The sequence below is a fragment of the Hyperolius riggenbachi genome, chromosome 10 (genome assembly GCF_040937935.1).
Source record: "Hyperolius riggenbachi isolate aHypRig1 chromosome 10, aHypRig1.pri, whole genome shotgun sequence".
Classification (NCBI taxonomy): domain Eukaryota; kingdom Metazoa; phylum Chordata; class Amphibia; order Anura; family Hyperoliidae; genus Hyperolius; species Hyperolius riggenbachi.
The window spans coordinates 221,787,721-221,839,092 of NC_090655.1; the positions used below are offsets into that span (position 1 = coordinate 221,787,721).

The 51,372-nt window shown below is 47.1% G+C and overlaps 1 protein-coding gene across 4 annotated transcripts; it reads left to right on the forward strand.

Moving 5' to 3' along the window:
• Window positions 1-3,245: 3,245 nt before the first annotated feature.
• On the forward strand, window positions 3,246-33,237 carry LOC137534569 (uncharacterized). 4 transcript variants are annotated; one of them, XM_068256127.1, is made up of 7 exons: window positions 3,246-3,318; window positions 12,235-12,334; window positions 26,569-26,656; window positions 28,797-28,892; window positions 29,715-29,915; window positions 31,056-31,212; window positions 31,715-33,237. In XM_068256127.1, exons 2-7 carry the CDS (start codon window positions 12,278-12,280, stop codon window positions 32,514-32,516), a joined length of 1,401 nt encoding a protein of 466 aa, XP_068112228.1. In that variant the 5' UTR covers window positions 3,246-3,318; window positions 12,235-12,277; the 3' UTR covers window positions 32,517-33,237. The 4 variants fall into 4 exon arrangements, with proteins under 4 accessions (XP_068112228.1, XP_068112231.1, XP_068112230.1 ...); XM_068256130.1 differs by having other exon boundaries at window positions 31,739-33,237; XM_068256129.1 differs by lacking the exon at window positions 3,246-3,318 and adding an exon at window positions 3,474-3,496.
• The last annotated feature ends 18,135 nt before the right edge of the window (window positions 33,238-51,372 follow it).

Here is a 51,372-nt window from a genome sequence, read left to right on the forward strand (position 1 = left end):
TATTCATAAGGGAAACATTCTCTCAATACATACACGTGCACTGAATACATACACACACATGCTCTGTATACATACATAGGCAGATCACATCATGCACTATATACATACACACATCATATATATATATATTATATTATACATACATACATACATACACAGATCACATCACATCACACACACAGTCTGTGTATACATACATATTCTCTATATACATACATTCGTACATACATACACACGCAGATCACATCACACACTATATACATACACACATTCTCTACATATACACACATGCGCAGATCACATCTCTCACACTATATATATATATATATATATATATATATATATATATATATATATATATATATATATATATATATATATGCATATATACACACACATGCTTTGTATACACACAGATCCCAGAGACACACACTCCATACATACACATCACGTCACACACATGCCATACATACATGCCATACATACACGCTGTCTGCATCCATACAAACATAACAGTGACAGCACCTCTCACAGTTACAGCATCTCTCCTGTCCTAGCTGCACGTGTCTGTCTCTCCCTCTCTCTGGCCCTCTGAAGTCTGTGGGAGGAGGAGGGGGGAGGAGACATTCCTCTCCTCTACACTGAAGTCTAAAGCTGGCCACTAATGGTCCAATTTCTAGCGAAAAATCTTTCGGACGATCAGAAATTCTGATCGGATTGGTTGTAAATAATCTCCATTGGTGGACACAATCGATTATGAATGAGTGAAAAAAATGTCGCCCGAATGAATTTTCGCCGAACGAAAATTTGGATTTTCTTGGTGGTCATGATAGATAGGAAGCAAAGATTGGTTAGTTGATGGTGTAGTGAACGATTTTTCGGCCAATCAGAATTTCTGATCGCTCAAACGATTTTTCGCTAGACATTGGACAGTTAATGGCCACCTTAAGCGGCTCAGAGTCCCGTAGTCTGCTGACAGGGAGCTGCTCATTAAACAGGAGGGAGGGGGAGAACAGCCTGTAGCCTCATCCCAGCTGTTAGAAGTATTGTAACAGACCAGGCGTCTCCCCCTCTGCTCTTGTGGGACAGTCTGTCCAAATTACCGGGCAGATACATTGCCGGTAAAAACATATTTCCGGCAGCGGCTTTTTAATTAATTTTCCAGCTGGGCCAGGGGAATACCTGCAGGTGGCAACCCTAGCACCCGCTACCTGCACCCGACCCGCTTTCTGGTGAATTTGATACCCGCAACCCGACCCGCAGAACCGCTACCTGCACCCGACCCGTGACCCGCAGGCCCGCTACCCCGCTTTTTTACATTTTCTTTCAAAGTGCACATTGGAAGTAATATTGAGCTGTAAAGTTAATAAAACCTATTGTTATACACAAACCGAAGCAAAAGAAGTTTTACATGCTTGCTTTCACTACCCGCGACCCAGACCCGCAGACCGCTACCCGCAACCCTACCCACACCTGCAACTCGCTACCCGCACCCGACCCGCACCCGCAGCTTAAATCAATTCGGGTACCCGAACCCGACCCGCATTTCGGGTTACCAGCGGGTACCCGACCTGCTGCAGGCCTCTACCCAGGGCCGGGCCAAGGCAGAGGCTGAAGAGGCTCCAGCCTCAGGGCGCAGTGTAGGAGGGGGCGCACAATTCATTCCGCTGTCATTCCCAATTTTGTTTGAAGCACAAAGAAATAAGAAAAGGGCATACATAGCAGTGACTGCAAGCCAGATAACTAGAGATTAAGGTGTTGGGGATGTTGGGGGCCCTGTGGCGCCTCTTAGCAGTGTTGCCAACTCATCCCTTTAAAGAGATACTGAAGCGAAAAAAAAATGATGATATTATGATTTGTATGTGTAGTACAGTTAAGAAATAAAACATTAAGATCAGATACATCAGTCTAATTGTTTCCTGTACAGGAAGAGTTAAGAAACTCCAGTTGTTATCTCTATGCAAACAAGCCATTAACTCTCCGACCAAGTTTAGTCGTGGAGAGGGCTGTTATCTGACTTTTATTATCTCAACTGTTTTCTTTTTCTCTGCTAGAGGAGAGGTCATTAGTGCACAGACTGCTCTGAAAGACTCATTTTGAATGCTGAATGTTGTGTAATCTGCACATATTATAGAATGATGCAATGTTAGAAAAAACACTATATACCTGAAAATAAAAATATGAGAATATTTTCTTTGCTGCTAATCTTCTAGTAATTATTCATAGTACACAACCAATTCACTATATCATATTTTCTTTTTTCGCTTCAGTGTCTCTTTAAATACGGACGCTTATGAATTATACATGTCTTGTGGCTAGTTAGATGCAGTTTAGGCACTGATTATCTGTGAGAAGCACCAGAACCTGTATAACTTATATGTGTCAGTATTTAAAGGGATGAGTTGGCAACCCTGCCTCTTAGTCTAATAGCAATTAGTGTGTGACGGCTGGGGTGGGAGGGATGGAGGGGCGCACTTTGCTGTCTCAGCCTTGGGTGCTGAAGGACCTTGTCCCGGCTCTGCCTCTACCTCAGAGGGTCTCGAGCAGTGGTGGTGGTCTCGAGCAGTGGCGATGGTCCGGAGGACGTGGGATATCTCTAGAAGATTCTGGGGTTTCCCTCTTCTCAGATATGTATCCAACTTTTTATTTTAAAATTGTTTTGGCTTTGTTTTAAATCATAATCACTGTACACAGATTCTAACCAGTGGTGTAGCTAAGGAGCTGTGGGCCCCGGTGCAAGTTTTACATGGGGCCCCCCAAGCACTCTATACATAACAATTGATACGGCGCACCAAAACCTGCCAAGGACAACTCCAGTGTCAGAGTTGCAAGAAGGGTATGGGGAACTATTTGTTAGTGATCACTACTATTCAAAGCATCTATAGAAGTGATTATTACCAGCACAGGACCAATAGAGAGCTAATACTGTGATAGAGGGTGGACCCTTCGGGGCCCCTTTGGTCCAAGGACCCCGATGCGGTAGCTACCTCTGCACCCCCTATTGCTACGCCCCTGATTCTAACATTGTCTGTCTCCTCTATCCCACTTCTAATGCGATCCATAAATTCTAGAACTCCTACTGCATACAACATTTTATGTGGCCGCCATTTTGCCAGAGTCCATGCTTGAGACAGTGCTGGAAGCAGTTCGCTCTCTAGTGGATGATGGAATGAATGGGACGCCCAGTGTACAGAGAACGAAGCAATATTCCAGCAGGGTGATTCTCCAGCCAATCAGGTAGCAGGAGGCGGGGCTGGCAGTGTTTCCGCTTCTGCTGTAGAGATCGGGATTCGCTTCATTGACTTGAGCAGTGATCAGGTAAATAGGCAACATTCCTGCGCTGCTGTCCCCATTGCCCAGCACAGGGGAGCCTCCAGGCATCCAAAGACATTAAACACGAGGCAGAGGGACTTGTGCATGTGACTTACTATATCATATGCGTATCACCCAGGATGCCTGGAGACAATTCTTGCGTTATATTCATTTTACATTACATGTAATGCAGAATAATGTTAACATTTTATTGAAAGGGGAGAAGCCTGTAGAGGCTGGTCACTGTATATACACCACCTATAGGCAAGAGAGCATACAAAGTTTTGTCTCTCTGTGTTCATTCTATAATATGCAGAAGAGGCTACAAGTCCCACAATGCATTGCAGGAGTCTTACAGCCACAGTCATGACTCATAAAGGCAAATGCATTGTGGGACTTGTAGTTCCTTAACAGCTGGAGGGCCAAGTTTGCCCATGCCTGCTATAGACACTGATCATACTGTATGTAGAAGATATCTGAACATGTTGCATATAACATAGATGTCTATGGTCCGGTATTAGCCATGGAGAGCATCAAAAGGCATAACAACGAAAGTTGTTACATGATACCTTTAATTCTCTGCAATCTTTTAAAACTTTAAGTTTCTTCTTCATGCATGTGTCAGAACTGGTCCCTTCTTGTCCAGTTTACAGTCTCTCACCCTGATCCCTGATGGTCCAGTCTGCAGTCTGTCATCCTGGTCCCTGCCTATCTAGTCTGCAGTCTGTGATCCTGGTCCCTGCCTAGCTAGTCTGCAGTCTGTGATCCTGGTCCCTGCCTAGCTAGTCTGCAGTCTGTGATCCTGGTCCCTGCCTATCTAGTCTGCAGTCTGTGATCCTGGTCCCTGCCTAGCTAGTCTGCAGTCTGTGATCCTGGTCCCTGCCTAGCTAGTCGGCAGTCTGTGATCCTGGTCACTGCCTAGCTAGTTGGCAGTCTGTCATCCTGGTCCCTGCCTATCTAGTCTGTGATCCTGGTCCCTGCCTAGCTAGTCTGCAGTCTGTGATCCTGGTGCTGCCTATCTAGTCGGCAGTCTGTCATCCTGGTCCCTGCTTATCTAGTCGGCAGTCTGTCATCCTGGTCCCTGCCTATCTAGTCTGCAGTCTGTGATCCTGGTCCCTGCCTAGCTAGTCTGCAGTCTGTCATCCTGGTCCCTGCCTAGCTAGTCGGCAGTCTGTCATCCTGGTCCCTGCCTATCTAGTCGGCAGTCTGTCATCCTGGTCCCTGCCTATCTAGTCGGCAGTCTGTCATCCTGGTCCCTGCCTATCTAGTCGGCAGTTTGTCATCCTGGTCCCTGCCTATCTAGTCGGCAGTCTGTCATCCTGGTCCCTGCCTATCTAGTCGGCAGTCTGTCATCCTGGTCCCTGCCTATCTAGTCGGCAGTCTGTCATCCTGGTCCCTGCCTATCTAGTCGGCAGTTTGTCATCCTGACTCTGAACCAGTTCTGAAACATGCCAGAATAAGAAACTAAAGGGGCCCATAGACTAGTCAATTTCAGCCATTGATCGATCAATTGATTTTATAGAATCGATCAATCGATTTGAAAAATTGGATCTATCTGACGGGATGGAAAATGTAGGTTTATCTGCTGCTGGTAGCAGATCGATTGCCCATAGAGTTGCATTGGATCTAATAGTGCAATAATGCATTTAGATCGATTCTCAATAAATTTCCAATAGATTTCATTCTTTTTTCACATTAGAAATTTTTATTGATTTTTGAGATAAAGGTGGTACACTTATATCAAAACATTTGAAATATAAACCAACATTCTGTACATATATAAAAGATACGTGGATAGTGACAGTCATATGAGCCAAATTTGGTTATCCTCATTGCACAAAAAACCTAAATGTACTTTTCAGAGGACAGGTAGATCCATAAAAAAGGTTCGAGCTGACTGCTCGCATATCCATCGTTTTCAGAAAGAGAATAGGAGAGAAATTGAGAAAGGAGAGGAGTGAAGCAAGTCATCAACATAGAGATAAAAGAACAGTAAGTGCAGTATTAAAGTCACTAATCTTATGGTCTAAGCTTGCCAATCACCTGTTTGTAATCATCCGAATCTTTAAATAGGAACCAGCAAGCCCAGGTATGAACAAATTGGTCAGCTTTGTCTTGTGAAGATAGAATAATTTCTTCCATCTGGGCAATGCCATCCACCCTCGCCCACCACTGGGCCACAGAGGGGGCTGCAGGGTCTTTCCAAAGTAAGGGAATTAATGCTCTGGCAGCATTGAGAAGATGGGGTACAATCGTTTTTTTGTACGACCTATGTGGAGTTGGGCAGCAGTGGAGCAATAAAGCTTCAGGAGAGAAGGGCAGTTCTATTGAAGAGATTGCCACTGTCCATTTGTGGACCTTTTTCCAGTAGGAGGAAAGGTGAGGACAAGACCAAAAAATGTGCAGTAAGTTTGCTTTGGGGGCATTACACCTCCAGCATGTGTCTGGAATCTCTGGGGCAAATTTACTGAGAAGAGCAGGCGTTCTATACCAAAAAGTAAGGATTTTAAACCCTTGTTCTTGGGTTGATACATTGAGAGTGGACTTGTGGGTCAGTAAGGTGATGGAATTCCATTGCTCCTCTGACAGGGGTTTCCCCAAAGCCTCCTCCCATTTTGCCTGGTAGGGGAGGGTGGACGGCATGCCCATAGTGACCAACAAATCATATAGTAGTGAAATGGTGTGTCTGTGGGGTCCAGGTTGCATCAAAGATTGCTCAAGGGGAGTTAACGGTCTGCTTGCCCCACATTTGTGTTTTGGATCTCTCAAAAAGCTACTAATTTGAAGGTAAGCCCAAAAGGGGAATTTGCCTGAGGTCATTGCTTGACTGACAGTGGATATGTCCTTGATTTCCTTGTTATGTACAAAATCTCTAAGTCTGGGGATGTTAGATGAAGCCCAGTTGTGGGCAAAAGACGAGAACTGCCCTGGTGGGAATGCTGGGTTGTCTCTGACTGGTGTTAAAGGGCCAATGAGGGAAGATCCCTCCTTTTTAGAAAACAGGTTTCTAAAGACCCTAGTGGAGGCTAGGATAAAGGGGTGGGATTGTTCACATATTTTAACCCTTGGGCCATTGATCCATGGCAGGGCCTGCAAAGAGACTGGGGAGAATGTTCTTTCAATGGCGACCCATTGTTTAGTCGAGTTGGGGTTGCACCATTCGAAAAGTCTGCTGAGGACAGCCGCCTGGTGGTACGTCATCAAATCTGGGAGCCCCGCTCCCCCCTGAATTTTAGGGAGCTTAAGGATGCTATGGCGTAGTCGTGGGGTTTTATTGCCCCAGATAAATGCCGAAATCTTAGCTTGAAGAGATTTCAAAAATGGTTTGGTAAGAGCAATAGGAAGAACTTGGCAGACATATAAAAATTTTGGGAGTAGAGTCATCTTTACTGATGCTATCCGTCCAAACCATGACAGGTATGGTTTGTTCCCCCACGCAGCGATCTCAGCAGACAGTTTGGAGTGCAGGGGTTCAAAGTTTAATTTGAAAATAAGGTTAAGATCTCTAGGGATGTAAACCCCAAGGTATTTAATGGCCTGGCTGGCCCAGCGAAAAGGGAAGGCATTTTTACATTGGCCAAAAGAGTTTGGGGGCAGAGAGATATTCATTGCTTCTGATTTTTGAAAATTTATTTTGAAGTTGGATAGGATTTGGAATTCTTTAAAACGGTTCATAAGGGTGGGCAGAGAGATTGCTGGATTGGTTATGAAAAATAAAAGGTCGTCCGCAAAGGCTGCAACCTTGAACTCCCCCTGAGCAACCCTAACACCACCAATATCCGGGTCTTGCCTAATCATGTTCAGGAAGGGTTCCAGGGTGATTATGAAGAGGAGGGGGGATAGGGGGCACCCCTGCCTTGTGCCATTGGCAATCTCAAATGGGTCTGAGAGGAAGCCGTTAACCTTTACCCTTGCAGAGGGTTTGAAATAGAGAGAATGAAGCCAGTGTAGGAATTGAGGGCGAATCCCCAGGCCCCTAAGTACCGAAAACATGTAATCCCAGGCAATCCGATCAAAAGCTTTTTCCGCGTCTGTTGAAAGCAACATGCCTGGGATTCCATGTCTTCTGAGGTAGGCTATGAGCCCCACCGCTTTCATAGTGTTGTCTTTTCCTTCTCTGTCTGGAACAAAACCTGACTGATCTAGGTGTATTAGACTTGGAATGAATTCAATGAGACGGTTGGCTAAAATTTTTGCAAAAAGCTTTGCGTCCACATTGAGCAGTGATATGGGGCGGTAACTTGAACATTGCCCAGGATCCTTCCCCTCTTTAGGAATGACGGCTATGTGGGCACTCAGAAAGTGAATAGAAGGGTTAGTGTCTTGGTCTATGTCATTGAATGCATCAACAAAGCGTCTAGCTAGTATTCGTTTAAAGAGTTTGTAGTAGGCGACCGTGAAGCCGTCAGGGCCTGGGGATTTGCCTGGTTGCATAGTTTTTAGAGCACCCCAGAATTCCTCTTTAGTGATAGGGGCTTCCAGGCTGACTGCGTCTTCCTCAGAGAGCTTCTTTAAGCCAAACTTAGTAACAAAATCAGATAATATGGATTCCCTGTGAGGTGTGGTAAGAGAAGGGTTATAGGCAGGAGGGAGATTGTAAAGATCTTTGTAGTATTTACGAAATTCCTCTGCAATCTTGTCAGTTGAGTGAAGCTTACTTTGAGGCGTTGGGCAAATAACTTTAACTCGTGTCTGGGCTGACTGCTTACGAAGGGCCCTTGCAAGCAATCTCCCACATTTGTTGCCTGCTTCATAAAACACCTTTCTCGTCATCAAGAACTTACGTTTAGCAATAATATTAAGCTCGGAAAGTAATGAAGATCTGACTTGGGTAAGCTCTTGAAGGGTTTGGGCCGCTAACGTCTGCTTGTGGGCTACCTCCAACTTCTTGATTTGAGACATAAATCCCTCTATTCTGGCATTTCGCTCCTTTTTAAGTCTGGAGCCCAGACTGATAAGGTGACCCCTCAGCACTGGTTTGTGGGCTTCCCATAAGACCATTTTGCTGGGTGCAGTGGCAGCGTTTAGATTAAAGTATGATTTGATTTCTTGCGCTATACCTGGCTGGTGTTCCAGATTAGTAAGGAGGTATGGGTTTAGACGCCAGTTCCACGAATTGTGAATTGTGTCTGGTAGTTGCAGAGTTAGGAAAATCGGATTGTGGTCAGTGAAAGTTTTGACTCCTATCTCAGCAGATTTCAAGAGAGGAAGATCCCTTTGTTGCAAAAAGAAGTAGTCAATACGGGTGTGTTTATTATGTAAACCCGAGAAAAACGTGTAGTCTTTGACTGTGGGATGGGATAGCCTCCAGACATCTAACAGTGTCAGGTCATCCAACTTGTTTCTAATAAAACGCAAGTGTTTGTAAGGGATGGATGATGAGCCATTAGAAGTGTCAAGTAATGGCTCCAAAGAAATATTGAGGTCACCACCAACAATTAGAATGCCTTCCTGAAATTGTTGTAGATCGTTGAGTACTTTAGCAAGGAAGGAAGGTTGTTTCTGGTTGGGCGCATACAAGTTGGCTAAGGTGACACTTCTATTCCCAGCCTTCCCTTTAAGAAAAAGGAATCTTCCCTCTGAGTCTACCTTGGTTTCACTGACCTCCAATTCCAGAGACTTGTGGACTATAATAGCCACTCCTTTCTTTTTGCCCTCAGGGGCTGTAGCATGGAAGATTTGTGTGTATCTATGATTCTTAATTGCGGGTATATAGTTTTGCTTAAGGTGGGTTTCCTGAAGGAAACCTATCTGCACCTTTTCTTTTTGGAGGAAGCCCAACAAGTGTGACCTCTTCTCAGGGGTATTCAGCCCATTTACATTGATAGACACAAATCTCCATTCCAGGGGGATTGGACGTGTAGCATCTATGTGGATTGGCATATGCTCAGACATATTCAATATCTCTTTTAAGGACCTAGGGCCTCTACAGAGAAAAGTAAGAGGGAGGGGAGAGAGAAACAAAGAAGGAAAAATAAAAGAGTGAGAGGAGAGAGTAGCTAAGCTAGAGAGCTCAAGAAACGAGAAAAAGCCACCACACAGGGAAGTCCTAGAAGAAGATCCCTGTGGAGAATCTATGGAGGTGTTTAGTGGTGTTGATCAATGTCAACTTGGGGGGAATTGAGGTCAGCAGAGGAGATTAAATGGGTCACAACAGGTTTGTACTCACTCCCCCCCGGCCACCTATATCACGAACTATAACAAAAGATTAATCAGACCAGGTTCCTTGTCCCAAGCCACCCCCAAGGACGGCAGGAACCCCTAAACAGGATCAACTTTTTAAACATATTAAACACATTATTTAGTAACCAACTTCGCTTTCGACAAAGTACACTCAGGGGAAATTAAGGCACTTGCATGAAGAGCATGAAGAACATATCAGCCTTTAACAGAATCCGCCCCAGGAGAACGACCAGGGGGGGAGACGTCCCGCCATGTCCGACCCATAAAACTGGGCCAAGGACAATTGGCGCGACATCCCCCCAGCCGTCGATCCCCTAACTTCCAACCCTCCTCCCCCACAACTCCAGGTGCTTTTTTTTGTGATCCCAAGGGACGTAGAGTAAATGTTAAACTAAAACTTAAATATAACATTTGTGTGCTGATATATAATGATAATAACAAGCAAGGCCTGGCGTTTCTGCATACTACAGGCTGTCTTTTAGCCACATTACACTTAGAGAGGGTGAGGCTAGGGGGTCACATCAGAATCCCGTTCTGTGGCACTGACTTTCAACGGGGGGTCAATATGTGGGCGAGTGAGGGAGAGGGGGGCCCCCAAGGGGAGTCTTCTGCAAGAAAAAGAGGGGTAATTCAGGTATCTTAAGCAAGTCTAAGTTCACTTATCCATCTTGTGTCTTCTGCGTGTAGAACGGCATCGGGAGTCTTCAGAGGAGGAAGAGGAATTAGATTTAGATCTCTTGGGTGCCTGTGGGCTCACATTAGTACTTGCGAAGAAAGAGTCTCTTTCCTTGTAAATCTCTTCTGGCAGAAGGAAGTCTGCGTACCATTCTGGCACCTCCGGGCACTGGATTCCAAGAACCTGGCAGAAAGCATAGAGTTCATCCGGGAATCTAAGAGTTGCCGCTTTGTTGCCCACCGATGCCACAAGCGCAAAGGGGAACTTCCAGCGATATTGAATTTTCTTGTCCTGAAGGATCTTCAGCAGTGGTTTTAGTGCCCGTCTATTAGTTAAGGTAATCGGGGATAGGTCTTGGTAAATCCCAACAGATGTTTCATTGAAGATTATGTCCTCTTGGTTTCTCGCAGCTCGCATTATGGATTCTTTGAGGGGGAAAGATTGCAGACAACAAATAACATCTCTGGGTGCGTCATTATCACTTCCCCTCGGTTTCAGGGCTCTGTGCGCTCTCACAAAATCTATGTGTTCCTCTTTAGGTTTCTCCAAGACCCCATTAAAGATGGCCGTCAGGGCTGGGACGATGTCGTTAGGTGAAACCGTCTCAGGCAGGCCTTTCACCCTAATGTTGCATCTCCTCCCCCTGTTGTCCAAGTCCTCAATCTGCCGGTTAGCTTCTATGAGTTTGGCGTTGTGCATGCAAATAGCTCTGGCTGCTGCGTTTGAGGTTCGGGCCTGGTATCTGCTCTCTCTTTCCAGCCCGTCCACACGTCCTGCAATGGCCGCCATCTCCTCCCTGATTTCTAGAGTGGCTGCAGCTAGCGCGGACTTAATCTCCGTTGCTAAGTCTCTCATGTCCCTTACCGTGAGGGAGCGGTTGAGAAGATCCTCTGTGGGGGGGTCCTCTGCTCGGGAGCTGGACTCGGAGCCTGGTCCCGGAGCGGGCGCCATCTTGGGTGTAGGCCGCGGTGCGCAGTGGACAGTCGGATCAGTTCCAGGTCAGCGTTCGGGTGGTCCGATGTGGGTAGAGCCAGCTCCAGGGGCTGTCCGGGGTGGCTAGAATTGCAAGTGTCTAGTCCGGTTGGTCTGTAGAGGCAGCGAAGGTGACCGTTGGGGGAGAGTCAGAGCGGAGCTCTAGCAATGTGCGTCCATTCTTCTCCGGCGCTAAGCCACGCCCCAGATTTCATTCTTAAATCTATTGGAAATCTGTTCCTAGTGTGTGGCTCACATCAGATAGATTCCTGTCAGATTCGACTTGACAGGCATCTGACAGAAATCTATCTGATGGCTCTCATCCTGGCCCCTGATGGTCCAGTCGGTAGTCACTCCAGCAGATCCTGTGCCACACTGCGAGGTTCCCCTTCTGTTCTTTCCATCACTGGTGGGGGCCATTCCGGAGCTCACAGCCTGGTGGCCACTAGTGGCAAAGTCCATCAACAGTGCCAGGATCAGCAGAACCCTGACACATATAATCTTACCTAGGTCACATTAATCTGCTACTGGCTGCCACAACATCACCTTATGATATTTCCATTTGCCTATTGTTACTATCCCTTTACCTGTTAGATTGTAAGTTGGAATGAGCAGGTCTCTCTCTCCTACTGTGCTCCAGTATTGCTGTGTTACTTGTTTACTTATCTTTCGCCAAACCTCCATCTGACCTGTTCTGTTATGTATTTTCTGTATCCCATCATTATTTACACACCTATATGTTCTATGTATCGTCTACTGTACAGTGCCACACTCACCATATACTGTATACAGTAAATCGCTAATAATGTAAAGAATGCACAGGAGCCTTTGGATGCTTGTAACATTGTATAGATTGTGGAGTATCCTATAGTCTGGTTCCATGGTGTACACTACATAGAATGCAGAGAAGCATATACTGCACAGTAGACACTTGTCCTGTTATATGGAAAGTGGAGTCACATTGAGATTTAATTGTGTTTTCTGTTTCCTGTTTGGACATTAATAATGGTCAGCCAATACTTTTTTACATTCTTTATAATTTCTTACATTTTTATTTTGCATTTTAAAATTAACGGGTTCCTTAATTTCAGGCCGCAGTCCGCAGGACTGTCTGGTCGTCATTGATCCTGCAAAATGGAGGATGATCAGAGCCAGCAGGAGGAGCACAGCATGTCCTCTCTGGACCTGCAGGTCAGTGGCATTCCAAATTTCCATTATAGATTCAAAGATAATGTTACACTTAGGCTACTTGCACACCAAGACGTTGCGTTAGGTGCTACGTTAAGGTCGCATAACGTGCACCTAATGCAACGCATGGTGGTGCGGGAGAGGACGGTAGAGTGAGCCGCGTTAGGCGGCTCTATCCGCTTAAGGTCTCCCAGAGTGGCGCTGATTGGCCGGCGGGACCACGTGATGCGGAGCTAGACACTCCACATCACGTGGTCCCGCCGGCCAATCAGCGGCCGCCAGTGCAGTGAATATTAAGTAGCCATGTGCGCGGCTACTGTAGCAGCATCTCCCTGCCTCCTCTCACCCCCCACTGCGCATGTGCAAACAGTCTAACGCGGATATAGCCGCTCTAACGCCGTAGCATGCTGCACTTTCCGAACAACGTGCAGCGTTACATGTAACGCAACGTGGGCTGTGTGAACAGCCCACTTGTGTTACATTGCTGTGCCTTGGGGGAGCGTTACAGTGTCTTAGTGTGTAAGCAGCCTTAAGGTGGCCACACACGATACAATAAAATGATCCGATTTTACGGTAATTCGATAAAAACGATCGGATCTCCCGGAAAAAATCGAAATCTTTTTTTCCATTTGACTGAAAAATCCGATCGGATTTCCTGTTTTCTTCGATTTTTATCGATCCGGAATGCCAGATATTTTTCTTCAATCTTTCTAAAGATTGTATGGTGTGTGTTAAATTGCCAATTTATTGATATGCACACCCTAGCAATTTTGTCAGAGTATCCAATCATTTTTATCATAATTGGGGAAAAATTTAACATAAGTGTGTGGTACATTGGTCATATTTTTGAAATGTTACAATCAGTCAGAAAAATTGATTGCAATTCTTAAATTGAACAGATATTTAAAAAATTGTATGGTGTGTGGCTACCTTAAAGAGAATCTGTATTGTTAAAATCGCACAAAAGTAAACATACCAGTGCGTTAGGGGACATCTCCTATTACCCTCTGTCACAATTTCGCCGCTCCTCGCCGCATTAAAAGTGTTTAAAAACAGTTTTAAAAAGTTTGTTTATAAACAAACAAAATGGCCACCAAAACAGGAAGTAGATTGATGTACAGTATGTCCACACATAGAAAATACATCCATACACAAGCAGGCTGTATACAGCCATCCTTTTGAATCTCAAGAGATCATTTGTGTGTTTCTTTCCCCCTGCAGCTATCTTCCACTGAAGTGTCAGGCTATTTCTTCCTGCAGAGTGCAGACAGCTCTGCCTGTATGTAATTCCTCAGTATGTGAAAGCCCAGCCAGCTCAGAGGAGGATTTATCCAGCTTGTAAAAGATAATAGAACAGAGAGAAGCTGCACTAATCTAAATAATACACAGGCAGGGTGCAGAGAGGGGCATGGATGGGGGAGTTCATAGCAGAACCACAACACTGAAGAACTTGGCAGCCTTCCAGACACAGGCCGACAAGTCTGACAAGAGAGAGATAAGTTGATTTATTACAGAGATGGTGATAGTAGAACGTGCTGCAGTAAGCCAGAACACATTAGAATAGCTTTTGGAACATGTAGGATGATAAAAAACAGGATGCAATTTTTGTTACGGAGTCTCTTTAAGGCTGCTTTCACAGTAATGAATCAAAAGACCGCACTCACGTCAGTGGGTATGCTGGTGCCGGGCCCCAAGGCCATCAAATACTGTCGTCATAAAGGAGTCCGCACACAGACTTATCGGAGCAATCACCACAAATTTATTGTCCCATCACATGTATATAGATACACAGTCTGACCTGCATAGGCCGACGATCGTTTCGGGGCCACTCAGGGTCCCCTTTATCAAGGCGGGTAGCAGAAAAGACATATACACCTTATCAGTGCAAAGAAATCACAATAAATACCCCCAAACACAAATCCCCAACTCCGCCCGTGGGCGTGTACATCCATCAAAAAAACGTTTCACATTTGAATTACACAAACTATGTTCTATCATTGGGCTTCCTCACCTGTCCGTCAGTCCGCCCTGCCCTGCTCCCAGACTCCACAGGTCCACATCAGAGTTCACCTCACAGCACTACACCTCCGTGCGTAGGGTGGGCGTGGCCGATGATCACTCAGTGGACCAATCCACCGTTCAGGCACCATCCACCAATCAGAGTGCCAGTGCGTCATGCGTCATTAATACGCATAGACGCATTGTCACATGGCGTACGTAAGTACGCCATAACACGTGCATGCGTACAACCCAGCCGCCAAAGGCAGTCTCCAAGGGGCGTATAACTATGACGTCGCACGCAGCCATCATGTGGGTATATGCATAATGGGGACGGCGCACCGCGTTTCACGCGCATGCGTAAACTCCGCATTCTGTTGCCATGGTGGCAGACTGAAACATTAAATGCAGTCCCATACTACCACAGTATGTAACCGCACCACAACCTATTGTCCCTCTGACGGGCATGTAGAGCCCTAGAGCAGGCGGGCTGTATACTACACAGGTAAAACTAATTCAAACCACTGCCCAAACAGCATCATATTGCAAAGACATACATATTCATATTCAGGGATATAAAGGATATGCTGCAGGGGGCATCCGATAACCCTTGAAGTGCACGTGACAACCCCTATGAAACATAAACATAAACATGAAACATATGTAATCATAAAAACATTTAAAAACAACCTGTTGCAAAAGAAATAGTTATATAACACATTATCGCTCACCCAGAAAGCATGCCAGCCCATTGTTGCTGTTAAGGCCATTAGGCTTCACAGTATTCAATGTAAAAATCCAAAACGCTTCCCTTTGTAGCAAACGTTTTTTTCCGATCCCCCCCTCTCCTAGGGGCCATTACCTGTTCAATAGCCATCCCCCTTAGGCCGTACATGCTATGTCCTGCCTCTAGAAAATGCGCTGCCACTGGTTTGGTGGCATCTGGTTTTCTACCCTTCTCCTCTGCCTCAAGTGCCATTTTAATGTCACTGCGGTGCTTCTGAAATCGCTTCTTGAACGGCCCCGTGGTCTTACCCACATAGGCCAGGCCACAAGGGCACTTCAAGAGATACACAACGAAGTCAGAATCACAGTTAAGATATTGTTTGATACTGTACTTCTGGCAAGTATGGGGATGTACAAAGTACCCTCCAGTATTTAGTGCTGTACATACATTGCACTTAAAGCACTTAAAACACCCAGTTTTCTGAGACAACACCACTTGGGGTTTGGCATATTTCTGCCAGGGATCGGCCTCCACCAATCTGGTTCTGAGATTGGGACATGACCTGTAGGAATGCAGAGGTTTTTTCTTAACCAAATTTGGGAGGGATTCATCCGCCGTCAATATGGGTAAGTGAGTCTCGACAATGCGCTGTCAGTGTTCTCCCCAGGGCCAATCAGGGGGGCGGGCCGCCCGGCTGTTTTTAAACCCCACCCGCCTGTTGTCATTGGCCCACCTAGCTAGGAAAAAAAACAGCCAAAGCAGAAGCGTCCGACCGCGCTACACTACATCATGCCGACAGCTGCAGTCTGCATGCACGCCTTCTGCCCTCCTAGTCAGTCCTCTGGCTCCCCTCATCTCTACCTCCGTCTGTAGCCTGCATTATTATGCAGATAGGCAGCAGTGGGTGTGGCCGCGGGCAGGCTGCAGGGGCTCGCCTATCACGGATTCTGTCTGGCATTCTTTCTCTAGGCTCCGGTGAAACTTTTAGAGCTGCCAGGCTTCCTTACGTTGAAAACAGGCCTGTGTAACAGCTCAGCCAATCGCTGCGCTCTTAGCATGGCTTGGGGAGTAGCTTATGCAGTGCTGTGCTGTGACACACGTGGAGGCAGCTGGCGGCAAATGATAGATCAAGGAGGGAGCCGGGGCACCGCGCACGGAACAGCCAGGCAGAGAGAAGCAGCTACAAATACAGGTTAGCTTAATGTGAAGTCTGCCTGGCTGGAATGTTAGGAATTTCTTTTCACTTAAGCTAAGTACCCACGGGGGTACAATTGTAGCTGTCGCCGCACACGGGAGCGTGTGCGCGACAGTTCGGCGGCAGTTCGGCGACAGCTCGTCGCCAAATCCCTCTGCATCCACACGGCAGCAGAGGGATTAGCGATGCGGCGGAAGCTGTCGCCGAGTTTCCTCCCCCCCGCCGGAAGCTCCGTGTGGTGTGTGTGGGTAGCTGTCGCTAGCCCGCATACACATGCGGGGCTAGCGACAGTTCCGGCGAGGTTGCGGCGACGACTGTAGCCGGCGATTGAACATGTCAATCGCCTGGCGACAGCTCCGACGGGCGACGGTTCGGGGCGCGCGCGTCATACACACGGACGAACCGTCGCCGCAACACGCGCGTGCCACGTGGTTGCGGCGACGGCCGTACCCCGTGTGTATGAGCCTTTACTGAGTGGTTGCGCTGGCAGTGTGGATTCACACCCCTTCCCCCTCCCTCCCCCTTACTCCTCAAGATGACCCGGTGTGTGTGGATTGCAGATCTCGGAGTCTCCCAGACAGGACACTGGCCAGCTGCATACCGAGGGGACTCTGCTTGTCCTGTCACAAGGCTTTGTTACATAGCCTGATAGCAGTGTGCAGGTGATCATCTGAGATAACATACGTGGTGGCTGTCACCTGTGTGTTTTTTTATTAATCCAGCTTTTTGCTGCCTATTTTGGATCAATATCTATGATCATTTATGATAATTGAATTACCCCTGCCATCAGGTAACTGACTATCCACAGAAGAGCTTACAATCTAATTCATGCCTTTATGCCACTTACTCTCCAGGAAGGATCTTACCATCTAGTCCCTGCTGTTCTGTCACTAACTATCCACAGAGGATCTTACCATCTAATCCCTGCTGTGATGACACTAACTATCCACAAACTATTTTACAATCTAATCGCTGCCGTTGTGTCCCTAATGGTTGGTACACACAATGAGATTTTCTGGCAGATTTACTGCCAGATCGATAATTTCCAGCATGTTCTATCTGATTTCCAATCGATTTTTCATTCAATCCTAGGGAAAATTGGGCATGTTGGAAATAATTGATCTGGCAGTAAATCTGCCAGAACATCGCATGGTGTGTACCAGGCATAACTATCCACAGAGGAGTTTACAATCTGATCCCAGCCATTATGTCACTAACTACAAACAGAGAAGCTTACAATCTAATCCCTGCTGTGATGTCACTAACTATCCATAGAGGACCTTACAATCTAATCCCTGCTGTGATGTCACTAACTATCCACAGAGGAGTTTGCAATCTAAACCCTACCGTAATGTTACTAACTGTACTCAGAAGATCTTACAATCTAATCTTTACCGTCAATCATGTTGCTGGGGGAACCTGAGCACCATCATCTGAAACAATTTCTCCCTAATGCCTGGTACACATGATGCAATTTTCTGACAGATTTACCATCAGATCGACTATTTCCAACACGTCCAATCTGATTTCTGATCAAATTTCTGCTCTGTTTCTCATAGAAGTGAACGGAAAATCGATTGAAAATCAGATTTAACAAGTTGCAAATAATCGATCTGACAGTAAATCTGTCAGAAAATTGCATTGTGTGTACCTAGCAGGTACATCGGCTTGTCTCCTCCTCCACCTATGCTGTAAGCAGAGTTGCACTGGTCCGGCATTCCCCTGTCACACCCCACCCGGCTACTTTTTCATGCCACCCGGCTGGAAAAAATTCCTGGGGAGAACACTGGCTGTATTCCCTTAGCTGCACGACTGTACGTCTGCACAAAGGGAATTCCCGTCTCCCTGTTACGGTCCCGTCGGTCCAATCCTCGCCATCTGTCCTCTGCCCTCCTCAAGGCCATCTCAAGAACATCCTCAGGATAGCCCCTCTCCTTGAACCTGCGTGTCATCAGAGAAACCTGGGCCACCCGATCGGACGTATCATTGCAAATGCGCAGCACCCTAAGGTACTGAGACACCGGCAATGAATTTTTTAGGTGTTCAGGATGAAAGCTTTCATACCTCAACAAGCTATTGCGATCGGTGGGCTTCTGATACAAGGTCGTGCGAAAACCCCAGTCCTCAATGATGACACGCACGTCCAGAAACGTAACACTCGTCGGGGACCATTCAGGATTAAACACAATACCACTGGTTAGGCTGTTCAAAAACTCAATAAATGCCCGCAGGGCACTCTCATCACCTCTCCAGACCAGGAAGATGTCGTCAATGAACCTCAGCCACTTGACGACACCCTCCCGGAATGGTACACTGGGAAAAATCATGGTCTCTTCAAGAAAACCCACAAATAGATTTGCGAATGCGGGGGCTGCCGAGCTTCCCATGGCAGTTCCCCTGCATTGTCTGAACCACATGTTTTCAAACCTAAAACAGTTGTTTTCCAAGATCAACTCAAGACAACTCAAAACAAACTCGGTGGGCAGACATTCATGCTGAACATCAGGTTCCAATCCCTTGGTCAGGAAATGTCTAATAGCAACAAGACCCTCCTGATTAGGAATACACGTGTACAAGGAGGAAATATCCATTGTACACAAGTATACATGCCCACCCACATTTCACAGTAAGACGTTACAGGCGCACGTTAGTGCAGCCTGTAATGCATCCCAACTCACAGCAATGATTAATCAATGGGCTGTTCACAGTGCCCACGTTGCGTTACATTGTAACGCAGCACGTAAGTTGAAAGCGCTGCATGCTGTGCGTTATGCGTTAGACTGTGCGCACATGCTCAGTAATGTTGGAGGAGGTGGTCTTCCCTCCTCGGCCAGGCACATGGTTAATTAATATTCACTGCACTTTTTGACGTGTGCAGTGTTTACTTCCTGGAGCGGCCGCTCTGTGCGGCGATTGGCTGGCGGGACCACGTGATGCCGCATGCGTCCAAGAGTACGCATCACGGCATCACGGACGCCAGAGTGAGCTGCACAACGCGGCTCACTCTGACGTCCACATCGAAGAGCACCAGGCCTTGCGTAAGGGGCACGTTATGCGACCATAACGTCCCCTAAAACACAATGTCTTGGTGTGAAAGTAGCCTAAGTCAGTGTTTTTCAAACAGTGTTCCGCGGCACACTAGTGTGCCGCGGAACGTTGCCTGGTGTGCCGTCCTCTTCTCCCCCTCCCGCCCGTCCCCGCGGCCGCCGCTGTTATTACCTTAGCAGCGGCCGCTCTCCCCTCTCCAGCGCATGTGTTTATTCTAGCAGCGTATCTCCGGCTGCTCTGTGTGATGCGGAAGGAGGCAGGGCTCGGTAACCATAGTAACGGCGATACATATCACCGTTACAGGAAGCTGCTGCCCTGCTTCCTTCCGCATCACACAGAGCAGCCGGAGATACATGCGCCGGAGAGGGGAGAGCGGCAGCTGTTAAGGTAATAACAGCGGCGGCCGCGGGGACAGGTGGGAGGGCACTATACTGGCTATACTGGGGCGCTATACTGGGGCACTATTCTGGCTATACTGGGGCACTATACTAGCTATACTGGGGCACTATACTGGCTATACTGGGGGGCTATACTGGGGCACTATACTAGCTATACTGGGGGGCTATACTGGGGCACTATGCTGGCTATACTGGGGCACTATACTAGCTATACTGGGGCACTATACTGGCTATACTGGGGCACTATACTGGCTATACTGGGGCACTATACTAGCTATACTGGGGCACTATACTGGGCACTATACTGGCTATACTGGGGCACTATACTAGCTATACTGGGGGGCTATACTGGGGCACTATACTAGCTATACTGGGGGGCTATACTGGGGCACTATGCTGGCTATACTGGGGCACTATGCTGGCTATACTGGGGCACTATACTGGCTATACTGGGGCACTATACTGGCTATACTGGGGCACTATACTAGCTATACTGGGGCACTATACTGGCTATACTGGGGCACTATACTGGCTATACTGGGGCACTATACTGGCTATACTGGGGCACTATACTAGCTATACTGGGGCACTATACTAGCTATACTGGGGGGCTATACTGTGGCACTATACTGGGGCACTATACTAGCTATACTGGGGGGCTATACTGGGGCACTATACTAGCTATACTGGGGCACTATACTGGCTATACTGGGGCACTATACTGGCTATACTGGGGCACTATACTAGCTATACTAGGGCACTATACTGGGCACTATACTAGCTATACTGGGGCACTATACTGGGGCACTATACTGGGGGGCTATACTGGGGCACTATACTAGATATACTGGGGCACTATACTGGGGCACTATGCTGGCTATACTGGGGCACTATACTAGCTATACTGGGGCACTATACTGGCTATACTGGGGCACTATACTGGCTATACTGGGGCACTATACTGGCTATACTGGGGCACTATACTAGCTATACTGGGGCACTATACTGGGCACTATACTGGCTATACTGGGGCACTATACTAGCTATACTGGGGCACTATACTAGCTATACTGGGGGGCTATACTGGGGCACTATGCTGGCTATACTGGGGCACTATGCTGGCTATACTGGGGCACTATACTGGCTATACTGGGGCACTATACTGGCTATACTGGGGCACTATACTGGCTATACTGGGGCACTATACTAGCTATACTGGGGCACTATACTGGCTATACTGGGGCACTATACTGGCTATACTGGGGCACTATACTAGCTATACTGGGGCACTATACTAGCTATACTGGGGGGCTATACTGTGGCACTATACTGGGGCACTATACTAGCTATACTGGGGGGCTATACTGGGGCACTATACTAGCTATACTGGGGCACTATACTGGCTATACTGGGGCACTATACTGGCTATACTGGGGCACTATACTAGCTATACTGGGGCACTATACTGGGCACTATACTAGCTATACTGGGGCACTATACTGGGGCACTATACTGGCTATACTGGGGGGCTATACTGGGGCACTATACTAGCTATACTGGGGCACTATACTGGGGCACTATGCTGGCTATACTGGGGCACTATGCTGGCTATACTGGGGCACTATACTAGCTATACTGGGGCACTATACTAGCTATACTGGGGCACTATACTGGCTATACTGGGGCACTATACTAGCTATACTGGGGCACTATACTGGGCACTATACTGGGGAACTATACTAGCTATACTGGGGGGCTATACTGGGGCACTATACTAGCTATACTGGGGGCTATACTGGGGCACTATAGTGGCTATACTGGGGCACTATACTGGCTATACTGGGGCACTATACTGGCTATACTGGGGCACTATACTAGCTATACTGGGGCACTATTCTGGCTATACTAGGGCACTATACTGGCTATACTGGGGCACTATACTGGCTATACTGGGGCACTATACTAGCTATACTGGGGGGCTATACTGTGGCACTATACTGGGGCACTATACTAGCTATACTGGGGGGCTATACTGGGGCACTATACTAGCTATACTGGGGCACTATACTGGCTATACTGGGGCACTATACTAGCTATACTGGGGCACTATACTGGGCACTATACTGGCTATACTGGGGCACTATACTAGCTATACTGGGGGGCTATACTGGGGCACTATACTAGCTATACTGGGGGGCTATACTGGGGCACTATACTAGCTATACTGGGGGGCTATACTGGGGCACTATACTGGGGCACTATGCTGGCTATACTGGGGCACTATACTGGCTATACTGGGGCACTATACTGGCTATACTGGGGCACTATACTGGCTATACTGGGGCACTATACTAGCTATACTGGGGCACTATACTAGCTATACTGGGGCACTATTCTGGCTATACTGGGGCACTATACTGGCTATACTGGGGCACTATACTGGCTATACTGGGGCACTATACTAGCTATACTGGGGGGCTATACTGTGGCACTATACTGGGGCACTATACTAGCTATACTGGGGGGCTATACTGGGTCACTATGCTGGCTATACTGGGGCACTATACTAGCTATACTGGGGCACTATTCTGGCTATACTGGGGCACTATACTGGCTATACTGAGGCAACTAAACTCCCTACACTGGGGCAACTATGCTAGCTATGCAGCCGCACCCCAGCCCCCCCCCCCCCCCACACCATAGCCTGCTGGGCACGGCACTGTCCACTAGGTCGCGCAAACAACCGGGGGCCGCGCAAACAACCGGGGGCCGCATCCGTGACACCCCCCCCCCCCCGCGCGCGCGCGCCATTCCCCGGAGAAAAATTTGGTCAGACAGTGTTCCCCAGGCCGGAAAAGGTTGGGAACCACTGTTTCAGAGCACAGAGGAGGTTCTGAGTTCAGGTCCCGCTTTAAAAAGTTGCAATAAAGCTGGCCATTCATTTATAGATTGCACCTGATTTTGCAAAAGATTGATTACTCTACAAAAGGAATCAATTCAAGAAAGAGTCGATCCCTACCACACACTGCACATCAACTTTTAAATTATTATTTTGGTCAAAATCAACCGAAAGTCGATCAATTGAACAGTTTGGTCAAATTGATTGCTTGCAGATCTATCGAATCTGCACGGGATCGAATAGGAAAATTGATAAGTGTATGGGCACCTTAAGTTTGAAAATAAAATTATCCGCTTTTCACCTAAGCCAGGAACACTCTACTGTGTGTACCAACCTTAACATTTCTACAAAATATTCCCCAGACCTTGTGATAAGAAAAACATTCTCTTAACCACTTGCTGACCGCACGCTTATACCGTGCGTCGGCAAAGTGGCAGCTGCAGGACCAGCGACGCAGTACTGCGTCGCCAGCTGCAGGCTGATTAATCAGGAAGCAGCCGCTCGTGCGAGCGGCTGCTTCCTGTCAATTCACGGCGGGGGGCTCCGTGAATAGCCTGCGGGCCGCCGATGGCGGCTCGCAGGCTAAATGTAAACACAAGCGGAAATAATCCGCTTTGTTTACATTGTACGGCGCTGCTGCGCAGCAGCGCCGTAAGGCAGATCGGCGATCCCCGGCCAATCAGTGGCCGGGGATCGCCGCCATGTGACAGGAGACAGCCTGTCACTGGCTGCACAGGACGGATAGCGTCCTGTGCAGCCGGGATCTCCAGGGGGGGCCAGGTAGGAGAGGGAGGGGGAGGATTTCGCCGCGGAGGGGGGCTTTGAGGTGCCCCCCCCCCCCGCAACACCCGGCAGGCAGGAGCGATCAGACCCCCCAGCACATCATCCCCCTAGTGGGGAAAAAAGGGGGGCGATCTGGTCGCTCTGCCTGCACGCTGATCTGTGCTGGGGGCTGCAGAGCCCACCCAGCACAGATCAGCTAAGACAGCGCTGGTCCTTAAGGGGGGGTAAAGGGTGGGTCCTCAAGTGGTTAAAAGAGAATCTGTAACAAAATAAGAGCTATGAATTGCATTGCAAATATATGCCTTTTATTGCTATACAGTGATGTGAAAAACTATTTGTCCCCTTCCTGATTTCTTATTCTTTTGCATGTTTGTCACACTTAAATGTTTCTGCTCATCAAAAACCGTTAACTATTAGTCAAAGATAACATAATTGAACACAAAATGCAGTTTTAAATGATGGTTTTTATTATTTAGTGAGAAAATAAACTCCAAACCTACATGGCCCTGTGTGAAAAAGAAATTGCCCCCTGAACCTAATAACTGGTTGGGCCACCCTTAGCAGCAATAACTGCAATCAAGCGTTTGCGATAACTTGCAACAAGTCTTTTACAGCACTCTGGAGGAATTTTGGCCCACTCATCTTTGCAGAATTGTTGTAATTCAGCTTTATTTGAGGGTTTTCTAGCATGAACCGCCTTTTTAAGGTCATGCCACGACATCTCAATAGGATTCAGGTCAGGACTTTGACTAGGCCACTCCAAAGTCTTCATTTTGTTTTTCTTCAGCCATTCAGAGGTGGATTTACTGGTGTGTTTTGGGTCATTGTTCTGCTGCAGCACCCAAGATCGCTTCAGCTTGAGTTGACGAACAGATGGCCGGACATTCTCCTTCAGGATTTTTTGGTAGACAGTAGAATTTATGGTTCCATCTATCACAGCAAGCCTTCTAGGTCCTGAAGCAGCAAAACAACCCCAGACCATCACACTACCACCACCATATTTTACTGTTGGTATGATGTTTTTTTGATGAAATGCTGGGTTACTTCTACGCCAAATGTAACAGGACACGCACCTTCCAAAAAGTTCAACTTTTGTCTCGTCGGTCCACAAGGTATTTTCCCAAAAGTCTTGGCAATCATTGAGATGTTTTTTAGCAAAATTGAGATGAGCCTTAATATTCTTTTTGCTTAAAAGTGGTTTGCGCCTTAGATATCTGCCATGCAGGCTGTTTTTGCCCAGTCTCTTTCTTATGGTGGAGTCGTGAACACTGACCTTAATTGAGGCAAGTGAGGCCTGCAGTTCTTTAGATGTTGTCCTGGGGTCTTTTATGGCCTCTCGGATGAGTTTTCTCTGCGCTCTTGGGGTAAGTTTGGTCGGCCGGCCACTCCTGGGAAGGTTCATCACTGTTCCATGTTTTTGCCATTTGTGGATAATGGCTCTCACTGTGGTTCGCTGGAGCCCCAAAGCTTTAGAAATGGCTTTATAACCTTTACCAGACTGATAGATCTCAATTACTTTTGTTCTCATTTGTTCCTGAATTTCTTTGGATCTTGGCATGATGTCTAGCTTTTGAGGTGCTTTTGGTCTACTTCTCTGTGTCAGCTCCTATTTAAGTAATTTCTTGATTGAAACAGGTGTGGCAGTAATCAGGCCTGGGGGTGACTACAGAAATAGAACTCAGGTGTGATAAACCACAGTTAAGTTTATTTTTTAACAAGGGGGGCAATCCCTTTTTCACACAGGGCCATGTAGATTTGGATTTTTTTTCTCACTAAATAATAAAAACCATCATTTAAAACTGCTTTTGTGTTCAATTATGTTATCTTTGACTAATAGTTAATGGTTTTTGATGAGCAGAAACATTTAAGTGTGACAAACATGCAAAAGAATAAGAAATCAGGAAGGGGGCAAATAGTTTTTCACATCACTATAAATAGTACTAGCTCATGAATAAATACATACTTTCCCCATTAATCGGAGCCCAAGGTGCTACCCCTTTAAAACCATATATGCAAGTCACTGCTTTACCACATGCAATCTTTCAATAGGACATGCCCAGATGGGTCATTTTAAAGCCTAATGCATAAATCAATTATGGGGAAAGTATGTATTTATTCATGAGCTAATATTTATAGCAATAAAGGGTATATATTTGCAATACAGTTCATAGTACTTATTATTTAGGTAGAGAAGAAAGCGCTGTGCACCAGTGCATACGCTTGCAGATTTATTCAAACAGGTCACATACAGACAGCCAAGACAAAGGCGGTAACTGATGGCCTAACAGCCGTTTCAACGGAAAAATGCGCCCGCTTCCTCAGAGAGTCTCTGAGGAAGCGGGCGCATTGTTCCCGCGAAACGGCTGTTAGGCCATCATACCCCTGTTTGAATAAATCTGCACGCTTATGCACTGGTGCACAGCGCTTTCTTCTCTACCTAAATCAGGTATGTCAAACCGGTGCTACGTGGGCCGAGTTCCTCACACATTTTTGACACAGTTTAAAAATGATTGGTTGATTGGTCTGAATTAGGAAAGGTGTAGAACACATTCCTTTCTTTCTCAGTCTATCCTAAACGCTGGCATGGATCTGGCCCTCCAGGCCTGGAGTTCGACACATGTGACCTAAATAATTGGAATCTACAAGCTGGGAGCACATTGCAGCTGAGCAGCTGGGGTCACACTATATTAGCCTACATGGAGTGCCAGCTTCACCTTTTCTTCTTAGTGATAGTACTTATTATATTTGATAGGAATGGAGTGTGCAAGAATGTTTTTTTATATAAAAAAAGGAGCCCCTGGGGGGTATTTACCCTCTGGATCCTATTGAGGCTTCCCCTGTCCTCCTCAGCAGAGTGGCCCCAGTGCTGGGATCTCCTAGTCGGGCAGTTGTTGGAGTGCGCACATGTGCAATAGCGTCTCTCTGCTCAGGCGGAAATGGCCAAGCCCAATCTGGTCCGCTCTATTGTGCAGAAGCAAGCCGTATACGCCTGCGCAGTAGAGTGGACCCGATCATGTGCAGCTATTTAAACTGGAGCACACGTCTAGATCAAGCATTCTGATTGGTCGCTCTGAACCACTGCACCATTTTTGGTTTTGCAATACATTTGCCAATCCTCAAAGGCTTAGATGAACATCTATATTTTTGAGTGGAGCCCCCCTTTGAACGCATCATTTGTCACACATACAGGATGAATTTCAGCCGATAGTCAAACTTGAAGAGGAGGAGATATATGTGCAAATTAAGGAGGAGGAGTTTCCGACTGAGATCAGCACAGGTGGGTGAGAACTGGAAGCCTGAGCTACTTATTTAGCGATGTACATTCTTTACCCCATCTCCACCACTGCAACACACTGTCTGTTCTGTCAATCTGAAGTCCCGCTTTCAGTTGAAAGAAAAAAGTACTGGTACTCAATGCAATTGGCAGAATGGCTTCAGCAAGATCTTTCCAGGATTACATAGTAGTAGATCAATTTATACAAGAAGTTCGGGCAGCAGGATTCCAAATGTAGCAAAACTTGATTAAACTTACATCATTAACTCCTTAGCCGTAATCCTGAGTCAGGCTCGGGACGTAAAGCCGCAGAAGAGGGTGGTGAGTGAGTTTCATGTAGGAGCTGCTGCAGACCTCTCTGATGTATGTTTTTCTTATTGTTTTTAGGGTCTAAAAGCTTGTGAATAAAATGTTATGGCTTTAAGACCTTATATCTGGAAAAAATCATAACGCCAGGGAGGTTAAACGCTTATGCAGACAAGTGGAAAAGACGGTGGTAGAAAGTTACAGGTCCGGCCTGACAGCCGTTTCCCACTTCCTCAGAGACCCTTTGGTTTCCGAGGAAGCGGGAATTCCCCATGAAACGGCCTGTAACTTTCTCCCACCTTCTTGTGTCATGAAGGGCACATGACAATAGACATTAACTTCGGTGAGATCACTGCTTAGATCCTCCAGAATCAGGAGAGCCAGGGTTCAGGTTGATAGAAGAGTAGCACCTGCCACAAGACAAGATTTCTGGTCTAAAACCACGTGCAAATGCTTAATCAATGTCGCCCTATGGGGACTGGGACCCGATACCTCAGGTGGCATAATAGGGCCGAGGCTGGCTTGCAAACCAGTGACGTGTTCTGGGCGTGGTGAGTGGTTGAGGGTGGCCGATGGGTGCCATACATACACTAGATTCTTGGCAGAGGCGGTTGTTACTGGCCGTCCAGGCCGAGTTTCATCTAGCGTGTGTATAGAGCTTATAGTCTGGGACCTGAGATGCAGGAATTTACTAAATAGGAATTAATTTAAAGCAGAACTACTGTATAGTCAAAGATTCCTGAATTCTCCAATAGATTAGCCACACTCTGGCTCTTTTTTTTTTTTTTTCTTTTCTTTTAAGTGCTGGACATACACTTATAGATTTACAGCAGAGTCGACCATCAGATAGATTTCTGTCAGATGTCTGTCAAGTCTAATCTGACAGGAATCTATCTGATGTGTGTCACACACTAGGAACAGATTTCCAATAGATTTCAGAATTAAATCAATTGAAATCTATTGAAAATCGGTCTAAATGCATTATTGGAACATTAGATCCAATGCAACTCTATGGGCCATCGATCTACTGCCAGCAGCAGATCGACTTAGATCTTCCATCCTGTCAGATAGATCAAATCAATCGAAATCAGCCGCAAACCGATAGATTATCAATCGAAGGCGATCAATCGAAGGCTGAAATCGGCCAGTGTATGGCCCCCTTTAGGTTTAGCTCATTTTCCCATGGGAGCCTTATCAGTGCACTGAGCTCTCCAGACTGCCAGAGATAGTTTCTTTATCTCTGACTGCGCTAGAAACAAAACATATATATACAGTATAGGTAGCTTCTCTGTGAAAGGAGAACCAATTATAATTTGATTTTGCTGACTGCTGAGCTAGCTAATTAGACTGGATAGTACATCATTATACAAGATGACCTCTTCCACCCGACCTGATGTGACCCCGAGGGGGAGGGAGGGTGATATTGTTCACAAAGATGGAATTAATTTTTGTTCAAAGGCAGGAAAGGGAGGAGGCTAGAAACGGCACCTGAACATCTTTCAGTGAGAGATCATCAACGATAATATTATGCAGCAAATATTTTGCTTTCAGTGGAAAGACTACAACATATTTTATTTAAAATTGATATTGATTAAGAAATAAATAAAATCTATTGCTAATGAATGTATTCAGAAACAAAGAGAAACTTAGCAGAAAATAGGAGGGGGGAGGGATAAATATATACAGGTGTATATAATTTATATATAAATATATATACAGATAGGAAATTGTTATGGCCATGGTCCTGACATCACAGATGAAGAGATGAAGTGTAATAGATCTTTAAATCCCCACAACATCGCCATGCAGCAGGTGTCACTGTCATGTTTATTCTCAGGTCTCAGAGACGGCAGTCGGAAAGATGGGCAATTCGAGGAGGAACTTACAACCTTGCAGATTACGGAGGGCGGGATCCCTGTGCATATGCTGCAAAGTGAGTAATAAACAGTGTCTGTAATGTCATCCACTGACTGTGATGGAAATAAGGCCACTAAAGGCAAACTACACCTTGGAAATGTCTCATAGTAACTGCCTCAAAGCTCAGCCTCTCTTCTCCCCATCCTCCCCCTCCCCCCCTCTCAGCCTTACTGATTAGCCTCTCTTACCCCCCCCCCCCCCAAGTCTTACTGCTCGGCCTTCCTCCACCCCCCATCCTTCCCCCCCCCCCCCCCCCACACACACACATTTTACAGCTCAGCCTCTCTAACCCCCCACCCCCCCGGCCTCAGCCGCTCTCTCCTCCCACCCCCCCGGCCTTACAGCTCAGCCTCTCCCCCACCTGCCTAACAGCTTGGCCCCTCCCCCCCCCCAGCCTTACTGCTTGGCCTTCTCCCCCTACACACACAAACACCTTACAGCTCAGCCCACTTCCCCCCCCCCCACCCACCCACCTTACAGCTCAGCCTCTCTCCTCCCCACCCCCTCCCCCGCAGCCTTACTGCTCGGCCCTCTCTCCCCCCCCCCCCCCCTACACACACACATATCTTACAGCTCAGCCTCACGCCTCACTTTCCCCCCCACCCGCCATACAGTTTAGCCTCTCTCCTCCCCCCCCCCCCCGCCCCCGCTTTACAGCTCAACCTCTCTTCTCCCCCTGCCTTACAGCACTGCCTCTCCCTGACACCTCCCCCCCCCCCCGCCCCTTTTCCGCCTTCCTTACAGCTCAGCCTCTCTTCTTAATCAAGAAAGTCTGTTTTTATAGTTTTTTGTTTTTTTTTTAAATCATTGATATTTATCCACCCTGCTCTGTTGTCAGGGAACCAATCAGGAAAAAGCTCACGGTGGGACATCAGTCTGGAGCACCTGATCAGCATGGTCCATGCACGCCCTGAATTATGGGACACTGAGTGCCCTCGCTACTCCGACCGCTACTGGAAGAAGAAAGTCTGGGATGAGGTCTGTGCTATGCTGACACCTGATTGGCAAATTCTCAGCGAACGCCAGAGGAAGCAGAGGGGTAAGTGTCATGGAGAACAACACCAAACGTACAGCAGACAGTACAGTGTGCGACCTCCACGTGGACCTGAGCTCTGGGTATTTTCAGTTTTTAGCAGGAACCATTACCTGTGTCTTTCCCTGCTCCTCTGTGGCCAGAAATAACTTTGTAGTCATGTTTTTAACTTTGTAGAGATCCATGTTGAATTCTAAAAATTATCTAAATTCTTCCTGATCTTGAAACATGGACATTTGTTGAATAAAAGGTGGCATCCACAGACTCCCTCACTACATGCAGGTTTTTCTACCTCAAGCCACACATGTATGACATGAAGCTTTAGGATAGTTATTCTAACTGTTCTAACTGTGGTTACCCACCATGCACCACTACTGAATATGCAAATTATCTCTTTATGCCCCTGAAGCCAGAACCGCTGGTGTACAGCATGCCTACAGCTTGTACATTTATAGAGCCACTTCAACCCAACATGCAGATAGCCTGTTTTGGACTGTTGATCCTCCTTAGTGCACGGCAAGGATTGATATGGCTCTGTGGGTTAGGGCTTGGACCAGAACAACAGAGTACCCAAGCAGCTCGGGGTGACCCAGAACCACTAGGAAAGTATAGGAGACCAAAGGAGACCAAAAAGCCATCCTAGTTACCGTAATAAAGCAATGCTTAGCGTAGTTTGCCTTCTTAAAACAGAAGGTATTTAGGATAATTCACCCCGAGCTGTTGATATATTATATTAGGATTTCTGGAAGTGCCAATGTAAGTCCTCTTTCCCACAGAATAGATTCCACCTGTTTGTCTCAACTAGGCCATGAAAAAAGTTATCAAAATGAAATTGAGCAATGGTGTACATGGGCAGTGGTGTTAACTTACCTTGGTCTCCGCCTCTGGAAGGAGGAAGTATCGAGAGGATGTAGAGGGGCGTGGAGCACTGCAGCCAGAGGTGGGGATCAAGGGGAGTTAACCTCCATTAACAAGACCCTCATACACCAACTCTCAGTTTCGCCTGAGGAGAAATTAAATTTCAATTTCTAACGCTCATCTTTACTACCCACCAACGTGGTTTGACTTTAGGATGTCCTACTGTATATATATATATATATATATATATATATATATATATATATCTCTTCTGCATTTTTCTTTCAGCAAAAGACATTCAGACCCGGTGGCGCTCGGCAAGAGACCGTTATCGGAGGGACTTAAACGAGAGCCAGGGGAAAGGTATCCCAGGGATCCAGAAGAAAAAACCTTATGTCTTTTTCAAGGATTTGGGTTTCCTAAAGAAAAGCATGGAGATGAGGGAGTAAGTTGAAAGCATTAATCTCAAGCATGAGTTCGATAGTTCGATGTAACAGTTCGATATCATGCGGGGATGAGAGTTGATGCATGTATGGTGCTTGAATACAGCTACTTTTACTGTCCCCCAAAATGAACATCCTTCCTTCCAAAACTGCTTTCCCAACATTGTAATAGATGCTGTGAGGTTAAACCACCAGACAAAATCTTCCTCTTGAGGACTCCATCAGTGGCATCGCTGTTCTTCCTGTAGCCGTTACAGGGGGAGGGGGGGGGGAGGAGATTTGTGTTCAGTTCCTTCGGGTTTGCAGTCACCCCAAGGGCACCAAGATTTCCAAGGTATACAGCAACAGTCAGAAATTATGGTGAGGAATGGCTCACCACTGGAGTCCTCAACATGTATAAAGATCCAAAGGTTGACCAGCCCAACTGTTGGAAACTTTACTTCTACTTTAGCTTTGAAAACTGAAACAATAAAATATTGATAGATGCCTCTAATTGAAACACAGGACCACTTGTGTTTTCTTTAACAGGAAAAACAAAAATGCCAACAACACCGAGGATGATGACGACTTTTTCGAACCTCAGAGCCAACAACCCAACTTAGAAGATGACTCATTTGAAAAAGAAGTGACTGAAGTCGAAGAGCCAACACCTGCTCCCACCATCCAGATCTTGCCACTGCCACCATCCCCTGTACACCCTATCTCTCATCCAACTGTGGAATCACCCATTCCAGTACCAAAGGTCTCCAAGGCCTCCAAAAAGCACAAGCTTGCAGCGAGGCCACCAGATGAGTTTGAGTGTAAGATTATGGACATAATGGCCAGCATGCAAGACAAACAAAAGAGGTTTCATGAAGAACAGAGACAGATACTGGTTGAGGGGCCCCCAGAGGTTGACCTTTTCCAGAACATGAACGATGATGATGTAACCTTCCTGCGAAGTTTGCTGCCATACTTTAAGCGAGCACCAGAAAATAAGAAGTTGGACTTGCGGATTGGCGTCTTGAACATTGTCTCCCAATATGTGGACGGTTCCATGTATGAAAATTCTCCACCTCCATCTTCTGTTGAGACGCAGTATTCTGACCATTCTATTTCTGGTGCATTTTTGCCCTCTCAGCCCACTCCTACGGGCAGATATAGTAGGGGGACCTATGGCAACTTACCTGCTACCTCCTCATCATACAGTCATGTCTCATCAACCTCCACCTCGTTTCAAACTCCCCATCCTGGGCAGCATAGAGAGACAGCATACACATATTCCACCTCACCACCATCTTCGCGTCCTTATATGCAGGACCTGTGAGGACTGGAAGCACCTGGTTGTTGGTGCATTTATTGTAACTGCAGTTGTGCATACCACCCACTGCAAGCTGCCAGTGTGCAGCAATTGGTGGTTGTAAACAAGCATGAAATTACCTGCGTGATCTCACATTCACTGCTATGTAGTTGTGTTTAGGTCCCAAGTTGCAGCTAACATTAGGACAATAATACTAACAGAGTTCTAAGAGATGTCAGACTTATAAAGGGGAATGCCTAATTTTGGTAACATTTCACAATGCAAGGCAGAAATATGAAACCACAACTTCGTAATTTGTGTTTATCATTTATTTTGTATTGTTATGGCTCCTTTGTCTCACAGAGTATCCGCTCTGCTCCATGGGAAGGCAAATACTTCTTTGGGAGAATGTTGCACCCTGTGAGTTTTTCTTACTCTACACAGCTGTGTTTAGGGTGTATCCATGGTATTGACAAAAACAAAGACTTCAAGTGAAGGTCTACTGTTGTTGATACAAAAATCCACCACCTACAACTACCACCACCAACTCGTATGTACAGTTTGTTTGTATCTGCGGAGACAACCACATGTATAGCTCGGCCTTCCTACCAGCACTGCAACTATTCCGTTTTTTTAACCACTTAAGTACCAGCGGTCTCTGCCCTCTTAAAGAGACACTGAAGCGAGAATACATCTCGCTTCAGTGCTTATATTCAGCAGGGGCATGTGTGCCCCTGCTAAAACGCCGCTATCCCGCGGCTAAACGGGGGTCCCTTACCCCCCAAATCCCCCTCTGCAATATCTACGACCAACTTGGTCGTAGATTTTGCTGCTGTTGAGGCAGGGCTAACGGCTGCAGCCCTGCCTCTCAGCGCCGTCTATCAGCGGTGCATCGCCGCCTCTCCCCCGCCCCTCTCAAGGAAGGAAGACTAAGAGGGGTGGGGGAGAGGCGGAGATACGCGCTGACAGACGCGCGTGAGGCAGGACTGCGGCCATTAGCCCTACCTCAATGCGGAAGAGATCCCCTGCTGCACGGAGGGGATTTGTGAGGTAAGGGACCCCCGTTTAGCCGCGGGATAGCGGCGTTTTAGCAGGGGCACACATGCCCCTGCTGAATATGAGCTTTGAAGCGAGATTTATTCTCGCTTCATACTCTCTTTAAGGACCAGAGACAGCTGGTAACAGAAACAACAGAATACCGACAAATCACCACACATACGTGCTGCAAGCGAATGCCCAGTGCAGAGAAGCCCGTGTTGGGATGCACTCGGGCTCCCGAAAAGTTCTGAAGCCTCCTGCAGCAGCACAGAGCAGTATTCGACCAATCAGTCGAACACTAATGGGGGTGACAGCGCTGGAACGCGGGGACTGTGAGAGGTTTTATAGGGCCCAGAGCCTCCCCTCTCCATAGGTTAGTATCTGTTTGTTTTTTTGTTGTTGTTTTTTTTACATTAGCTTTAACAAACATGGAATTTAACATTAGAGCCTGTGCAATGAAATAAGTAATAAATACTATTTACAAGTTGGGGACTTGTATTTCTCTGGAGGGTGGAGCTACAGTTTACCTGAACCCTTGGAAATAGTGAAATGTTCCTCTAAGGTCATTCCATCAAACTGGTTTTATTTTTGTATTTGATATTTACTATAAATAAAGAAATAGCACCTTAACTCAACTTCTTTGAAAAAATGAAGATGGAACGCCAGCCAATGTGTCTCTTATATGTCTCTGATCTGTGCTGGAGTCAGGTGAGAATTTAATTGAGGAGTGAGACTGCATTTGGAACACCAACGCAGAATGTTGTCCTCTCTTGTCTTTTGTTGCTTTTTTCCCACATAAATTGTATTTAAAGAGAAACTGAAGCGAAAAAAAATATATGATATAATGATTTGTATGTGTAGTACAGCTCAGAAATAAAGCATTAGAAGCAGAGACATAAGTCTAATGTTGTTTCCAGCACAGGAAGAGTTAAAGCTGCCCATACACCTAACGATTTTGCCGCCGATATACAGCAGATTCGATCACTGTGATCGAATCTGCTGTGAAATTGTTGCGCAAACGCTGACAGAACGATCGATTTCCGTACGAAATCAATCGGTCCCGTCGATCCGTCCGTGCGGAAGATTTCCCTCGATCGCCGGTGGGTCGGGAGTGCGTCGATAGCAGCGTTCGAATGCCCGACGACTGATGCTAGCGGCAATACATTACCTGCTCTGCCGGCGCGACTTCCCCTCTGTCCCCGCAGCTTCTTCTCCGCGCTGGGTTCCGGACGGCTGCTGCTTCATTAAACTTCCTGTCCTGGCAGGAAGTTTAAACAGTAGAGCGCCCTCTACTGTTTAAACTTCCCCCGGACAGGAAGTTCAGTGAAGACAAGCCAGCCGGACTGGAGACCAGCGCGGAGAAGAAGCTGCGGGGACAGAGAGGGAGTCGCGCCGGCCCGGAGCAGGTAATGTATGTATGCGGGCGGGTGGGGGGCAGCGGCAGCACCACCATAACCACAGATTGTGATCGGTTTCATGCTGAAATCGATTCACAATCTGTTTGCAGTAAAGGCAGCCATACGATACCTCTCTGATCAGATTCGATCAGAGAGGGATATATCTGTTGGTCGAATCTGATGGCAAATCGACCAGTGTATGGCTACCTTAAGAGACTCCAGTTGTTATCTATGCAAAAAAGCCATTGAGCTTTACGACTTTCAAAGTCGCAGAGAGCTCTGAGTTCTGAAGGTTGTTATCTGAGCTTTCAGTCAAGGATTTTCTTTTTCTCTGCCAGAGGACAGGTCAATAGTTCACAGCCTGCTCTGTAAATCATTCAGAATGCTGAGTAGTGTGTAAAATGCACATATTAGAGAATGATGCAATGTTCTAAAAAACACACTATATAACTGAAAATAAAAACATGAGAATATTTTCTTTGCTACTAATCTTCTAGTAATTATCCGTACTACACAATTCATTATATCATATTTTTTTTTCCGCTTCAGTGTCTCTTTAAAAAGAATCTGTAATAAAAAAAAAACCCTCGGGAGGGGGATGCCTTTGATCCTATTGAGGATTCCCCCATCGCCGCAGTAGCCCCGATCAAACGCTGTATCCCCCGAATAGCTTGTCGGCGGATGTAGTGCCTGTAGTATGCGGCGATATTTACCTTTTGGGTCCAGCGCAGAAGCAGTACCATCTTCTCCGTCTTGCTCCAGCGGTAATAGCCGAGCCAGATCAGGTCCGCTCTACTGTGCAGACACCACGCAGTAGAGCAGACCCGACTGTGCTCGGCTATTTGCGCCAGAGCCCGAGGGGGAAGATGGTGCTGCGCCTGGGCTGGACCCAAAAGGTAAATATTGCCATCTGCAGCTGTCCGGAATGCCAGAGCTGGATCGGGGCTACTGCAGAGTACAGGGAGACGCCTTATTAGGATCCCGAGGCTTCCCCCTCCTGGAGTAAGTACCCCCCAGTTTTTTTTTGTATTACATATTCTCTATAATTCTGGGTACAGTTGGGGAAAAAAAGAGATTCTTATTGCTGTCTGTGTCCCCATTAGTGGGATTTCTTTCCCTATCCTAGTTACAGGGTCACCTGCAACCAGACGTTAGGTGGAGTCACTCAAGGCTGGACGCAATCAGCAGTAAAGAAAATAAAACAAAGGGTGAGGGCAAAAGAGATATTTATTGCTGTCTGTGTATCACTCACTTCCTGTCCTACTGACAGAGAAGAGGAAGTGAAGTGACAGCTCCACAGTGTGTACGCAGACAACACTAAAAACATGACAAAGATTGTGATCCTTCCTTCTGCTATCCAACACTAAATGAGATATTTCAGCTGGAGCTGCACTTTGCTAATAGGAAGTGATGCTGGACATACACGGTTTGATTTTGCCACACGATTCCGCGCCCGATCGTTTTGCCCGATTGATTCTGCAGGCGATTCATCTTCCATTCGTTTTTCGTATCTTTTCCCATTGTCCTCAATGCAGAATCGAGCGGCGAAACGATCGGGCGGGAGATCGGACGTGTCGGAAATTATCTATCGAGCTATCTAAATGGCTCAGAATCGAGCCGTGTATTCCCAGCATCACAGAAGGTGAAATAATCCAGTTGGTGTTTATTGTCTAAGTCTAGGATATTCTTGGATGGCTGTGCAGGCTTTTGGATAATCTGTTGCCCATGGTAACTTGCAAAACCATTATTTTCCTTTGTGTATTGGAACCGTGGGGAAAATAACGCCATTAATAAAATTGCTTATTTTTTACAATATCGCTTTTTAGATTATTTAGTCAGTATTTGCCCATTGTAAAATTCTTCCTCTCTCTGATTTGCATTCTGAAATGTATCACTGGTGGTGACATCTTTAGTTCTGCCAGGTGATCTGTGTGGAATGTTCGTTGCTGAGAGTTCAATGCACACAGGGAGATATTGCTTGCTTGGCAGTTAGAAAAAGACATTTCCCACAATGCAGCGAGGTTCACAGACAGCAAACTGTCAGGACCATGGTCCTGGCATAACGCTGTGGAAGGGGTTTCACCACAACTCGGCCATACAGAACACAACCACAAAAACTGTTATAGGTCAATTGTTCTGCAGGAAAAAATAAATCGATTATATCAAAAAAATAATTTCCTTTCTCATCACTTCTCCATGTTTGTAATGTCTGTGCCCTGTCCAGAGGCAAATCATTCCATGCAGAGTGGAGCGTTATGTGTGAAGAGTTTTAGTAGCTATCCATTTACTGGGCTTGTCTGAGTAGAAGGTAAATGTATCAGGAAAAGTTATTATTAATAAAATGTATTGATAAACCGCTAAAATATTATGCAGCGCTGTACAATACATGGGGAGCCATAACAATGTTACAGGGACATTACAGCGCTAAATGGTACACAAAATAGTGATGTAACAATAAACATGAGTCACTGAGTCCATATGGTGTGGGAGAAGAGCACACGGGAGGAGCACCCTGCCAAAAAAGCTTAAAGGCAGCGAAAAACTGTAAAATTTTAAATATGTGCAAACATATTTACAAATAAGAAGTACATTTTTTTCCAGAGTAAAATGAGCCATAAATTACTTTTCTACCATGTTGCTGTCACTTACAGTAGGTAGTAGAAATCGGACAGAAGTGACAGGTTTCGGACTAGTCCATCTCTTTACAGGGGATTCTCAGGGATATATTTGTTTTCAAAAGCATTTAGTGAATGGCAGTTGCTCTGTCCAACTGCCAAAAAACTGTGTAGGAAGCGGGGAAGCTGGCCAGCATCATTGTTTAAATCCTTTTTAGGGAATATCTTTATAAAGAATAAAAGCCTTGCTGAGAATCCCCTATGAAGAGATGGGCTAGTCCAAAACCTGTCACTTCTGTCAGACTTCTACTGCCTACTGTAAGTGACAGCAACATAGGAGAAAACTAATTAATGTCTCATTTTACTCTGGAAGAGACATACTTTTTATTTGTATAAGTTTGCACATATTTTTAATTTTACAGTTTTTCGCTGTAGTGCCCCTTTAAAGAGAACCCGAGGTGGAGCTCTGACAATGCCATCCGCATACAGAGGCTGGGTCTGCCTCTACAGCCCAGCCTCTTTTGCTATCCAGATCCCCCCTAAGTTCCCCCTGCGCTCTCCTATCCCCCATAAATCACAGCCGCGCTGTGCAGGCTGTGTTTACATCTGTACTGTCAGTCTGCTGCTCCCTCTGGTTCCTGCATAGCTCCGGTCCCCGCCCGCGTCCCTTCCCTCCAATCAGCGGGGAGGGAAGGGATGCGGGCGGGGACCGGAGCTATGCAGGAAGCGGAGGGAGCAGCAGACTGACACTATAGAGGTAAACACAGCCCGCTGCCACACTGCTGCGTGTCGACAGCGCGGCTGTGATTTATGGGGGATAGCAAAGCGCAGGAGGGGATTGGGATAGTAACAGAGGCTGGGCTGTATAGGCAGACCCAGCCTCTGTGTGCAGCTAGCATTGTCAGAACCCCACCTCGGGTTCTCTTTTGAGAGGGACACATAAAGGGGGGGTGGGGTGTATGTCCAAGGGAGGGGGATAGAGCTATGATGTTGGCAGGGACGCAATGGTGAACAGATGGGTCTTTACAGCCTTCTTGAATGAGTTTAAGGTGGGACTGAGCGTTATGGGGGGGAGCGAGCTCCATAGAGTAGGGGCTGCTCTGGAGAAGTCCTGGTGCCTGGCAAGTGATGCGAGAAGTGGACATCCATAGAGTGTTGGAGGAGTGGAGAGAGCGGGTTGGGGAGCATCTCTGGACGAGATCTGAGATGTACGAAGGGTAGGTATGGGGGATGGATTTGTATGCCAGAGCAGTTTACATTTCATTCTGAGAGGGACAGGAAGCCAGTGACGGGACTTCAGGATCAGCAGGAGGAGTTAAGGAGCCTGGCAGCTGTATTCATAACGGATTACAGGGGTCGGAGTCTGTATATATAGCCCTAACCCTAAATAGGACTTTGCTGGGCTCCCATGGTCTTATTTTGTTTTTAAAGTCAACGTGAGACGGGGGAGATAAGAGGATATATACTTACCTGGGCCTTCCTCCAGCCATCTGTAGTCCTTCAGCTCCCTCTGTATCCGTCCAGCCCCCTCTGTTCTGCCATTGCCAGCCCCAGTAGTGGCGGTCTAGTGTGCATGCACAGCCCTGGCTCCTCCTCAATTGAGCTCCCATGGCTGCATCCATTCTCCATTTTGCATCTACGCAGTTGGTGAAGGCTTGTAAATGTGCAGGCGCAGAATGTGCCCAGCTACAGGAGTGCTATCCAGGAGGAGCGCAGTCGTCCTTGACTGGGTCAAACGGGGACTTTACAGGGGTTGACAGTGCAGAACGGTGTGGATTGGTCAGGCACCAAGGGGGCTGGAAAATGCCCCAGGTAAGTATAAATTGCTCCCCTCATGAAAGCTACGGGCCCTTTCACACCAGAGGGATTTTTCGGCGTTTTAACGCCACGGCCGAAGTTGGCGTTTTGCTAGGTAAAAGAAAGTCCATAGACTTTCATTTTACCTTTCACATCTAACTCGGCGTTTTGGAGCGTTGCGTTTCAACGCTCCCAGGAGCTTTTTCAGGGCTGTTAACAGCCGAAGTTGGCTGTTGGCGTTTCAATGATAGTCAATGGAAAACGCCAACTTCAGCGTTTTCAAAGCCTTTTCAAAGCGTTTTACAGCTATCTTGTTCACTTATTTTTATAGAAGAAAAAAAAAAGGACGTTTTCATATGGGCTGTAAAACTCTTTCAAAGGCTTTGAAAACGCTTTGAAAACACTATGTATTGGCGTTAACCACAGCCTCTAGTGTGAAAGAGCAAAGGTTCACCTCTGTTTGAATGCCTCAGGTACATGACTATTTTTTTTTTTTATGCTTTTCGCTCCCATACAGGCAAATCTTATTCAAATCTTTCTCTCTTCCCAGCACTCAGATGTAGTTTTGTCAGCCACACAGAGTTTTACAACCTCCAATTAGCCCTTATAAGTTTAGCTTTCCATGCGCACAGGGTGAAATCGAATAGTCTGGTTATTATTAGAAATTGGTTTCATTTCATCTTCAAATTTTCAAGCATGAATTGCTGTATGAATGTTCTCTCTTGTCCTGCCTGACCTGGATTCTTCTTTCTGGAGCAAGTCACTAGATTTCACTTCCCTGCAAGGCCGGAGTTATAGTTGTTTTTCTCCTAGTCCAAGTATGTTGGGGCTCCCATTCCATGTGCAGCCCCGTCTCCCATGTGTAACATCCAAGTACACTGAAGCCCCCCTCCCATTCTATGTACAGCCCACTCACCAATGTGTGACAACCATGTACTGCAGCCCCTGTCTTTCATATTCCGCTCCCTTGGACATCAGTTTCCATTTCCCATGTGTTGTTTCCCGTTTGTAGCCTACTCTTGCATTAGCAACCCCTATTTCATGTCCAGGTGCCCCATTGGGCTGTAGCTGCCCAAGGCCAGGGCCTTTGTGACCTTTCCAGAAATCTGGCCCTGCTTCCCTGTTAAAGGACAACTGAAGTGAGAAGACTATGGAGGCTGCCATGTTTGTTTCCTTTTAAACAATACCAGTTGCCTGGCAGCCCTGCTGGTCTGTTTGGCGGCAGAAGTGTCCGGATAACACCAGAAACAAGCATACAGCTAATCTATCAGATCTGACAATGATGTCAGATACACCTGATCTGCTGCATGCTTGTTCAGGGTCTATGGTTAAAAGTAGAGGCAGAGCAGCCTGGCAACTGGTATTGCTTAAAAGGAAATGAACATGGCAGCCTCCATATACCTCTCTCTTCAGTTGTCCTTTAAGTGTCTCTTGTCAGAACTATTCCCTTACTTCTCATCACTTGAGAACAGGGATGGTCAATAAGAATCAAATAATTCTGAGTTGCAAATGTTTCTATGAATTTTATGCATGAAAAGGTACAACCAAATGTCGCAAGTACTTGATTGGTTGATTTTCAAGCAACATAAATTTGCATAAAGTTAGTATAAGACTGGCGTAAAGTTGGAATTATTTGCATCACACTGACCATCTCTACCTGAGCATGATAAATCCTTAGGACTAAGGAATACCCATAGACCTAATGATTATGGGCAAATTTGACAAAGAGATACATTTATCTCTCATCGAATCTGATTAAAGATAAATTTGTTTTTTGTTGATTATGCCCATACACTACAGGACGATTCCCATCCGATTTCAGCATCTACATCAAGATGGCGCCTGGATGGGAAGCCACGGCCACAGGGCTCCGGCAATGACTTCTTTTTTCACCACTCCGTGGGTCCCCCTCTGGCCATGGCTCACCGCAGATGCTCCTTCCAGCATCCTCTCCCCATCGCTGTGAAGTGCGGTGCGCTTGCTCCCCAGGCGCCGGCTCCCCAGCGCTCGCTCTGAGGACCGGCTCGCCACGTGGGAGATCCCAGCTGACTGACCCCACGTGATGGCTGGCCCCGGAGCGCATCTGCACTCCATGCTCCTGCGTTGCAGCCCTCCAGGACTCCGGACGCTGGCTGCTCACTTCCTCACTTGCGGGGGATGTGGATTCGGGGAAGGGCCACACAGACGCCATGTCACTGTGCAGCCAGCTGATCGGGCTGCCAGCTGATCGAGCCACGTGCTTGATCAGCTGGCCTGCGAGTGAACCAGGCTGCCCCGGTATGTCTTTATCCACTGGCCTCACCACCGTTGCGGGTCACATCACATGCCACATTGTGCCATGGAGACGGGTCGCCCTCTGTGCCTGTCAGCAGGGTCCCGTGCTGCCGCTGTTCCTGCAGCTTCGGCCCCGTCCACATGCTGAGCGGGGGCAACTATCTGCAGAGCAGCCCCAGCTCCAACCAGGAGGAGGAGAGCACAGCGGCACGGCTCCATTCATCAGCTCCAGGACAGGGCTGGTGTGCCCTTCCACTCTCCTACATGCTGGACCATGCCAGCCCTGCCACTTCGCTCCATGCCAGACCCCGCCTGCCTGTACTGTGGCCTGGACCGCCACAACAATCTGCCTGGACTCCAAGGCCCCATGGTTTCCTCAGCCACCATTGGTAGCTCACATGGGACTTTTTCGGCCAGATCAGCCAGCCAACCAGAACACCAACTGAACACTAATCGGCCTAATTCCACCACAACCCAAGGAGACACACTCTTCTCTCTCTCTTTACCCAAGGAGAGTCCACGGGACATCTGATTCAAGTATCACTGCAAAGTGTTTGAGTGCCATAGACGGCAGCGGATTAACCCCTCGGCCCCTTTCCCTGGCCTTTAGTCTCGTATATTTTATCTTTGCCTAACCTGCATAATCTTCTGAATCCGCATCGCCGCTGCCCCCAAAGTATAATGTGCCCCCCGTGTGTGCATTTATACATTACCTGTCCTGTAGCAGCCTCCGCGCTGTGTCCGTAATCCTCCGGGCGGCTACCCATACATGCCACTGGCGCATAGCATCTGATGTCAGACGCTATGTGCCGACGTCAAACAATATGTGCCAGTAGCGTGTATGGAGAGCTGCCAGGAGGATTACGGACACGAAGCGGAGGCTGCTACAGGACAGGTAATGTATATATGCACACACCGGGCATATTTATACATCGCGACGGTAGCAGCTGGGTTTTTGTCGCTTGTTCCGGAAATCGCCGCAGTACCGCCGCACACCCAACCAGCCAGCTTCGGCCCAACATATTGCGGCATGCGCAATCGACCATGCGACCAATTTCCGTCCCGAAATTGGTCGCTTTCTTGGTCGGGCATGCACTTGGCAGCACCAATTTTTATCCAGTCCTCTGTCCCCCGCCGCTCTTCTATGGTCCATCCTATTGTCCGGGGGACTCCAGTGAATGCAAACCCGAACATACTGCGCCGCGCATGTGCAGTATGTCCATTCTGCTCCCCTGTGCCTGCGTAGTGATTTCATAGGACAGACGCGCACTTGCTCCTGTGTCCCAGCGTGAGCTCTGATTGGAGACATCACTGTGACTTTACTCGGTGCAGCCACAGGAGAGCAGAACGGACATACTGCGCATGCGCGGCACAGTATGTCTGGGTTTGGAGTCTCCAAAAGTCGCCCAGGGTCCGACCAGAAAAGAGGGGCAGGAGGACGGAGGAGAACGGGAGGCGTGGTGAGTATTTGATTATGCCCCCCTACCCAGTACAGGTTTATTTTTTACCAGATGCTTTCACATCTGGTATCCTTTAACCACTTAAGGACTGCAGTCATAAAACCCCTTAAGGACCAGAGCCTTTTTTTCCATTCGGACCACTGCAGCTTTCACGGTTTATTGCTCAGTCATACAACCTACCACCTAAATGAATTCTACCTCCTTTTCTTGTCACTAATACAGCTTTCTTTCGGTGCTATTTGATTGCTGCTGCGAGTTTTAGTTTTTATTATATTCATCAAAAAAGACATGAATTTTGTCAAAAATATGACTTTTTTAACTTTCTGTGCTGACATTTTTCAAATAAAGTAAAATTCCCTATACATTTGAGCGCGAAAGTTATTCTGCTACATGTCTTTGATAAAAAAAAACCCCATTCAGTGTATATTTATTGGATTGGGTAAAAGTTATAGCGTTTACAAACTATGGTGCCAAAAGTGAATTTTCCCATTTTCAAGCATCTCTGACTTTTCTGCGCACCTGTCAGGTTTCATGAGGGGCTAAAATTCCAGGATAGTACAAATCCCCCCCAAATGACCCCATTTTGGAAAGAAGACATCCCAAAGTATTCAGTGAGAGGCATGGTGAGTTCATAGAAGATTTTATTTTTTGTCACAAGTTAGCGGAAAATGACACTTTGTAACAAAAAAAAAAAAAAAAAAAGTTTCCATTTCTTCTAACTTGCGACAAAAAAAAATGAAATCTGCCACGGACTCACTATGCTACTCTCTGAATACCTTGAAGTGTCTACTTTCCAAAATGGGGTCATTTGTGGGGTGTGTTCACTGTCCTGGCATTTTGGGGGGTGCCTAATTGTAAGCACCCCTGTAAAGCCTAAAGATGCTCATTGGACTTTGGGCCCCTTAGCGCAGTTAGGCTGCAAAAAAGTGCCACACATGTGGTATTGCCGTACTCAGGAGAAGTAGTATAATGTGTTTTGGGGTGTATTTTTACACATACCCATGCTGGGTGGGAGAAATATCTCCGTAAATGACAATTGTTTTCTTTTTTTAACACACAATTGTCAATTTATAGAGATATTTCTCCCACTCAGCATGGGTATGTGGAAAAATACACCCCAAAACACATTATACTACTTCTCCTGAGTACGGCGATACCACATGTGTGGCACTTTTTTGCACCCTAACTGCGCTAAGGGGCCCAAAGTCCAATGAGTACCTTTAGGATTTCACAGGTCATTTTGAGAAATTTCGTTTCAAGACTGCTCCTCACGGTTTAGGGCCCCTAAAATGCCAGGACAGTATAGGAATCCCACAAATTACCCCATTTTAGAAAGAAGACACCCCAAGGTATTCCATTAGGAGGATGGTGAGTTCATAGAAGATTTTTTTTTTTTGTCACAAGTTAGCGGAAATTGATTTTAATTGTTTTTTTTCACAAAGTGTCATTTTCTGCTAACTTGTGACAAAAATAAAATCTTCTATGAACTCACCATACTCCTAACGGAATACCTTGGGGTGTCTTCTTTCTAAAATGGGGTCATTTGTGGGGTTCCTATACTGCCCTGGCATTTTAGGGGCCCTAAACCGTGAGGAGTAGTCTTGAAACCAAATGTCGCAAAATGACCTGTGAAATCCTAAAGGTACTCATTGGACTTTGGGCCCCTTAGCGCACTTAGGGTGCAAGAAAGTGCCACACATGTGGTACCGCCGTACTCAGGAGAAGTAGTATAATGTGTTTTGGGGTGTATTTTTACACATACAGATGCTAGGTGGGAGAAATATCTCTGTAAATGACAATTATTTGATTTTTTTTACACACAATTGTCCATTTACAGAGAGATTTCTCCCACCCAGCATGGGTATGTATAAAAATACACCTCAAAACACATTATACTACTTCTTCTGAGTACGGCGATACCACATGTGTGACACTTTTTTGCAACCTAGGTGCGCTAAGAGGCCTAACGTCCTATTCACAGGTCATTTTGAGGCATTTGGATTCTAGACTACTCCTCACGGTTTAGGGCCCCTAAAATGCCAGGGCAGTATAGGAACCCCACAAGTGACCCCATTTTAGAATGAAGACACCCCAAGGTATTCCGTTAGGGGTATGGTGAGTTCATAGAAGATTTTTTTTTTGTCACAAGTTAGCGGAAAATGACACTTTGTGAAAAAAAAACAATACATATCAATTTCCGCTAACTTGTGACAAAAAATAAAATCTTCTATGAACTCACCATACTCCTAACGGAATACCTTGGGGTGTCTTCTTTCTAGAATGGGGTCATTTGTGGGGTTCCAATACTGCCCTGGCATTTTAGGGGCCCTAAACCGTGAGTAGTCGTCTTGAACCCAAATGTCTCAAAATGACCTGTGAAATCCTAAAGGTACTCATTGGACTTTGGGCCCCTTAGCACAGTTAGGCTGCAAAAAAGTGTCACACATGTGGTATCGCCGTACTCAGAAGAAGTAGTATAATGTGTTTTGTGGTGTATTTTTACATATAACCATGCTGGGTGGGAGAAATATCTCTGTAAATGACACATTTTTGATTTTTTTTACACACAATTGTCCATTTACAGAGAGATTTCTCCCACCTAGCATGGGTATGTGTAAAAATACACCACAAAACACATTATACTACTTCTCCTGAGTATGGCGATACTACATGTGTGACACTTTTTTGCAGCCTAGGTGCGCTAAGGGGCCCAACGTCCTATTCACAGGTCATTTTGAGGCATTTGTTTTCTAGACTACTCCCCACGGTTTAGGGCCCCTAAAATGCCAGGGCAGTATAGGAACCCCACAAGTGACCCCATTTTAGAAAGACGACACCCCAAGGTATTCCGTTAGGGGTATGGTGAGTTCATAGAAGATTTTATTTTTTGTCACAAGTTAGTGAAAAATGACACTTTGTGAAAAAAACAATAAAAATCCAATTTCCGCTAACTATTGACAAAAAATAAAATCTTCTATGAACTCATCATACACCTAACAGAATACCTTGGGGTGTCTTCTTTCTAAAATGGGGTCACTTGTGGGGTTCCTATACTGCCCTGGCATTTTACGGGCCCAAAACTGTGAGTAGTCTGGAAACCAAATTTCTCAAAATGACTGTTCAGGGGTATAAGCATCTGCAAATTTTGATGACAGGTGGTCTATGAGAGGGCAAATTTTGTGGAAACGGTCATAAGCAGGGTGGCCTCTTAGATGACAGGATGTATTGGGCCTGATCTGATGGATAGGAGTGCTAGGGGGGTGACAGGAGGTGATTGATGGGTGTCTCAGGGGGCGGTTAGAGGGGAAAATAGATGCAATCAATGCACTGGGGAGGTGATCGGAAGGGGGTCTGAGGGGGATCTGAGGGTTTGGCCGAGTGATCAGGAGCCCACACGGGGCAAATTAGGGCCTGATCTGATGGGTAGGTGTGCTAGGGGGTGACAGGAGGTGATTTATGGGTGTCTCAAGGTGTGATTAGAGGGGGGAAATAGATGCAAGCAATGCACTAGCGAGGTGATCAGGGCTGGGGTCTGAGGGCGTTCTGAGGTGTGGGCGGGTGATTGGGTGCCCGCAAGGGACAGATTAGGGTCTAATCTGATGGGTAACAGTGACAGGTGGTGATAGGGGGTGATTGATGGGTAATTAGTGGGTGTTTAGAGGAGAGAAGAGATGTAAACACTGCACTTGGGAGGTGATCTGATGTCGGATCTGCGGGCGATCTATTGGAGTGGGTGGGTGATCAGATTGCCCGCAAGGGGCAGGTTAGGGGCTGATTGATGGGTGGCAGTGACAGGAAGTGATTGATGGGTGGCAGTGACAGGGGGTGATTGATGGGTGATTGACAGGTGATCAGTGGGTTATTACAGGGAATAACAGATGTAAATATTGCACTGGCGAATTGATAAGGGGGGGGTCTGAGGGCAATCTGAGTGTGTGGGCGGGTGATTGGGTGCCCGCAAGGGGCAGATTAGGGTCTAATCTGATGGGTAACAGTGACAGGTGGTGATAGGGGGTGATTGATGGGTAATTAGTGGGTGTTTAGAGGAGAGAATAGATGTAAACGATGGATTTGGGAGGTGATCTGATGTCGGATCTGCGGGCGATCTATTGGTGTGGGTGGGTGATCAGATTGCCCGCAAGGGGCAGGTTAGGGGCTGATTGATGGGTGGCAGTGACAGGGGGTAATTGATGGGTGGCAGTGACAGGGGGTGATTGACAGGTGATCAGTGGGTTATTACAGGGAAGAACGGATGTAAATAATGCACTGGCGAATCGATAAGGGGGGGGGTTGAGGGCAATCTGAGTGTGTGGGCGGGCGATTGGGTGCCCGCAAGGGTCTAATCTGATGGGTAACAGTGACAGGTGGTGATAGGGGGTGATTGATGGGTGATTGATGGGTAATTAGTGGGTGTTTAGAGGAGAGAATAGATGTAAACGATGGATTTGGGAGGTGATCTGATGTCGGATCTGCGGGCGATCTGTTGGTGTGGGTGGGTGATCAGATTGCCCGCAAGGGGCAGGTTAGGGGCTGATTGATGGGTGGCAGTGACAGGGGGTGATTGATGGGTGGCAGTGACAGGGGGTGATTGACAGGTGATCAGTGGGTTATTACAGGGAAGAACGGATGTAAATAATGCACTGGCGAATCGATAAGGGGGGGGGGGGGTTGAGGGCAATCTGAGTGTGTGGGCGGGCGATTGGGTGCCCGCAAGGGTCTAATCTGATGGGTAACAGTGACAGGTGGTGATAGGGGGTGATTGATGGGTGATTGATGGGTAATTAGTGGGTGTTTAGAGGAGAGAATAGATGTAAACGATGGATTTGGGAGGTGATCTGATGTCGGATCTGCGGGCGATCTATTGGTGTGGGTGGGTGATCAGATTGCCCGCAAGGGGCAGGTTAGGGGCTGATTGATGGGTGGCAGTGACAGGGGGTGATTGACGGGTGATTGACAGGTGATTGACAGGTGATTGACAGTTGATCAGGGGGGATAGATGCATACAGTACGCGGGGGGGGGGAGGGTCTGGGGGGGTCTGGGGAGAATCTGAGGGGTGGGGGGGTGATCAGGAGGGAGCAGGGGGCAGTTTAGGGACTAAAAAAAAAAATAGCGTTGACAGATAGTGACAGGGAGTGATTGATGGGTGATTAGGGGGGTGATTGTGTGCAAATGGTGGTCTGGGGGGTGGGCAGGGGGGGGTCTGAGGGGTACTGTGGGCGATCAGGGGGCAGGGGGGGGGCAGATCAGTGTGTTTGGGTGCAGACTAGGGTGGCTGCAGCCTGCCCTGGTGGTCCCTCGGACACTGGGACCACCAGGGCAGGAGGCAGCCTGTATAATACACTTTGTATACATTACAAAGTGTATTATACACTTTGTAGCGGCGATCGCGGGGTTAACAACCCGCGGGCGCTTCCGATTGGCCGGCGGGTTGACGTCGCGGGTGGGCGGAGCCTATTGCCGGTGGATGCGCGCGCATCCCAGCGCGCGATCCCCGGCCAGAGAGTGCCCCAGGACCTGACGCCAATCTGCGTTACGTGGTCCTGGGGCTGCCACTTTGCCGCCGCCAATATGAAGTAGGCGGTCGGCAAGTGGTTAAAGGGGCACTACAGCGAAAAATTGTAAAATTTAAAATATGTGCAAACATATACAAAAAAGAAGTACATTTTTCCAGAGTAAAATGAGCCATAAATTACTTTTCTCCTATCTTGATATCACTTACAGTAGGAAGTAGAAATCTGACAGAAGCGACAGGTTTTGGACTAGTCCATCTCTTCATAGGGGATTCTCTGGGATTTATATATTTTCAAAAGCACTTAGTGAATGGCAGTTGCTCTGTCCAACTGCCAAAAAATTGTGTAGTGAGGAGGGAGGCTGGCCAGCATCATTGTTTAAATCCTATTTAGGGAATATCTTTATAAAGAATAAAAGCCATGCTGAGAATCCCCTATGAAGAGATGGACTAGTCCAAAACCTGTCACTTTTGTCAGATTTCTACTACCTACTGTAAGTGAAAGGAACTTAGGAGAAAAGTAATTTATGGCTCATTTTACTCTGTAAAAAACATACTTCTTATTTTCGCCATAGTGCCCCTTTAAAGGAGTTGTCAGGGCAAATTTAATAACATAAACGCTACTTACCGGGGGCTTCCTCCAGCCCCAAGCTCCCAGGACCTCCCACGCCGCAGCTCTGCAGCCAGCCGTTCGCCAGAGCTCCGACCCGGTCCCCGGTGATGACGTCAGAGCGACCTGGAGGTCGATCTGTATTGCGCCTGCGCGAGCGCCGCTGTCAATCACCGCCACGTGGCAGAACTACTGCGCCTGCGCAGTCCGCTCTGGCCCACGTGGCGGTGATTGACAGCGCCGATTGCGCAGGCGCAGAACAGATCTGACGTTATCGCCGGGGACCGGGTCGGGGCTCCGGCAAACGGCTGCGGGCAGAGCTGCGGCGAGGGAGGTCCTGGGAGCTTGGGGCTGGAGGAAGCCCCCGGTAGCGTTTATTTTATTAAATTTGCCCTGACAACTCCTTTAAGTAAGCAACTGTGGTTTTCCATGATGCATCACTCCTGAAAATGCTAATAATCTCTATCTGCCCCTTGGAGTACGGGTGAGCTCTGCTGCAACACTGCACAGCCAGGGAAGTACATTTTAGATTGAGGGAGAACAGTCAGAGGTCTGTCCTGAAACTGAACACTGCACACTTTCGAGAGAGATATTTACAGCCTGCTCAGTGTAATTTTCCTTCTTAAAACAGAAGGTATTTGTGATAATTCAGTTTTTTAAGTTAAGTGAGCAACTGTGGTTACCCACAATGCACCGCTACTGAATATGCAAATTATCCTTTTATGGGTCCCCTATGATTCCTAGTGGTTCTGTGTCACTTGCTAAATTACAGCCTGCATAATCAATACACTTGATTGATTGGAATACTATCAAAATGTCAATCAGGTGACCACATTGACGCATCGATCGAGGGCAGATTACATCCTAATGGTCAAATCTGCTGGGAAGATCAAGTGAATGGACACCTTTACAATCAAACTACAGTATTTCTTCCTCCCAGTAACTTCCTGATAGGCCCAACACAGATTTCACATTTCTGTACCCCATAGTGATATCAGACACTATAGGCCTCTATACATAAAACTTTTTCCGCCAGTTTAGCGATCAAAACAGCTGACTTTCCCGTCCATTTAGCAAAGTGTGCATTCATAAAAGCTGTTTCCACATGATAAGCTACAATTCCCCAGCAGAGCGCGAAATTTCCGCCTTGTGCGGTGTTTTTCTAGATTTATCTAGAAAAAGTAACAAAATGTCCATTCATAAAGATTAGAGGAAGCGGTATGCGGGCGGGAAATACCGATTCCTTGGATGTAGCGAGAAGAGTTCGGATTACATGAAAGTGAATGGGACAGACCTCCCAGAGAGAGCAGCGCACGGAGGGACTCTGCCGGCTTCAGTGTTTCCGCATGCGTTCCGACAGCTTACCGCCAGCCTTCAGCGGGAGATCTCCGCTCTGCCATACCTCCCAACATTTCAATGTCCCAAAACGGGACAATTAGGCCACACCCCTGGCCACGCCCCCAACCCACTAGTCACGCCCACCCCAGGGGGAAAAAAAGTTTTTTTTTTTTTTAAATAATTTTGTTATTAAATTACTCCCAAATGGGAGGGTGCCGGGGTGGTGGTGGTGAGGAGGAGGAGGGGGGTGGCCAGGCAGAGAGAGGGGGGAAAAAAAGCCGATCGAGGCACCAGCCCGCCCGGTATGCGGCATGTATGGCCGCCGCCGCCATCATTATCCTTCTCCCTCCCTCCTAATGTGTCCCCCAGTGTCCCCGGCTTCCCCCCGCACAGTAATATGGGCAGCGGAGCGGGCAGTGAGTCTTACCACTGCCTCTTCGCTGCGTACTGGGATCTCCTCTGATCTTCTCGCTTCCTGTGACGTCACAGGAAGCGAGAAGATCAGAGGAGATCCCAGTACGCAGCGGAGAGGCAGTGGTAAGACTCACTGCCCGCTCCGCTGCCCATATTATTGTGCGGGGGGAAGCCGGGGACACATTAGGAAGGAGGGAGGGAGAAATAAATAGCGGCGGTAATCCATCCCGCATGCAGATCCCCGGGGCTGGTGCCTCGATCAATTTTTTTCCTTCTCTCTGCCCAGCGGCCGGGACAGAAGGGGGGCAGCGCGGGATGGCGGGAGGGGCCCCCCAAATCGGTACAGTCCCGATCAAATCGGGACTGTTGGGGACTATGGCTCTGCTATCGCAGCTGCCAACATATTTATAAATGACCATCCAGAAGTCTA

What these genes read in the sequence shown, in the direction of transcription:
- LOC137534569 (XM_068256127.1), top strand. Translation starts at nt 12,278, where the DNA reads ATGGAGGATGATCAGAGCCAGCAGGAGGAGCACAGCATGTCCTCTCTG. An exon ending in ACGCCAGAGGAAGCAGAGGG is followed by an intron (nt 29,916 to 31,055) that starts GTAAGTGTCATG and finishes TTTTTCTTTCAG; the next exon opens with CAAAAGACATTCAGACCCGG. An exon ending in AAAAGCATGGAGATGAGGGA is followed by an intron (nt 31,213 to 31,714) that starts GTAAGTTGAAAG and finishes ATTGAAACACAG; the next exon opens with GACCACTTGTGTTTTCTTTA.